This window comes from Somniosus microcephalus, chromosome 5, assembly GCF_052327205.1.
Source record: "Somniosus microcephalus isolate GS21.2 chromosome 5, FLI_Smic_1.0, whole genome shotgun sequence".
NCBI lineage: Eukaryota > Metazoa > Chordata > Chondrichthyes > Squaliformes > Somniosidae > Somniosus > Somniosus microcephalus.
Window position 1 is genome coordinate 50,166,808 of NC_140991.1, and position 72,089 is coordinate 50,238,896.

The 72,089-nt window shown below is 46.4% G+C and overlaps 1 protein-coding gene across 2 annotated transcripts; it reads left to right on the forward strand.

Annotated features, from left to right (window-relative positions):
* Window positions 1–26,436: 26,436 nt before the first annotated feature.
* LOC147117031 (uncharacterized) lies at window positions 26,437–34,862 on the forward strand. Of its 2 annotated transcripts, none has more exons than XM_085987610.1 (2): window positions 26,437–30,123; window positions 32,568–34,862. In XM_085987610.1, exon 1 carries the CDS (start codon window positions 28,021–28,023, stop codon window positions 29,617–29,619), a length of 1,599 nt encoding a protein of 532 aa, XP_085843736.1. In that variant the 5' UTR covers window positions 26,437–28,020; the 3' UTR covers window positions 29,620–30,123; window positions 32,568–34,862. The 2 variants fall into 2 exon arrangements, with proteins under 2 accessions (XP_085843736.1, XP_085843735.1); XM_085987609.1 differs by lacking the exon at window positions 32,568–34,862 and adding an exon at window positions 30,745–32,246.
* Window positions 34,863–72,089: the final 37,227 nt, after the last annotated feature.

Sequence of the window (72,089 nt, forward strand, 5' to 3'; positions counted from 1 at the left end):
ATGTACTGCTGCCGCCTTTTAAACAGGGCATCTGTTACTTGCTGGATGCAGCTATGCACCGCAAACTGGGAGATGTTGGCAATGTCCTCAGTTGCTGCCTGAAAGGAGCCAGTCACATAGAAATTCAGTGCTACTGTAACCTTGACAGCCACCGACAGAGAGGTCCTGCACCTTATCTGCGGCTGAAGATCTGCCTGAAGCAGGTGGCACAGCTCAGTTACCACCTCCTTTCTGAATCGCAGCCTCCTAAGACACTGCTCCTCTGACATGTTGAGGTAAGAGAACTGCTGCCTGAACACCCTGGCAGCGTAAGGTCTGGCGTGGCGACGTCTGTTGGCCCTCCTCCATCTGGCCATTCCTGGCCCTCTCTCCCTCCGTCTCTGTGCCCTTTCCAGATGGTCGAGCAGCAGGACGTTCCCCTCCAAAGCAGCCCCCATAATAATAGATAACAAGAAATTATACAGGGCCCAGCAGCAGGGTGATGGTCTGAAGGCTGAAGGTCCTCTGGTAGCGCTGGGTCACTAGTGATATGGCTCTCAGAGTGCAACTCTGCAACTCTGTGAAAATCTCAAAGAAGTTATGCTCCCAAAATGGCTGTCACTTTTATACCAGTGCAGTCCCCTTTAAAGAGCGCCCCCCTAAGCCCGAGAGCGACTGGGGAACGTTCCAGTAAGCGGTCCTTATTAGCGCCAGGCGGAACGAAGGGGTGCTGAATTTCCGGTCCAGGGCGCCAAAAAGGCGTTGCACACTGAAATGACGTCATGATCTGCCTGCGCCCGCGAGCAGGCGCTAAGATTTAGCGCCGGCGCTAAAACCCACTCAATATGGCAGGAGGCGCTGGGTTCACTGCGCCCGGCCGAAAATTGGCTAACGCCCCACTTCTCGGCCTCTTTAGGCGTTAATTGCTGGCGCTACCAACCGAATTTCTCCCCCTTTGTGTATTAATGCGAGGAGCATTCGTAATAAGATGGATGAATTCGCTGTGCAAATAGATGTAAATGGATATGATATCATTGGGATTATGGAGACATGGCTCCAGGGTGACCAAGGCTGAGAATTCAACATCCAAAGGTATTCAATATTCAGGAAAGACAGGCAACAGGGAAAAGGAGGTGGGGTAGCGTTGCTGGTTAAAGAGGGAATTAACACAATAGTAAGGAAGGATATCAGCTCTGATGATGTGGAATCTGTATGGGTAGAGCTGAGAAATACCAAGGGACAGAAAACGTTAGTGGGAGTTGTATACAGACCCCCAAACAGTAATTCTGAAGTTGGGGATGGCATTAAATGGGAATTTAGAGACACGTGCAATAAGAACACAGCAGTTATCATTGATGACTTTAATTTACATATAGATTGGGCTAACCAAATTAGTAACAATACCGTGGAGGAGGAATTTCTAGAGTGTATACGGGATGGTTTCCTGGACCAATATGTCGAGGAACCAACTAGAGATCAGGCCATCTTAGACTGGGTATTATGTAATGAGAAAGGATTAATTAGCAATCTTGTTGTGCGAGGCCCCTTGGGGAGCAGCGATCATAATATGATAGAATTCTTCATTAAGATGGAGAGTGAAGTAGTTGACTCAGAGACTAGGGTCCTGAATTTAAATAAAGGAAACTACGATGGTATGAAGTGCGAGTTGGCTAGGATGGATCGGGGAAAGTTACTTACAGGGTTGATGGTGGATAGGCAATGGCAAACATTTAAAGATCGCATGGATGAACTACAGAATTTGTTCATCCCTGTTTGACATAGAAATAAAACAAAAAAGGTGACTCAACCATGGCTAACAAGGGAAATTAGGGATAGCATAAGATCCAAGGAGAGGACATATAAATTGACCATAAAAAGCAGCAAACCTGAGGATTGGGAGCAGTTTAGGATTCAGCAAAGGAGGACAAAGGGATTAATTAAGAGGGGGGAAATAGAGTATGAGAGTAAGCTTGCAGGGAACATAAAAACTGACTGTAAAAGCTTCTATAGATATGTGAAGAGAAAAAGATTGGTGAAGTCAAGCGTAGGTCCCTTGCAGTCAGAATCAGGGGAATTTATAATGGGGAACAAAGAAATGGCAGACCAATTAAATACATACTTTGGTTCTGTCTTCACAAAGGAGGATGCAAATAACCTCCTAGAGATGTCAGGGAACATAGGATCTAATGAGAGGGAGGAACTGAATGAAATCAGTATTTGTAGGGAAATGGTGTTAGGGAAATTGACGGGATTGAAGGCCGATAAATCCCCAGGGCCTGATAATCTACATCCTAGGGTACTTAAGGAAGTGGCCCTAGAAATAATAGATGCATTGCTGGTCATCTTCCAAAATTCTCTAGACTCTGGAACAGTTCCCATGGATTGGAGTGTAGCTAATGTAACCCCACTGTTAAGAAAATGTGGTAGAGAGAAAGCGGGGTATTATAGACTGGTAAGCCTGATGACATCGGTAGTGGGGAAAATGCTAGAGTCCATTATAAAAGATGTAATAGCAGAGCACTTGGAAAACAGCGACAGGGTCGGAAAAATTCAACATGGATTTACAAAAGTTAAATCATGCTTGACGAATCTACTGGAATTTTTTGAGGATGTGACTGGTAGAATAGATAAGGGAGAACCAGTGGATGTGGTGTATTTGTACTTTCAGAAGGCTTTCCCGCATAAGAGATTAGCGTGCAAAGTTAAAGCACATGGGATTGGGGGTAAGGTACTGAATTGAATAGAGAACTGGTTGGCAGACAGGAAGCAAAGATTTGGAATAAACAAGTCTTTTTCCAAGTGGCAGGCAGTGCCTAATGGGGTACCGCAGGGATCGGTGCTAGGACCCCAGCTATTGACAATATATATTAATGATCTAGACGAAGGAACTAGATGTAATATCTCCAATTTGCAGACGACACAAAGCTGGGTGGGCATGTGTGCTGCGAGGAGGAAGCAGAGAAACTCCAGTATGATTTGGACAGGTTGGGTGATTGGGCAGATGCATGGCAGATGCAGTATAATGTTTTTAATGCGAGGTTATCCACTTTGGTGGCAAAAACAGGAAGGCAGATTATTATTTGAACGGCAATGGATTGGGAAAAGGGGAAGTGCAACGAGACCTGGGTGTCCTTGTGCACCAGTCGCTGAAGGTAAGCATGCAGGTGCAGCAGGCCGTTAAGAAGGCAAATGGTATGTTGGCCTTCATAGCGAGAGGATTCGAGTACAGGAGCAAGGATGTCTTGCTGCAGTTGTACAGGGCCTTGATGAGACCACACCTTGAGTATTGTGTGCAGTTTTGGTTGCCTTATCACAGAATCACAGAAAACCCACAGTGCAGATAGAGGCCATTTCGGCCCATCGAGCCTGCACCGACACATATCCCACCCGATCCCCGTAACCCCACGTATTTAATCCCCCTAACACTAAGGGTCAATTTATCATAGCTAATCAACCTAACCCGCACATCTTTGGACTGTGGGAGGAAACCGGAGCACCCGGAGGAAACCCACGCAAACACGAGGAGAATGTGCAAACTCCACACAGACAGTCGCCCGAGGCCGGATTCGAACCCGGGTCCCTGGCGCTGTGAGGCAACAGTGCTAACCACTATGCCACCTTATCTGAGGAAGGATGTTCTTGCCATGGAGGGAGTGCAGTGAAGATTCACCAGACTGATACCTGGGATGGCAGGAATGACGTATGAGGAGAGATTGGGTCGATTAGGCTTATACTCGCTAGAGTTTAGAAGAATGAGAGGGAATCTCATTGAAACTTATAAAATTCTAACGACTAGACAGACTAGATGCAGGAAGGATGTTCCCGATGGCAGGAGAATCCAGAACCAGGGGTCACAGTCTAAGGATAAGGGGTAAGCCATTTAGGACTGAGATGAGGAGGAATTTCTTCAGCCAGAGAGTAGTGAACCTGTGGAATTCACTATCACAGAAGGCAGTTGAGGCCAATTCATTAAATATATTCAAGAAGGAGTTAGATATATATATATTTTTTTGCAAATAGACATATTTCTTAATTCTAAAGGGATCAAGGGATATGGGGAGAAAGCAGGGACAGGGTACTGAATTTGAATGATCAGCCATGATCTCATTAAATGGCGGAGCAGGCTCGAGGGTCCGAATGGCCTACTCTTGCTCCTATATTCTATGTTTCTACCTCTGACTGTGCAGCATTCCTTCAGTCAGCCTGGATTATGTGAAACACCATTTTAGATGCTCCAATCTAATATGCAGTATTCACTGCTAACATTGCAGTCTCTTCACCACTGGGGAATCCAAATGCAGAATAAGTGACTGCTTTGCCAAACATCTCAGTTTTGTTTGCAAATGTGAACATGAACTTGGTGTGACTCATCACGTGAATTCTTCCTCTAATTCCCACTCTGACCTTTCTGTCTGGCCTCTGATACTGTTCCAACCAAGCACAAAGCAAATTTCAGCAAACAGTACCTTGTCTTCCTTCCTAGAAACTCTTCAGCCCTCTGGCTTGAACATTAACTTCAGCAATTTCAAACCATAGCTATCACTCTGGATTTTCTTGCCTGTTTCCCCCATTCCCATTCTACCTTCCACCTCATTTGTTTCCATTTAGGAACACTTCCTATGTATTCTCATGTCTTTTCTAGCTACTTGCACGCTGTTCTTTGAATACCTTTTCAATGATTCACTAAGATAATCTTTGTATATCATCGAGCAGTATTTCATCTCTTCCCAATTAAAAAAAAACCTATTTGCAGCCTATTAAGCTGCAATTCCAATACAGGAATCAACATGCATGACTTTTTTTATTCTTGGGATGTGGGCAAGACTGGCATTTATAGCCCAACTCTAGTCACCCGGAGAAGGTGGTGATGGACTTCTTAACCGGCTGCAATTCTTTGTCAATAGCAAAAGTTCTGACCAAGGGTTTGACCCGAAACGTTGACTCTGTTTCGCTCTCCTCGATGCTGCCTGACCTGCTGAGTGTTTCCAGCACTTTCTGTTGCAATTCTTTGTAGTCGTTTGGTACAAGTGAGTGGCTTGTTCAGCCACTTTAGAGGGCAGTTAAGAGTCAACAACATTGGTGCGGGACTGGAGTCACAGACCAGGTAATGATAGTAGGTTTCCTTTCCTAAAGGACATTAAGTAACTGGTTGGGTTTTTATAACAATTAGATAGCTTCATAGCTGATTTTTAATGCTATCAGCTTTTTATTACCAGATCTTTTTTAAACTGAATTGAAATTCTCAAACGGCCATGGTGGAATTTGAACTCACGTTCTACCGATTGCCAGTCTCATAACATGGGGGTAATTTTCCGGGAGGGTCAGCGGGTGCGATCGGTGGTGGGTCAGGTGGGAAAGTGTTTTTTTTTTGACAGCGTGTCAGGACCTGAGCAGATCTAACATGCAGCAGTGGAGGAGGCAATTCAGGTCATTATGACCTTGTTAACAGAGGATTAACAACTATTTTCAGCTCACCTTCAGAGTTTACCAGGTTGCCCATGGGGTCCATGCTACTCGGGGATCATGTCAGCTAAGCAGGGCAGGAGTTGAATGGCCATGGAATCATCTCAGTACTCGACAGCTGGAAATGTGCTATAAAAGCTCCCATCTCACAGCTGTTCACTTTCCAGGCTCAGAAGCTCTTGCTTACTGCATTTGGAAGACAGATTGAGCTTTATGCAGGTGACAAGTGTTTGGAACAAACTCTCTATCCAGTGTTACCTCTTTGGAATAACCTCTCTCACCATTGACCAATCACTTCTGTCATCTCAAGTTCACCTGCCATCTATTACATCAGCATTGGTTCCCTTGAAACTATCTCACCTTGGTCCTCAGAATCCCACCATGATCAGCCCCAACACCAGCATCACCAGGCACACCACCAGCACCAACAACAACACCAACCACTTGATGCTGCACAGAACAGAGGGCATCAGCACCCGACCACATTGCTGCCCGGGACGCCAGGGATGGCCTCACGATGGCCAGATTTACTTCACTTGACGCTCTACACCCTGGCTGCCACATGATGCACCAGGTTGGCACCACCCCACACCAACACCATAAAGCATCCCTACAATGCCCAAGTCATTCCTTTCACACTCATCACCATTGAGGAGGGTACTGTTATGTCTCACCATTCACTGCAACTCACTAAACCACTTCCAAAGGTGCCTACAAATCTGTCCAAGAACAAAAAGTGTGGAAAATAAAGGTTTGAATGTTTGACAGCACATTAACAGAAACTTCACATGAGCATTGGCTAAAACACACAAGTGCCTACCCTTGTGTGTTGTTAGTTGGTATGATTGGACTAGGATGAGGGTGAGTGTGAGGGCTGGCTAGTGAGATGGGGAAGTGATAATGTAGATAGAGAGGGATGGATGGAGGTGCAAGGTAAGTTGGTGTGAGTAAGGATGTGCAGGAGTAGGGTAGGGAAGGCAGAATGATGGGGATGTGATGAGTGGCACAGCAGGATGAGGTTGAGTGTGGCTTTGCAGTAATGTTGCGTGATCTACTGAGATCATTGAAAGGTTTGTGCCACTGCAGCCTGGTCCTCCTGATGACATCCCTGCTTGTGTCCTCCTGTGCAATGTGCAACCAGGCTGTGTTGGTGTGCTGGGGAGGTCTCTTCCGACCATTGGAAGGGAAGAGAACCTCCCTGTGTGCTGTGACTCCCTCCATAAGCATATGGAGGGAGTCATGGGAGAGCCTGGGTGCAGCCGTGCACCTCTGTGCAGTGCTTGTCAGTGTTTGCAGCACCTCAATGCTGTAGAACACTGACAGCACAAATGTCAAAATCAATTTGCGCAGGGTCCCTTTAAGGAAACTGTCTGATGACATGTCATTGAATGATGTCATGAGACCTTCTTCATTCACTTGGCCGGCAAACGTACTGGGCGGGCTTAACCAGCCCAATTGGAAAAATAATTTTGGACAGCGGGCTGGAGCCAGCAGCAAGGCTGGGACCCACCACCGACGTTGCCTGCCATGGACCCGCCGAGGTTGGTAAAATCCAGCTCACAATCACTACACTAACGTATCCCATAATTAAGTAGATGGTTTGCCAGTTGTGATGAATGGACTTTACTTGCAATGTTAACTTATATTTTCTATTTTTGGATGCTGATGTGCCAGCTGCAAAGTTCCAGCATTTTTCTTTAAAAAAAAAAAAATTATATAGAATTACATAGAATTTTACAGCACAGAAAAAGGCCATCTGGCCCAACAGGTCTATGCCGGTGTTAATGCTCCACACTAGCCTCCTCTCACCTTACTTTATCTAACCCTATCAACATAGTCTTCTATGGCTTTCTCCCTTATGTATTTATCTGGCTTCTCCTTAAATGCAGCTATGATTTATTTATATAGAAGACGTTCTCAGTTTGCTGTTTGTAGTAAAATTGTAGATGTGAGTGTAAGTATACTTGCAAATGTGAGAAGAAGAAAATGTGTTTCTGATTTCACTGTGATAGTGAACAGAAGAAATCTTTCTCTTTGTAGAAAATATAGAAGGGATTGAAGGGATAATTAACATCTGATCAATATCCCTTTTTAGTATTTCTGATCCCAGCAAAGTTATTGAGTGTTTCTGTTTCCTGGAATTTTTTTTGTTGAAATTTCTTGGTAACCTTTAGTATTTGGGTGGAACAGCTGCCAGAGCCGTACTTTGCTGGAGTGCCAGGAAATTTTGGCATTGACTTTTACAGCTTGGCACTATGCCCAGAATTAGTAAAGGCAGCATCTAAATCCTATTACCGTTTGAAACTTGGTAATAAGTTCCTGCCTTTTTTTCTTTTAGGTACTTGTTCAAGTTAGAAAGAAGTTCCAACAGTCCAAGTGCCCAACATTAAAGGGGGCGATTTTGCTAGCCCTGGGGAGGCGGGTTTGGAGCCGAGACTGCCGGGAAAATGGCAGAATCTGGGGGCGGGTACCCATCCTGCCCCCAACACGCCTCCGTGCCATCTTCCCAGGAAGCGGGTACCCAACCCGCACTGGGCCTCATCTCCTCGAGGCGGGAAGGGGATTAGTGCCAATTAACTGCCTGTTAACAGGTAGTTTTTTGGCTAATCCCTATTTTGAGCCCTGAAGTGTGGGCTTCCCGACGGCTCCGAACCTCGCCAGGGTCAGCGAGGCGGGCCGTCGGTCTGCGGGGGTCGGAGGGGCCGAGATGTCTGGTGTGCAGGTGAGTGATGGGTGCATGTGTGCAGAGGTAAGTATGTGAGGTGTGTGTAAAGTGTTTTAATAAGTTTTACTTACCTTTACTTCTCCCTGCAGACTTCCTCCCTTCAGATCTCGGGAGTCCCTCAGCTCACCAGCACAGAAAGTAGAATGGCCGCTGAACTGTCAAAAGTTGCAGCCTTCTGCTTTCTGCTCAGGAAGGCTTTCTAATTGAGTCTTGAGTAAAGACTCAACTTAGAAGACAGATTGTCAGTGTTTGTCAGCTTCACAGAGCTGTCAAATGATGACATTTCATCTGTCAATAGCTCTTGACAGATGAAACGTCACTCGCTGACGTCACCTGTATCCGATTTTCCCTTAATTGGCCTGCTAAGCCCACTGGGTCAATCACGGGAAAATAGCATGGGTTGGCCACAAGTCGATGGAGGCGGGACTAAAACCCGAAAAGTGGGAGTCCCGCCTCCAAAAGCTCCCCATTGACAAAATCTAGCCCAAAGGGTCAGTGCTGAACTTTCAGCAAAGTTATGGGGATGGAGCGGGAGATGCTCTGAGGCAATTCAACCACCAAGGTATTTTCAGAATTGGAAAAGGCCAATAGATCCAAACAGTCAATTCCCTATTTTGACAGATTAACTCCACCGACCCACCTTCTCACTGCATCCCTAAATCCATTCTCTCTCCAGAAATGCCTGTAGTTTCCTCCTCAAACTATTTATACCCTGCTCCAATGGCCTTCACTCATGGCCTACTCCACAATTCTATTTACCTTTGTGTTTTTGGGGCAGATGAAAATTTAAGACACTGCAAACCTAGCCTTGGTGACAAATATGCGGAGAATTCTGATTGGTAAAACCAGAAATGAGATTACAATCTTCAAATCATTCTCTGATATTGGTTGCATACAGTATATAATTTATCAAATACTAGCTGATTACTCATGGCATTGCTCATGAACAACATTCTTTTCTAAATATTGTAAAAAATAAATTAATTGCTCCTTAACCAGGTGGATTCTGTGAGCACTAGTTCCAGTCTATTAATTATTCTGATCAAAAAATAACTTGTTGGCACAGTACTTTCACAAGCCTGTGGAGAAAGATGAAATTCTCAGCATCAAACTTTAGATTCTGGTACTATGAAGTGCATCCCTGAAAGTATAAATCAGGTTTTGGTTTACCAATTCAGCCATTATGGCACACAGATGGGCAAAGGGAAACAGAACGAGGTAATAGCCAAATAATTAGACATCTAACACAATGTTTAATACAAAGGGGAGTGGTACTGTGTAAAGCAAGAGCGATTTGTTTACTGTTTTAAACAGGCTATTTGCAGCGTAAATGAAAGCTGCAATTTTCAAAGCGCCACTTGATCTACCAAAGAAATTGTTGCAACAACTTCTTTCCGGCTGGCTCAGGCCATTCGATTAACTGAAACAGATCTCTCTGAATTTTATTACAAGGATTTAGAGGCAGCGAGGCCCAAGAGTGGAGTAAGCCAACCTAGCCAGGGTATGTGGTTGGGCAAAATCAACAGCAGAACAGGCAATGGCCTGCGGGGATAAACAGAACCAGTAGCCCAGAAGTGGCAGCAGGGCCCAGGAAAGAGGCAACCTGACGAGAGTAGGGAGGCAGGAAAAATGGCAGCAGATGCAAGAGCCGCCTGCGAGGTGAAATGCAACTGGCAAGGCAGAAGCAGGATACTAGCATGGATTGAGGATTGGTTAACGGACAGAAAACAGAGTAGGAATAAACGGGTCATTTTCGGGTTGGCAGGCTGTAACTAGTGGGGTACTGCAAGGATCAGTGCTTGGGCCTCAGCTATTCACAATCTACATCAATGAGTTGGATGAGGGGACCAAATGTAACAGATCCAAGTTTGCTGATGATACAAAGCTGGGTGGGAATGTAAGTTATGAGAAGGATGCAAGGAGGCTTCAAGGGGATATAAACAGGCTAAGTGAGTGGGCAAGAACGTGGCAAATGGAATATAATGTGGAGAATGTAAAGTCCGCGCCTCAATAATACACGGACTTCGGGAGAACAGTTTAACAGGTACTTTACTGAACAAGAGGCAGCTTGAAACTGAAACTACAGAAGCCTGCTAGGGCCTTTTATACAGGGGTGGTCACTGCCGGTACTGCAGTCTAAGACCAGTTATTCCCTTAAAGGGACATACACAACAATTCCTCCCTTTTTAGATAAACAGTACATAACATTCATTTAACAACTAAATAATAACTAATTACAATTACAATTTTCTCAGTAATATATGCATCAACTGGAATAGTCATTTATAAGTTCAGTCTTTGAGGAGGCTTCCTGACCCGGACTGGATAGCGCCTTTCTCAAGTATCCTGTTCTGGCGGTGGAGTCAATTCTGGCTCATTGTCATTGGTTGGTTCGTCAGCTTCCAATACCCCTGTTCTGAGGTAGACGCAATCTGTACTTCGGGCTCATTACCAGGTGCACATGCTTGTGGTACAGGTTTGGCTTGCTCCTGTGACTCTAGAATCTGGTCAGCATGGTGTCTCACGATGCTCTCTCCAATGCCCACTGTGTACATTAGTGGTCCCTGCTGTGTGCATATCGTGCCTGGCTGCCATTTTTCTGTTCGGTAGTCGCGGGCCAAGACTGGTTGCCCTATCTTGAAGCTCCTGGTTGGCTTCTCATTTATGTGCTGGAACTGCTTATCCTCAACATCTCGTCTTATGTTTGGTTTGAGCAAATCCAAGCGACATCTTAGTCTCCGGTTGAAAAACAGTACGGCTGGAGTTTGGTTGGTTACTGCATGTGTCGCATTCCGTAAGCAAACAGGAAGTTATCCACCTTGTGTTGCAGTGGTATGTCGTCATTATACATTGCATTTATGGCCTTTTTAAAGGTCTGAACAAACCTCTCAGCCAATCCATTTGTGGCTGGATGATATGGGGCAGATGTGTAATGTTTCACCCCATTATTGTTCAGGAACCTCCGGAAATCCTCAGACACAAACTGTGGGCCATTGTCGGAACAGATCTGTTCTGGCAACCCATTCCTGGCGAAGACGGTCCTTAGGACTGCAATAGTTTTCTCCGTGGCGGTGGAGGACATTTTAATGACCTCTGGCCATTTCGAATGGGCGTCCACAGCAATTAGAAACATTGAGTCCATAAATGGACCAGCGAAATCAATGTGTACCCATTGCCATGGAGATGAGGGCCACTCCCATGGATGTAGCGGGGCCTGTGGTGGAGCATTTTGGACCTTCTGGCATCCTGTGCATCTCTTGGTCATATCCTCGATTTCTTTATCGATTCCCGGCCACCACACAAACACCCTGGCTAGGCTCTTCATTTTTACCCCTCCCAGATGACCCTCGTGAAGCTCATTGAGTACTCTATCTCTCAACTTGGGTGGAATTACCACTCGGGATCCACACATCAAGGTTCCCCGGCACACTGACAGCTGTTCCCTTCTTGGCGAGAATGCTGGCAACAGTGAGTCGCCATATGCTGGCCATCCCTTCACCGTCAAATCATAGACCCGAGAGAGTGTCGGGTCATTTCGGGTTTCCTTCTCAATACTTGCGTTTGTAACAGGCAAACATTCGACTATGGTCGCATGGAATATCTCCACCGGGTCCACTGCAGGTGCTTCTTCCGCCGTAGGCAACGGTAGGCGCGACAGCCCATCAGCGTTTCCATGTTGTTTCGTACCTTTGTACTCTATGTCATACTGATGTGCCCCTAGAAAAAGTGACCATCTTTGCAGCCGTTGCGCCGTCATCACCGGAACGCCCTTCTTTGGGTTAAAAATTGAGACCAGGGGTTGATGATCAGTCAGTAGGGTGAATTTCTGCCCGTGCCGATAGTGATTGAACTTCTTCACCCCCCACACCAGGCTGAGGGCCTCCCTGTCAATCTGGGCGTAGTTACGCTCGGCTGAGGTTAGCGAGCGCGATGCAAAGGCTATTGGCCTCTCTGAACCGTCAAGGAATTTGTGTGACAGAACCGCTCCAATGCCATAAGGTGACGCATCACATGCCAACCGAATCGGTAGTGTTGGGTTGTAGTGGGCCAATACTTCTTTTGAAGTGATTTGGCATTTACATTCCTGAAAGGCACGCTTACACTCATCACTCCATTTCCATGTTACACCAGTTTGAAGGAGGGCATTCAGTGGGTGCAGAATTGTAGATAAATTCGGCAAGAACTTATGGTAGTAGTTCACCAACCCGAGGAACGACCTCAGTTGCGACACATTTTCTGGTGCTGGAGCCTTGACTGCAGCCTCAATCTTGTCCGGCGACTTATGCAACCCTTCCTCATCAATCATGTGGCCACAATACGAGATTTGTCTCCTGAAGAACTCGCATTTGGGACGGTTGGCTCGTAGCCCATATTCCTGCAATCTTGTGAGCACCTGTTCCAGGTTGGCAAGGTGTTCATTTTCATTTTCGCCCGTAACCAGGATGTCGTCCAAATAACACTGGGTCCCCGGGATCCCTTGCAGGACTTGTTCCATTGCCCTCTGCCACATAGCCGGGGCCGATGCTACCCCAAATACCAATCGATTGTACTGGTAAAGGCCTTTGTGAGTGTTTATCGTGAGGTATTTCCTAGATGCTTCTTCCAGCTCCATTTGTAGATACGCTTGAGCCAGGTCAATCTTTGTAAAACGTTTCCCTCCAGATAGTGAGGCGAAAATATCTTCTATCCGCGGAAGCGGTTACTGCACTGTGTGCAGGACTGGGTTCACAGTCACCTTGAAGTCCCCACAGATGCGAACCTTCCTTGGCTCCCCAGGCGTGCTGCTCAATGCTTTCTTCATTACAGGAATGATGGGTGTGGTCCACTCGCTCCAGTCCACCTTAGACAGCACCCCCGAACGCTCCAGACTCTCCAGTTCAGCTTCCACAGCTGGGCTTATCGCGTATGGCACCGGTCTGGCCTTGAAAAATTTTGGGGTTGCATTATCCTCAATCTTTATGGTTGCCTTTACTCCTTTTAGAGTCCCAAGTCCTTGTTGGAACACCTCTTCCGCGTCAGATAGAATTTGTGACAGATGTCCAGGTGCAACGTCATCATCTTTTTTGTCAGTCACAGTTAGTGCCAGAATGGAATGCCAATCCAATTGTAATCTTCGGATCCATTCACGTCCCAATAATGGTGGTCCTCCATCTCATAGTATATACATGTATAGTTTCTGTGTTTCCTTTCCGTTATATTCAACTGGCACTCTTATTTTTCCTCTGGGGTAGACCTTTTGCCCCGTGTATGTCTTCAATACAATGAACGTGTCCTTTAAGGGTATGTGTGAGAATAGCCGCTCATAGTCTCGTCGATTCATGACAGTTAGGGCTGATCCTGTGTCCAATTCCATCTTCACTGGGGACCCTGCTATCATGAGGGTGACCCAAATGGTTCGGTGATCTTCTTTTGCGATCATGTTGTGTAACTTTAAACAACTTAGTCACCTGCTCCCGGAGTCCTTATCACTCTCCTGATCTTCTGAACTACTATCTGTCAGTTTCTTTACTTTCCTGTACTGTTCCTTAGTAGTTCTTGTCGTGTTGGTCTTCTTTCCCGACCTGCAGACTCTTGCTAGATGTCCCATTTTCCCGCATTGCCTGCATATTTTGTCTTTAAACCAGCAGTCCTTCTGCTCATGGGTTGTTCTGCCGCAGCGATAGCACTTTTCGGCTCCATACGCCATTTCGTTCGTGCTGTATTCTTGTGGTTTCTGTTGTATTTCCGCAGCTCCCCGTGCTGCTGCTTCGTAGGATACTGCCACGCTGAAAGCCTGTTCTAGCATCAGGTCCTTTTTTGAAAGCAGTCGTTTCTGGGTTCCTTCACTCTGGAGCCCGCAGACAAACTTATCCTGTAAGGTGTCTGCCAGTCCTGCTCCGAACTGGCAGTGCTTCGATAACTTGCGTAGTTCCGTAAGATAGTCAGCATTGCTCTCATCTTTGTGCTGGTTTCTTTTATGGAACTTGAATCTTTCTGCTATCAGCAGTGGTGTAGGGCTTAGATGTTCCTGTTAGATATGAACAATCTCCTCAAAATTTTTCTCCATTGGCTTAGCTGGGGTAATTAAATTCCGCAATAGGCCGTACGTACTCGCACCCATCAGATTTAATAATACCGACGCCCTCTTTCCATCAGCCACCTCATTTGCCTTGCAGTACACTTCAATTCTTTCCACATACGTGGTCCAGTCTTCTACCTCGTTGTCAAAAGCAGTGATACTGCCACTTTTCGGCATCTTGGGTGATTTAAAATGGCACCTCCCGCGCTTTTGCTTCTTCCCCAATGGAATAAAATGGCGCCTCCCGCGCTTCTGCTTCTTCCCCAACGGGATAAAATGGCGCCTCCCGCGCTTTTGCTTCTTCCCCTTACTGCCACGCTGCTCCTAGCGTTCTACGGGGTAATGGCGGCGACCCGCAGCTTCGGCGCGTCTCGCTTTCCTTCCCCCCCGTTTAGTTTCTCTCCGCTGTCCTGTTCTCGAGCACCGACCGTGCCCTGTGCGCTCCACCCTCTCTCTCTTGTTTTCTTTTCCCGGCGACGCTGCACGGCCCGATTTGTAGAGCCGCTCGATCGAGCTTGAGCCCGCCGCAGTCTGGAAGGGTCAGCGTGCTACCTGCTACCAGCACGATTCGCTGGAACCACAGTCTCTCCCGCAATTCTCCAAACACCGATGGATTCTTTGGGCGGTTGCCCTCGGTCGACGCCCGTTGCTCAGACTACGACCTTCCAGGACCTTCCTTTCAGGCGAGATCCCCGTGAGATGATGCCACACTGCAGGTGAGTTCGAACTTACTCGTCACCACTGTAAAGTCCACGCCTCAATAATACATGGACTTCGGGAGAACAGTTTAACAGGTACTTTACTGAACAAGAGGCAGCTTGAAACTGAAACTACAGAAGCCTGCTAGGGCCTTTTATACAGCGGTGGTCACTGCCGGTACTGCAGTCTAAGACCAGTTATTCCCTTAAAGGGACATACACAACAGAGAAATGTGAAGTTATCCACTTTGGTAGGAAAAATAGAGTATTTGTTAAATGGTGAGAGATTAGGGAAAGTTGGTGTTCAGAGGGACCTGGGTGTCCTCGTACACGAATTACTGAAAGTTAACATGCAGGTACAGCAAGCAATTAGGAAAGCAAATGGTATGTTGGCCTTTATTACAAGAGGATTTGAGTATAAGAGTAAAAACGTCTTACTGCAATTATATAGGGCCCTGGTGAGACCACACCAGGAGTATTGTGTACAGTTTTGGTCTCCTTACCTAAGGAAGGATATACTTGCCATAGAGGGAGTGCAACGAAGGTTCACCAGACTGGTTCCTGGGATGGGGGGATTGTCCTATGAGGAGAGACTGAGTAGACTAGGCCTATATTCTCTAGAGTTTAGAAGAATGAGAGGTGATCTCATTGAAACATAAAAAATTCTTACAGGACTTGACAGGGTAGATGCAGGGTGGATGTTTCCCCTGGGTGGGGAGTCTAGAACCAGGGGTCACAATCTCAGAATAAGGGGTCGGCCATTTAGGACTGAGATGAGGAGAAATTTCTTCACTCAGCGGGTGGTGAATCTTTGGAATTCTCTACCCCAGAGGGCTGTGGAGGCTCAGTCGTTGAGTATATTCAAGATAGAGATCGATAGATTTTTAAATATTAAGGGAATCAAGGGATATGGGGATAGTGCAGGAAAGTGGAGTTGAGGTAGAAGATCAGCCATGATCTTATTGAATGGCAGAGCAGGTCGAAGGGCCAAATGGCCTACTCCTGCTCCTATTTTTTATCTTCTTATGTTCATGGTAGGGCAACTGAGACTGCAGTGGGTGATTGGAAAAACCGGCAGCAAATGCAGGCGTGCCCTAGTTAGGTTGGCAGAGGTTAGAGAGCAGCCCGGAGCAACATGGAACGTCAGTAGTCCTAGTGGTGCAGAAGCCGCAGTGAGGCTAGGATTGTTGACATCAGGGCGGATGGGCCGGATTGGCACACAGAGACCAGTGTGCGGGCGAAGGAGCTAGGCAGACTTTGTTCATGTAAGCCTGACTCAAATGAACTTCACCAATCAAATTAACTTGCATGACGAGCACGCAATAATACTGAGCCCATTTTAAAAATTATTTTTTGATAAACAATACCGGCTGCCTGAGCCACAATAGAGTGGAAAATTGTCACAATAGAGGTGCTGCCGTTCAAGAATTATAGGCTGTGTGACAACTCTTGTTGACTATATTAACTCAGTCTCTTCCCCTTTTTCTGACAAACTTCTAAGAAGATTTGGCCTGGGAAAGGGAAGGAACAGCACAAGTAAAATTATTTGAGTTGTCTCAAAATGGCTCGGGAGTGAAATTCCCCCATTGCTAATTTTACCCCAAAAGTTGGTGAGAGTACAAAATGAGAAATGCCATTTTTCCAACCATGTTAAATTTTTCGCAAAAATTATTGACTAATTTTCCCCTTCGTCTTTAAACTTCACCCCTTTAAAAAAAAATGAGGATCACCTCCTTCTATATTTTTCTCCTTTGCTGTCTCCAGGCTCGCCTGATCTCCGTAGGCCCAAGAAGACAGACGGGCAACCTGCTCCTGGGCCTTTGGTAATACCTTACTGAGCCGGCCACTGTTGTAAGAGTGGCTTGGGAGTAAATCTCTCAGCAGTTGTTGCCCATTCCCTCTCTGTTGGAAGGTGTCTAACCTGGTGCCCCCCTACAGTAACATGCCTGAGAATGAGAACTCAGCAGAGTGGGTGATGAAATTACCCTGGGATGCTCTTATGCTTTATGCTTTATGATTTCTGTAAGAGTTTATCCTGTTTTTGGACAGTTCTTGTATTGGCTGTCGATGCAGATACACAAATGTTAATGTTCTTCATATCGCTGATATGTGATGGCTAACTAAAAACTGGAGAATGCCGAATTTTGTAATCCCATTCTCTGAAATTGCATGTTTTAATGTTGCATGCTCCTATAATTTCATTAGCAGGTGGTTATTTGGGGGAGAACGAAAACACAGGCATTATTCCATTTTTTGTTAAAACAGAAATTTCCCTCCCATAATGTCATTTCCATGAAACCAGCTAGTGAATATCCTTCTTGTGGGGTGGGGTGGGATGGGGTGAGGTAGTGCCTAGATGACACACCTGGCTGTAGAAGTTTGGAAGCAAGTAAGCCCTTCCTGGCAATTGTGTAACTGATGATTGACCAGCCAGCCTGTCTCATTAATAGCACCGGGAGGTGTTACCCATCACTAGGGGGCTGGGATATTTCCCTATTTGGCTTGCCAGTGCTTTTTTGCTGCTGGCCAGTGCTGTTTTACTGGATAAACTCCAGCAGTACAATGTACACACTAAGGCCTATCTGGGGCTAAACTCTCTTGATTTAAGTAAATTGGGGAAGAGCATGTGAACTCCAGATAAGAAAAATAAAGACTATGCATGTCTGTGCTTGGTTTAGAGACTCTTAAGCGTGGTAGCACACTCGCCTCTGAGTCAGAAGGTTGTGGGTTCAAGTCCCACTCCAGGGATTTACAGCACATAAAGATAGGCTGACACTCCAGTGCAGTGCTGAGGGAGTGCTGCACTGTCGGAGGTGCCGTCTTTCAGATGAGATGTTAAACCGAGGCCCCGTCTGCTCTCTCAGGTGGGCGTAAAAGAACCCATGGCACTATTTCGAAGAAGAGCTGGGGAGTTATCCTCGGTGTCCTGGCCAATATTTATCCCTCAACTGTAGGGGGTGGCGGGTGCTGGTGTTGCTTGGCGCGTGCGTGTGCCCAGTCAGTTGTGCCTCTGACTGTTTTGTGAGCATTTTGAATCGTTCCCACGCCCCTGGGTTCTAGACACCGGACTTAGGTACAAGGCGGCGGTACAGCGAAGACTCGAGTAGACAGGTGGTTGGATGCAAACAAAACCAAGATTTTATTGAAGAGGAAAACTTACTTAATACAATCTCATGGAAAAGAATTACTAGTGCACACTTCTACAGGCAAAAATTACAAGAGAATCATAATAATACTTATATACTTATACAGGGAATGGGGAACACACGGCACATCGAGGGAAAACAACTATCTTAACAATCCCTTTATCCTTATCCCACCCCTTATACCTAACTAGATTAAGCTATGAGGGGTAAGAACTTCATGCTCACCAATCAAAAGGTTTGTTAGACTCAAAACAACGGTTGGGTTCGGGGTTCGCTCTTGGTGCTCTCTGGAGCTTGTCGTCATCACGTGGCCTCCAGGCGCTGCAAGAGCATTGTTCAGGTTCATGTATCCCAAAGTTAAAGTCTCTGTTTGGGTACTTTACCTTGCAGGGATGGTTCTTCGTCGACAGCCGCCAGATTGAGTTGGTGTGCAGTTATTCGAAGGTCGGCCGAGGCTGAAGGCCCGATGATTCGAAGCCTCCCCTTGTTTGGTCTTCTTCAGCTGGTCTGCCCCTCGGTGGTTTTCCCTTCTCCCCTCATCGCGTCCCGCCTGGCCTGGCCTGAATTTGTCCATGTCCGCCCGACCCGGTGCTGGGGCAGTTCCAGATGGAGTGGGAAAAAGGGCACGGGCAAAGGCCAGGGGGTAAGCGCGGGACGGGGAAAGAGCGGCAGCCACGAGGGCGATGTGCCGAAGAGCAGCACCAGCACACCAGCCAACACGAACGCTCGACCGAAAACTTCCACTCGGACTCGAAAGCCCTTGCTACCCGAGGGGGTCTTCAATTATACCTTCGTCAAAAACCCTTATCTGCGCGCCAAATCAGGTTAGTTCTTTGTTTTAATTTTGGCGGGCTAGTTTAAAGTAATGGTAGCAATCCATACTAACTGATTTTGGATGGCCGGTAATCGCATCTACCGGCCCGATAATTGACTTGTATTGTCCTGAAAGTTCCTTGATGGGCCTTGTCCGGCCTCGATGGCTCGGTTAATCTGTTTCCGATAATATATGCAGACTGTTTGATGGCCTTAACTAGAGACCTAAACTGAATTTAGATTTTGTCTCCAATTCGGTCTAATGCATAATTCAGAGACCTGTCTGGTTCCAAAATACAAAGTTTCTCTTCACAGAAAGCCTGCAGCCTTAGTTTCGATTTCCCCCAAGCTGTCTGCGTTGCAGGATCCATTTTAGAATCCCACAGGCTTTCTGCCATGAGGCACGGGTGCCATCTTGGGTACCCTTTTTTAAATTTAAAATGTCCACGCAGGGTCCCGTTTATTAATAACAGCCTTCGGGGAAATGCAGAAATTTTGCGCATCTTACACAACCAACACAGCAAAAACAGATTATCTGGTCATTATCACCTTGCTGTTTGTGGAAGCTTGCTGTTCGCAAATTGGCTGCCTCATTTCCCACATTACAACAGCGACTGCACTTCAAAAATACTTCATTGGCTGTAAAGCGCTTTGAGACGTCCGGTGGTCGTGAAAGGCACTATATAAGTGCAAGTCTTACTTTTTTTAATATGCTGACCAAGGCAAGTCAATTACATCAGTCCATTGTAGGGGTCGCAAAATCCCCTCAGCCCCCAAAGATCGGGAAATATTAATCCACATCGTGGATAAAGACCTGTGTGATTTAAATTGCCTCTGGGTTGGATAATGTTTTAAAACATACCCAGAACCGCAAAAGGCTGCGTTAAAAAGCTCGTAAGCTGGGCAGCACTTGGACACTGGAATCAAAGAACTTTGTGAAAATTGCACCTTTAAGATTGTACATTTTATTAAAAGATGTACTCTTGAGTTTTGGACTGTTAAAAATGGCTGAACAGACCTCATAGAAACAGAATTTAAAAGGACAGACAGGCTGTTAGCATATGAAACAGACAGGCTGTTAGCATATGAAAAAGCTCAGTGCTGCCCTGTAGTGGGTTTGAATGGAGCCCGAGCTGTCAGTCACCCTGTGGTATTGGGCGGGTCCGGTAACCTAAAAGCTGTTTGTTTACACTGGGGAGTAGCCCGTTTGAATCAGCCAATCATCGGACAGCAAACACACTGGGTTGTTTACACACATCCATTCACTGAAATTGACTCTAAGATCAAGTGCTTGAAACTGCCAGCATGAACAAAGGGACTTTGTTTGCTAAGCACTCAAGACTGTCAATCAATTGTGGTTCCAGATGACCACAGGACAATGCTTTGTTTACAAAGCAATTGAATGCTATTAGCATTTGTTTGTATATCAAGTGGACACATCCAAACTGAGGAGGATCCGTTTAAATGAATGGGAGAACACATTCAAACCACTGCAGCTTTATTCAAAAGCCATCACAGACAATGGACACATTTAAACTGCAACTTTATCCAAACCCATCCCAGACAAGTGGACAGTTTGGATCTCTTTTGTTTTAGCCCAGAAACATCAGACCTGGGCAGGCCCCAAAAAAAGGGGTACAAAAGATAGCTTCCCAGAAGCATCTCTCTCTTCTCTTTTACTCTTTGGACTGCAGGTGAGCAAGGCTTCTGACCCACTAGCAAGACAATCTAGTGAGAAGTAAAGGGGTGGTAATTTAAGGGAACTGTTGCTAAGATTGTAAAATTAACATTGGAGCCATTTATCCCTTGTTTTGCCATCTGCCTTCCCCTGTTAAGCAATTTTACCGTGATTAATTTGATCGTGTGGTGTAGTTTCTTTAGTTTTAATAAAATTTGACTTTCTTGCATCCAGACCATTTGTCCGTTTGTAATATATCATTAATTATAAGTTCCTCCAGTCAGAACTGGAAGGATGGTTTAGCAATTCAAAACCGCTGATTGGAATTGGTCACAGTGCAGTGGCTAAAGGCTGCCTGACCAGGTAAATTACCGTAAACCAGGTAAAGGATGCCCCCTTACAAATTGACGACCGCGGCAGGACTGGAGGCAGTTTTTGATATGATAAGTGGTCTGGATCTGGAGAAAGCATCAGCTCTTGCTTTTCTTGCTTTCAGTCTGTGGGTAGCCCTGCAGAAGTTAGCGGCAGCGTGTAAGCTGACCTATTATAGTATAGGTGGCTGGGTTAAGAAGGGTGAGATGAGGGTGCGGGAGGAGGTTACAGAGGCCAAGAATCGGGAGTCAGAGTTTGAAAAATGCCAGGCGGAGGTAGAACGCCTCATAAGAGAGGTGAATGAGGCCAGAGATAGTGGGATGAGGGTGCAGGAAGAAAATGCACGCCTCACACTAGAGGTCACGAAATGCCAGGCAGAGATAGAGCGCCTTGTGCAGGAAGTCACAGAGGCTAGGGACAGTGAGATGAGGCTACAGGAGGAAAACGCACACCTCACCCAAGAAGCTAGCGAGGGCAAAAGCCACGTGAGACACAAGATAGAGTTTCTAAAGTGCCAAATTACAGAAGCAAAGAGTAACGAGATGAGACTGCGGGAAGAGAATGCCCGCCTCACCTCAGAAGTAACAGAGCAGGAGGAAATGGTTAGGGAGGTAAAGGCAGCTTATAAGCTGGCCTGCAACCAAAGGTTTAGTGGAGCAGATCATACCCCATGGGTGTGGAGTTATTAAGGACTAACGGGATGGTATGTCTCATAAGTCCGAAGGGAAGTCCATCGGACAATACCAGCAGCCCAAATCAAACCGTCCCACAGGCAGCACCCAGAACAGAGCTGGCTAGGGAATTAGAGATCCCAAGACCGCAGCCCACAGCTCCGAGTTTTGAGGAGCTCTGGCAGCAAGAAGGGGTGGACAATGGGGTGGTAGGAGAATGCCAGCAGGTCCCGCTAGGCAGGCGGGGACCAGGACCAGTGTACCCCCTCCGACAACAGAGGTACGGTCCGCCCGTGAACGATAATGACCCAGGGGCTGTTCAGCATACCTATCTGGTACCCTATGATACCCAACAGCTCAGAGGCCTGGTGAAACATATTCCCCTGCTCTCCGAAAAGGGAGACCCCTCAATGCACTTCCAAGAGATAGAACAGGCAGCCTGTGTTAACGGCTGTGATGACGAAGAGAAAGCCAAAATGTTGCTTTTCTCTGTAGATAGTAAGTTCTATCAGGCCCTTTCAGATGAGGCTAAGAGAGGGCAGAATGGTTTTGAGGACCTAAAGGAGGAAATACTGGAAGCCATGTGTGCGAACGATGGCAGTCCATTCGATCGCATAGGGAAAACACTGCAGAAGGAAGGGGAGACCCCACAAGCATTTGCAGACAGGCTGTGGCCAGTCTACAACAGCGCGTGTACAGGGGGACAAGATAGGGCACACCTGAACCAGTGGCAGCAGACCCAATGGCTTCGTTGCCTGGTGTCCAATTGCCTGCCCCAGATAAAAGCAAAGGCTGATACTTGGTTTGACCACTGAGACCCCCTAGCAACTGAAGAGACTGTAATCTGACAGCTCACGGTAGCATATAGGAATGGTAGGAATAGTGGGACCCCCCAGCAAAAGGGTAAGGTCCACGAGGTTAAACCTGGGGCTCAATACAAGAAAGAGTGGCGCCAGGAGGGGAGTCGTCCCTCCCAGAACAAGGTCACTTATTACAGGTGCGGGGAGGATGGCCACTGGCGCAGAGATTGTGAAAAGTCTGGGAGAGACGATAAAGCCAGGACCCCCGCAGCCCCAACTCAGAAGGCAGAGACAGAAACTCCTCCCGATACAGTCGAGTCCGTCATGGAGTTGATAAAATCTTTCCTCAGGGCAAATCAGGGAAAGGTAGCTGCCATCAGTGGTGCTGCAGCCCCCTCGCCCACCTCTGCCTCCCCACAATGACTGGAGCCCGCGCAGCCTGTCCGTCTGTGTAATCTCTGGTACGATGAATGGAAGAGACCGCTCGTACAGATGGAGGTAGAAAAGGTTACAGGGACTTATCTATTGGATACGGGGGCATCATGCACCATGATCCATACCGATAATCCCACCACCTCACCTCTGTCTAATGGGGTTCCATACATACTATCGGGATTCACCGGTCAGGAGCAGGCGGGGGTATCCTCCAGACCTCTCTCAGTCTGTCTGGGCACGCTCCAAACTAAGTGGACGTGCATCCTGGCAAAGTGGAATAAGGAGGAAGGAAAGGGGATCCTAGGGGCCGACTTCATGGTGAGCCATGGGATCCTCGTGGATCTCCGCAACCATTGCCTTTGGGGGGCTAGCACAGATAGGGAAGAAGGTGTAGTGGTCATCCCGGGCAAGGAGGGTTAAGGGACCTTGTGTACTGTGAAGCCCATAGAAGGTTACGACCTTGGGCTCATGGTAAATGGTGTCCCGGAGGCACTGCAGGCAGTCATGCAGGCAAACCTCACAGCGTTTGCCACCCATAAACACGACTGCGGGAGGATCACAGGGTTTGAGGTTAAAATAGACGGGGACCCCATGGCCCGACCACAGAAGCAGTACAATTTCCCCAAGGAGGCAGAACCCAACATGGAGGCAGCCATCACCTCCTTAGTTAAACAGGGAGTGTTGAGGCCCATAGCCACTCATGTTAATTCTCCACTTTGGCCGGTTAGGAAACCGGACAATTCATGGAGAGCCACGGTGGACTATCAGGTGCTTAACAGCAATATCCCCGCGTGTGCCCCCACAGTAGAAGCAGTGGCTAATCTTATTAGCAGTATTCCAGCATCCACGAACACATTCACAGTGCTGGACATTTTGAATGGATTCTGATCCATCCCTTTAAAATGGGAGGACCAATATAAGTTTGCCTTCACCTTTAAGGGACAGCAGTATACCTGGAACTGTCTGCCACAGGGTTTCCACAACAGCCCCAGCATCTTCCACCAATGCATGAAGGATAGTTTAAAAGAGTTCAGTCAGCCCACTCAGTTACTGCAGTATGTGGATGACCTGCTCTTATTTACCGACTCGGTCGGGGAGCATGGCCCACTACTGGCTGAGCTGCTGGAGCTGCTGCAGAGAAAGGGGTTTAAAGTTAACCCCAAGAAGGCGCAGATCAGTCAGCAAGAGGTTAAATTCCTGGGTCTGACTGTCCGTACAGGAGAGAGGGCCATAGATAAGGCAAGGAGGGAAGCGGTCCAGGAGTTACCGATTCCCAATTCAGTAAGAGGGGTGAGGTCGTTCCTGGGATTGACGGGGTACTGCAGGGATTTTATAGAGGACTATGCAGCCACAGCGGCCCCTCTGCTCCATCTCCTACACAAGGGAGTGGAGTGGTCCTGGGATGAGGGATGCCAGGCGGCATTTGTTAATTTAAAGGGAGACCTGCAGACCGCACCAGCCCTAGGAGTGATGGGAAAAGGGAGCTTTTTCTGGAGGTAGCAGCCAGTGGGGATAGCCTGAGTGCTGTGCTGCTCCAAGAGTGGCACGGTAGGCTGAGACCCGTGGTCTATTCCTCCAGAATACTCACCGATGTAGAGAGGAGCTACTCAATATGTGAAAGGCACCTTTTAGCCACATATTGGGCTGTGAAGAAATCCCAGATCTTTGCAGGCACCTCTCCCATCACCCTCCTCACACACCACACATCCACTCAGATGCTTTTGGATGGGAGGATTAAAGATGGGACAGTCAGCAGCATTTGCATTGCACGCTGGACCCTTCTCCTCTCACAGATGGATCTGAAGGTAAAGGGGTCTTTGCGAGCCAAAGCTTGCGGCCAATATGGTATACCCTGGAACAGCCCATCGATGTTCCATAGATGGGGTATGGGAAGTGAACATAGGTTTACGGGCCGGGATACATCCCACGGGCCGCGAGATCTATGTAGACGGTTCTGATGCGCTATCAATTACTCATAAAAGACTGAGAGTTAAGAGAGTAACTAAAGGCTTTTATTAGCAAAGAACAGAGCATGCCTCTCGTGGTTGACTGAGTTCCAAGAAGGCAGGGGGCTGCAGGTCAATCACCTTTATACCTGGGCCTGTGTGGGTGGAGCCAGCCGAGACATGTTGAGGCATGCATAGGTACAACAGTGTGTAACAACAACAACAACAACAACAACAACAGTGGTTTACCACATTCACCCCTTGTTTAAAATTGAGTCCGGCGGGGTGAAGTGTACTAAAGGTTCGTGTAAGTAAGTCTATCAGGTGGCCTTGTATGCCGTCCTGATCGTCGTGGTGGCGGCGGTGATGGTGCAGCATCCAACGTTGAGTCTGGCGTCTCATTGAGTGGTTGGGTGGTCAATGACGGGTCCTGGGGCTGCGGCATGCCATCTAGCGGGGTTGGGTTGTGGGTAGTGGTGGATGGCAATGGTAGTGTTTCAGGGGCACCCAAAGGTGCGAGATCTCGTGTGGGGGCTGTGTCCTCCCGCCCGTCTGGGTACGTTACGTAAGCGTACTGGGGGTAGGCGTGGGTAGTGGAGGATGGCGAGGGGGGTGTTTCGGGAGCACCCGAAGGTGCGAGGTCTCGTATGGAGACTGTGTCCTCCCGCCCGTCCGGGTACACCACGTAAGCATACTGAGGGTTGGCATGGAGGAGGCTCACCCTCTCGACCAGGGGGTCCGTCTTATGGGACCTCACGTGCTTCCGCAGTAGGACGGGTCCTGGAGAAGTCAGCCATGTCGGTAACGAGGTCCCCGATGTGGACTTCCTGGGGAAGGAGAACATTCTCTCGTGAGGGGTAGCATTGGTGGCTGTACAGAGCAGTGACCGAATGGAATGGAGCACCGCAGGGAGGACTTCCTGCCAGCGAGAGGTCGGGAGGCCCTTAGATTTCAAGTTTAAAAGGACTGCCTTCCAGACCGTCGCATTCTCCCTTTCCACCTGGCCATTCCCCCGGGGGTTGTAGCTGGTGGTCCTGCTTGTAGCGATACCTCTCGAGAGCAGGTACTTCCGGAGTTCGTCGCTCATAAAGGATGAGCCCCTGTCGCTATGAATATAGCTAGGGAAACCGAACAAGGCGAAGAGGTCATTCAGACATTTAATGGCCGTGGTACTGGTCATGTCTGAGCAAGGGACGGGAAACGGGAGTACTCATCAATTATGTTGAGGAAGTACACATTGCGGTCGGAGGAGGGGAGGGGCCCTTTAAAATCGACGCTCAGCCGTTCAAAGGGGCGCGTGGCTTTGATCAGGCTTGCTCTGTCTGGCCTATAAAAATGCGGTTTGCACTCGGCACAGATTTGGCAGTTCCTGGTCATGGTCCTGACCTCCTCGATGGAGTAGGGCAGGTTACGGGATTTGATGAAGTGAAAAAACCTGGTGACCCCCGGGTGGCAGAGGTCATTGTGGAGGGTCTTCAGTCTATCGACCTGCGCGTTGGCGCATGTACCACGTGATAGGGCATCTGGGGGCTCATTGAGTTTCCCGGGCCGGTACAAGATATCGTAATTGTAGGTGGAGAGTTCGATTCTCCACCTCAAGATCTTGTCGTTCTTGATTTTGCCCCTCTGCTTATTATTAAACATAAAAGCTACTGAACGCTGGTCAGTGAGCAGGGTAAATCGTTTTCCGGCCAGGTAATGCCTCCAATGTCGCACAGCTTCCACAATGGCCTGGGCCTCCTTTTCGACAGAGGAGTGTCGAATCTCGGGGCCCTGGAGGGTCCTTGAGAAAAAGGCCACGGGTCTCCCCGCCTGGTTAAGGGTTGCAGCTAGGGCAAAGTCGGAAGCGTCGCTCTCCACTTGGAAAGGGATGGACTCATCCACTGCGTGCATTGTGGCCTTCACAATATCTCCTTTTATGAGAGTGAAGGCTGCACAGGCCTCTGCTGTCAGGGGGAAGGAGGTGGACTTGATGAGGGGTCTGGCTTTGTCCGCATAGTTCGGCACCCACTGAGCATAGTACGAGAAAAACCCATGGTCCCGATCCCCACGCGGCTGGGGGAGCCCAAGATGGCGGACAAGATGGCTGCCCCCACGGTTCGCACGCGGCGCTGCTGGCGTTAGCGGTTTTACCTTTGCAGGCGCTGACATAGTGTCCTTTCTTCCCGCAGCCGGAGCAGGTAGCGTTTCTCGCCGGGCAGCGTGCTCTGGGGTGTTTTGCCTGGCCACAAAAATAACATTTCTGTGCCTTGGACATCGCAGCAGCAGTTGAAGGTGGCGGTCCCATGACCCAAGGTTGTGGCGTCCACGTTGCGGAGCGGTTAGGGGAGAAGGCGTCCATATTCCTGTGGGCCGCGTCGAGCGAGAGCGCGAGGGACCCTGCCTTTCTCAGGTCCATTTCTCCCTTTTCCAACAGTCTCTGCCGGGAGTAGTCAGACCTTAGACCCGCAACGAAAGCATCTCGGATCAGTCCCTCCGTGTGTGCTGCGGCTGATGCTTCTTTGCAGTCGCAGTCTCGGCCGAGTATCCGTAGTGCCCGTAGGAAGGCCTCCACCGATTCCCCGGGCTGCTGTCTGCGGGATCTTAAGAGGTGCCGGGCATAGACCGTATTTACCGGGCGTGCGTATTGCCCTTTTAGCAGACCGATAGCCGCCGCGTAGGTTGTCGCGTCCTGGATTATTGTATAAACTTGGTGGCTCACCTTTGAGGCCAGGATTTCCAACTTGTTTTCGTCCAGGGTCACAGTTGAGGCTTGCAGGTAGGCCTCGAAGCAACGCAGCCAATGCGCGAATTTGGTAGCCGAACCCGCCTCTTGGGGGGTCTAGGTCCAGGCATGTTGGTCTGAGGGCTCGCAGCAGCTCCTGTTGCTCAGCGTTTGGTGCAGCAGTCTGCTGTTCAGCGTTTGGTGCAGCAGCCTGCTGTTCAGCGTTTGGTGCAGCAGCCTGCTGTTCAGCAAATGTCGACATTTTGTTTTTGCTAATAAAATTGATGCGCTATCAATTACTCATAAAAGACTGAGAGTTAAGAGAGTAACTAAAGGCTTTTATTAGCAAAGAACAGAGCATGCCTCTCGTGGTTGACTGGGTTCCAAGAAGGCAGGGGGCTGCAGGTCAATCACCTTTATACCTGGGCCTGTGTGGGTGGAGCCAGCCGAGACATGTTGAGGCATGCATAGGTACAACAGTGTGTAACAACAACAACAACAACAACAACAGTGGTTTACCACAGGTTCCAACATGGTATCCGCTGGAGTACGACTCACGGGTTGCGGGATCTTTGACCCAACGGCAGACATTGCCTTGGCAATCAAGCTCCCTAACACCATGAGTGCCCAGCAGGCTGAACTGTCCGCGGTGATGTACGTGGTTACACACCCCGACATCTTTCCTACCCTGTATACGATTTGCTCTGACAGTATGTTCACTTGCAACTCATGTACGGAGTACCTGGCCATCTGGTCTCGTCGTGGGTATACCTCCGCCGACGGGAAGCCCTTGACAGTAAAGCCCCTGCTGGAGAAAATCCTGGCAGCTGTGGGGGAGGAAGGTGCAGTTTTCATCCATAAGGTGAAAGCCCATTCCTCCGCAGAACCCCGCAGCCAGGGCAACCAGCAAGCCGATATGCTGGCCAAGGAGGGTGCACGTGCAGGCACTTTCTGGGACCCATATGAGTCCGGGCCAGTGGTAGCGATTACAGGCAGGGATGGGACACAGGGAAAATCAGGAATAGTGTTGGCCCCGGACCTTAAAACGGTCCAGGCACAGGACCCCGTCCTAAAGGCAGTAATTAGCGCAGTGATGGAGGGCAAAAGGATAGAGGACCCCTACAGCACAGCCCCTCTCACTGTAAGGGAGGGCATGTTGTTCAAGGCAGAACACTGGGTTCGCACAGGCGCAGTTCCCCAGCCCGTGACCACAGCGGTTCCTCTTCAGTTTCCCTGCGCAGGCGCAGTCGCACGCCTGAGAGGAGAGGTTTCCCAACACTGGGTCCACGCAGGCGCAGTCGCCTGTTTGAATACAGAGGATTCACAGCCTCTGCCGTGGGACTCCGGGGAGGAGGTTCGCGCAGGCGCAGTTCCCCAGCCCGTGACCACAGCGGCTCCGCTTCAGTTTTCCCGCGCAGGCGCAGTCGCCTGTTTGAATACAGAGGTTTCACAGCCTCTGCCATGGGACTCCGGGGAGGAGTTTCACGCAGGCGCAGTCGCCTGTTTGAATATAGAGGTTTCACAGCCTCTGCTGTGGGACTCCGGGGAGGAGGTTCGCGCAGGCGCAGTCACCTGTTTAAAGGGACAAGCTTCCCAGTCCACTTCTAGAGTGGTTCCCCCTATGGTGTGGGACTCTGGGGAGGAAGGGATAGCAATTCCTCTTGCAGGGGACATATGGAAGGAGCCGGTACCAGGTTTTGGACCTGGAGAGAAAGATTTTCAGCCACCAGCAGCGGGTGGTAAGGGGATACCTGCCCCCAGTACAGGAGTGGGTAGGGAAAAGGAGACAAACCCGGATAACTGGCAGGCTGCCAGGTATATTAAACAGTGCGGGCTGTTTGCATCAGGGGGAGAAGGTTCCCAGCCAGCTAGTGCTGTGACCCAGGCTCAGGGTCCGTCAGCCAAAGTTTCCCCCACAGAGACACCCCTCAGAAGGTCTCAGTGGGTCCGCAAGCCCAAGATAAGATGGTCACCAGAGTACCCGCCACAAAGAGCAATCTCCCAAGCCCGGGAGGAAACAGATCACAGAGGTCCCCAACTAGCAGCCATAAGCTGCCAGGGACAAGAAGCAGGAGGCAGTCCAGCTTTGCTGCAGGCAGCAGTAATCTGTGACAGTGACACCAGAGATTAGCCTGGCCATCCGGAGACGGGTGGCATTTGTATTATAGCTTTGTGTTAAGTTACCAATGTTTATAGCTTGCTTTTAAGGAGTTTAAATTTTAAGTTTAGAATGTAACTAGTAGGTTTGAGTTTAAGTTTAAAGTTTAAGTTTATAAGTGTGCCAAATGCTTGTATTTTGGTCCGAGGTCGAGGGACCCGACCATGTCTCCACCTAAGGCAGCAGGTCAGTGAGAGACCTGGCTGCATGTCCTTTTAAGTTCTTTTGCAGGAGAGTGGACAAAGGAGCAGCCCTGTTCGCCCAGCCTGAGCTGGGCATCAAATGAAGATATACAGAATGTTGGGGATCACCTTGCCACTGGACAAATCCAGGAGGAGACCCCACAGCGACCTTCGGGAGAAACCGGACAGGGTCCGGAGGAACCTGCCTACTCATCCTATGCAGCAGAGATGGCCCCAGCTGGCACTATCCTGACCGAATTTCACTTGCGGGAGACCTCGCTATTGAGGAGTCATGGTGAGGAAGCGCGGGCGCCTTGTCAGATAGGGACGCGTTCCCTGGGAGTGGGTGGTGATGGCCCGGGAAAGATTGTAAAGGGGAGTGGGAGACCCAAGAGATGCGTGGGTGCGTTTGGGGAAGGGAGGAACTCACCCGGGGCCCACGGGCAAAGTTAGAGTGTAAGTGTGGCTGGGAAGGATGAGTGGGTGGCCGGATCTGGGATCCAAGTTTGAGTGTGGGGCCAGTGAGAGCCGCCACACAGGCACCCATCATTTTCTGCAGCCAGTCGAGGGAAGACGGGAGAGGGAGGGACTGGGAGTCGTGATCCCATACTCCCCGGTGTCGGTCTGTGAGACATGAGGGGTACCCCGCCTCCACAAAGGGACAAGGGAATGACTCGGGGCTGGCAGATCAGACTGTTCTGTAAAATCCATTCTGTATGTTTTAAAAGTTTAAGAACATTAAAGGGGGGGGAGTGGAAGGAATATTTACTGCCCGGGTGGGAGGAGCAATACCCACTCGAATTTCGTGACCCATCATTGGCACGTGATGGTCGGGGTTTATTTCAGCATTTTGTTTCAAATGTTTCAGCATTTTGTTTCAAATGTTTAATGAAGATTTTTGTATTTTGCTTTACAGTTCCAAGCAGTGCAGAGGCGTAGGACTCTCTCTGTGCTTGTGATCATTTTGATTACATTGTATAACCAAGATTGCAACATTTTGTAATGTGTTATAATGTAACAAGTGGTGCAGGGGTATGAGACCCCTATTGTAACATTTTGTAATTGATGTATCTGTAGATGCCTACCGTACCATGGTTTTTCTCGGATTTGAGGGGAATAGATGGGTCGGGTGATCAGTGATAGGTAGCTATAGGTAAATACAGGGGATGATTGTTTGTGGGGGGTCAGAAAATTTTGCTCACTTCTTCAAGAGGATACTACAAGCAAGTTGGAAGTATCCAAGGAGGAAATGTAAGGGTTGCAAAATCCCCTCAGCCCCCGAAGATCGGGAAATATTAATCCACATTGTGGACGAAGACCTGTGTGATTTAAATTGTCTCTGGGTTGGACAATGTTTTAAAACCTACCCAGAACCGCAAAAGGCTGCGTTAAAAAGCTCGTAAGCTGGGCAGCACTTGGACACTGGAATCAAAGAACATTGTGAAAATCGCACACTTTAAGATTGTACATTTTATTAAAAGATGTACTCTTGAGTTTTGGACTGTTAAAAATGGCTGAACAGACCTCATGGAAACAGAATTAAAAGGACAGACAGGCTGTTAGCATATGAAACAGACAGGCTGTTAGCATATGAAAAAGCTCAGTGCTGCCCTGTAGTGGGTTTGAATGGAGCCCGAGCTGTCAGTCACCCTGTGGTATTGGGCGGGTCCGGTAACCTACAAGCTGTTTGTTTACACTGGGGAGTAGCCCATTTGAATCAGCCAATCATCGGACAGCAAGCACACTGGGTTGTTTACACACATCCATTCACTGAAATTGACTCTAAGATCAAGTGCTTGAAACTGCCAGCATGAACAAAGGGACTTTGTTTGCTAAGCACTCAAGACTGTCAACCAATTGCGGTTCCAGATGACCACAGGACAATGCTTTGTTTACAAAGCAATTGAATGCTATTAGCATTTGTTTGTATATCAAGTGGACACATCCAAACTGAGGAGGATCCGTTTAAATGAATGGGAGAACACATTCAAACCACTGCAGCTTTATTCGAAAGCCATCACAGACAATGGACACATTTAAACTGCAACTTTATCCAAACCCATCCCAGACAAGTGGACAGTTTGGATCTCTTTTGTTTTAGCCCAGAAACATCAGATCTGGGCGGGCCCCCAAAAAAGGGGTATAAAAGATAGCTTCCCAGAAGCATCTCTCTCTTCTCTTTTACTCTTTGGACTGCAGGTGAGCAAGGCTTCTGACCCACTAGCAAGACAATCTAGTGAGAAGTAAAGGGGTGGTAATTTAAGGGAACTGTTGCTAAGATTGTAAAATTAATATTGTAGCCATTTATCCCTTGTTTTGCCGTCTGCCTTCCCCTGTTAAGCAATTTTACCATGATTACTTTGATCGTGTGGTGTAGTTTCTTTAGTTTTAATAAAATTTGACTTTCTTGCATCCAGACCATTTGTCCGTTTGTAATATATCATTAATTATAAGTTCCTCCAGTCAGAACTGGAAGGATGGTTTAGCGATTCGAAACCGCTGATTGGAATTGGTCACAGTGCAGTGGCAAAAGGCTGCCTGACCAGGTAAATTACTGTAAACCAGGTAAAGGATGACCCGCTACACCATTAACAATTGCAATATCATTTATTATTGGCTAATCCAGAAACAATCTGTATTTGTTTAGCAGGGAAATCCTGGTCCACCTGATACTAAACGTATAATGATCTGTGGAGGTAGTTTGAGTGTATTGTCTTGACCTATGCTTCTGTTCTGTAGCCCTGGGAGGCATTAGAGTAGAAGAGTACCTCGTAACAGAATGAAGAAATGGTTTTCAATTTTCAGTATAAAGGTATGATTATAAATTTATTTCTACACTACAGACACGTTATAGCCTCTCAGAAATTCCATTTCCTCCATCAGTGGACTATTTTAGATAACAGTTGCAGTGAATGTTCAGTAAGAATATAGACTACAAATGCTTATTCAACACCAGACACTCTCTTTTCAAAATTGGTTGGGAGTGGAGTGTTTCTACCTCTTTCAGCATTTGTGTATATTACCTGCGACAAAGAAATTCTCAGTTAAAACCTACCTCTTTGACCATGTTTTTGGTCACCTGTCCTAATTTCTCCTTATGTGGCTCGGTGTTTGATAACGCCCCTGTGAAGTGCCTCGAGACATTTTACTACGTTAAAGGCGCTATATAAATGCTAGTTGTTGTTGTTTACAGATGGCCTAGCTCTGGAGCTCCCCTCTGCTGACCCAAACCCTAAGAAGATGTTCTTGATGGTCATTACCAGGTAGTTGTGCCAGGGTCTGCAAAAATTGCTTGGTGGCATCTTGTTGGGTGTGGTCAGTCAAGCAACAAAGGGAAGTATGCTTCAAATGTACAGAGCCTCAGCCAGACCCTATCTGGTGTACTGTACTCAGTTTTGGACACCACACCTCAGGAAGAATATGTTGGCCTTGGCAGGAGTACAGCGCAGATTCACCAGAAGGGCTTAGAGGGTTAAATTATGAGTACAGGTTGCATAAACTTGGCTTCTATTCCTCTGAGTTTAGAAGGTTGAGGGGGTGATCTAATCAAAGTCTGTAAAATGATTAAGGGATTCAATAGGGTAGATAGAGAGAAACTATTTCCTCTGGTGGGGGAATCCAGAAGAAGGGGGCATAACCTTAAAATTAGGGAAAGGTCATTTAGGAGTGAAATCAGGAAGCACATTTTCACACAAAGAGTAAGGAAATCTGGAACTCGTTCCCTCAAAAGGCTTTGGATGCTAGGTCAATTGAAGTTTTCAAGACTAAGATTGATAGATTTTTTGTTAGTTAAGAGTATATGGAGCAAAGGTGGGTAAATGGAGTTGAAATACAGATCAACCATGATCTAATGGAATGGCAGAGTGGGCTTGAGAGGCTGTAAGGCCTACTCCTGTTCCCATATTCCTATAACCACGGTGAGACCTAACCCTAGAGCTCCTGGTTATGTGGATCTGGAGAAATGCAGGATTCGAAAAAAATATGACCATGACTGAGGTTTTTCAAAAGATAATGGAATTGGACTCAGTCTGTTAGATAGATTATTAGAGGGATTGGGATCATAGGGCCAGAGGTTATGCATATATAGTCCATTGGCAAAGAGTTAGGGTAGATGCTAGAAGTACTTTTTTCACTGAGAATGTTGGCTCTCTGGAACAAACTGCTGAAAAATGCAATGGGGAAGGAATTGCTGTAATCCTTTAAAAAGAAACTTGACAATCTCCTGAGTGAAGAGGACATTTCCAGTTAAATAGGATAAGTTGCTATTCAGCCGCGATTATGAGGAGTTATGAGTTACCATGGTCCTCCCGTAGCTTGCTTGAGTGTCCTGGAGAGTTGGAGAGATATTTTCAAGAGTTTGTCGTGCCATGGAGGGAGTGCAGCGAAGATTCACCAGACTGATACCTGGGATGGCAGGAATGACGTATGAGGAGAGATTGGGTCGATTGGGCTTATACTCGCTGGAGTTTAGAAGAATGAGAGGGGATCTCATTGAAACTTATAAAATTCTAACTGGACTAGACAGACGCAGGAAGGATGTTCCCGATGGCGGGGGAGTCCAGAACCAGGGGTCACAGTCTAAGGATAAGGGGTAAGCCATTTAGGACAGAGATGAGGAGGAATTTCTTCACCCAGAGAGTGGTGAACCTGTGGAATTCTCTACCACAGAAGGCAGTTGAGGCCAATTCATTAAATATATTCAAGAAGGAGTTGGATATATTTCTTAAGGCTAAAGGGATCAAGGGATTTGGGAAGAAGGCAGGGACAGGGTACTGAGTTTGGATGATCAGCCATGATCTCATTGAATGGTGGAGCAAGCTCGAGGGGCCGAATGGCCTACTCCTGCTCCTATCTTCTATGTTTCTATGAATCGGACACAGGATTTTCCTTCTTGGTTCTTTTCCCCACCTCTTCCAGGAGATAGGATGGCGAATGGTTGGGTGATTGGTGTAAGAGATTGCACTGTTGTCTGAAAGGTATTTTCTTGCCCTGCTTTTTGTATCTTCGCATATGAGTTTGTGACAAATTGCTGTACAGCTGGATGGCTTTGCAATAAATTCAAACATATTTTATTCATGGTTAATTTCTGATTCCACATAAAAATTAATTTTGCTGCACAAATTCCCATTCAGTGAATGTTTAACTGCATCAAAACTGACTAGTACATCTGGCCATTCTGACTGTAGAACAAATGAAACATCTGTTTGGCAGGCCAGCATGTAATTGGCTTCATAGAAGAATTGCTTTATGACATGACACTGATAGTTCTTGCAGTGGATTGATAAGTAATTGTCTTGGAGAATTAGTGAAGTGCGGCGACAGGGTATAATTACTGGGCAGTAAAGCAAAGAGTTACTGCTAAAATATCCAATTTAAAAGGAAATGTATTTTTAAAAAAAGGGCAAGGCCATAGCGGGGCCTGTTGCTAACCTGATGATGTCATTATAGACTAACATAACAAATAAATAAAGCTGCATATATATTATGGCTAATCACATAAAAACATTTCACAGCACTTCACACAATTAATTTCTATTTTGTAGTGCAGAACTATTATGTGGGCAACCGTCCTGCACCAGCAATATCCCATAAACAGATAATGAGAGGACAGACCAATTAATCTGATTTTTGATGGTGTTGGTTAAGGGAGTTATCTTGGCAGGGAGCCTGCTTTTCTTTGGGGGAAAAAAAAGAAAAAAAACTTGCATCTATATAGTGCCTTTCATAACCTCAGGGGGTCCCAAGGCACTTCACAGCAATTAAAGTACTTTTGAAATATAGTCACTTTTGTAATGAGGGCAAACTTGGTGTGCACAGCAAGGTCTCACAAACAGCAATGAGATAAATGACCAGATAATCTGTTTTTACTGATGGTGGATGAGGGATAAAAGTTGGCCAGGACACTAGAAGGACGCCCCTGCTCTTCTTGGAATCGTGTTGTGGAATCTTTTACATTGGTTTAACATCACAACCAAAAATTAGCACCTCTGACATTGCAGCACTTCCCTTAGTTTTGCACTGAAGTGTCGGCCTGGATTAGGCACTCAAGTCTTTGGAGTGGAAGCTTGATCCTGCTCCAACCTTCTGAGTCAGAGGCGAGAGTGCTATCACTGAGCCAAGGCTAACGCCTAAATAGCAACATGGGCTCTTTAAATAACCACCTGAACTATCAGGACCACAGTTCAACATCTCATCTTCCAACAAAACAGCAACTCCTCAAAACTGCACTGGATTATTGGCCGAGATAACGTGCTAAAGTACTGGTGTGGGACTCAAACCTAGAACCCTCTGGCTCAAAGAGGAGACTGCTACCAACTGAGCCAAGTTGACACTATTTTTCTGCTGGTAAGCTAGTGCTATTATAAAAGCTGCCTCTTGCCCTTTGAGTTTCTGTGACTGTTACTCTTGAAATGAATAGGCAGAGTGCCAGTGTAAGCAGATTTTAGAAATTATTTAATTTTCACGGTTTGCCTCATCAGCATTCTTTGAAATGAAATGAAATTTGCATCAATCTAAAATCCACCGAATGTCTCTTGTGGAGGTGGCAGTCTTTGACTTCACTTAATAACATTAAAAAAAAAATCAAGATTAAGTTTGTACTTTCTTGCTGCCAGTAGTGAGGAACATTAATGCAATGGCTTATGTAGCTATTGCAATTTAGTGTCATACAAATAATGCAAAGTGTTTTCCACTCACACGTGTATATAAAGATACTCGTATGCGCTTACACATTAATGCAGAGGGTAATGTTAGAAGTGAGGATTATGAACTAAAAGATTGAGACTCACTACAAACCCATTTAAACATATGGGGCTGTGATCGTTGGATCAAAGGTTAGATACTTTAATTATTGTATTTATAAACCAAGCTGACTGAGTTTGATGCCAAACAAAATCCTATTCATCAGCCTTAGAAGGACAGCTTCATGATGCGTCAGTTGTTTATGGCACTGTTCTCTAAGACCATTTAAGTTTCTCTTCCCCTCCAGGCAACTTTTAGGTCTTTGGTACGACTACTGTTCACACCTGCTGCCCTACTATTAGGTAGGCAAAGCAGTGCTCCTCCCATTGAACTGGTTCATTAAGACTTTTGATATGTGCAGCCTATTCCACTGGCTTTTCCTACCTCTGTGCGGATAGGTCTTTATTATGGTCTGCTGGATCAGATGTCAGTTCAGTATGATGCTCTCTCCAGACCGAGGTTGCCCTCATAGGTTCGTTAGTGAGCACCAAACTTGTCAGTGTTTGGCACTAGACCAGAGCGGCTCTTTTGACCATGACTGATGAGAAACGATAGCAAATGGAAAAGCAAATTAGGATCATTTTTGTTTTATATTGCATTCTTACAGATGGATACAACTGACTGATTCCTGCTTCATCTTGCTAATACCCTTGCTGCCTTCAATGCATTTCATCATAATCTACTTTTGAAACAGCTCTTGATTACTCTGAAGAGGCTTCAAGTCACACTTTAAAGGTCCTCTGCTTCCTTTGGCAGGGTTACCTTAACAAGTTACCTTAACAGAGTGCTGCTTAGTGGCTGGGCAGCTAGCAGGCTCCAATTTTAGCCAAATTTTCATGGTGAGTTCCCTACTTTGACAGTGTACTGAGTATAGACCAGATACATCCCTGCAGAGAGGAAAGTAAAATCAGAGGGTCAGTCGTTCATGATATTAACTGGGTACGGAATAGCAGCAATGTTGGAAGCACGGTAACAGTGAAGGGAGACTTCATTGACCTACTCCAGTGCATTGCTGAGGATCAATTAGCCAGACTGGTTCACTAATAGAGCCTGAAGGATTAGACTTGTCACTGGGAACTGGGATTCTTCTCACTTGGCTCTAGATAACCCTGCAGGCCAAAGCCCTAATGGGTAGACTGGACCTAGCTGGACCAATAATGGAAAGTTTACCATTCTGCTGGTATCAGACGGTTAAACTCCAGTAACCTTGTACATACTTGTTAGTCCATAAATCTCGCTGTGCTGTTAGCAACCGGACATAAGTTCTTTGGACTCAGGTAAGTAGATTGTGTCCTTACAGGGCAGTGCGCGCACCACATTGAGCAAGCAGAAACTCTACAGCTTGAATTAGTGCAGTCAAAATGTAAAATTGTTGTTCTCATTTAGTCGGTCTAAAATGGGCATAACGATAACCGATTTAGCAGGGCAGAGGCTCACGCCGAATCTGCATGGATGTTCAGGCCACTGTTAAATTGGTTGAGGCCTATATTTCCTAAGGAGGCTGAAGGGATGTAACCTGTCACCCCTGATCCTCTCTAACTTTTACCGCTGCACAATAGAGAGCATCCTGACGAACTGTATCACAGTATGGTATGGCAGCTGTAGCTCCTATGACCGGAAAGCCCTGCAGCGGGTAGTCAAAACTGCCCAACGCATTACCAGCACCCGGCTACCGACCATAGAGCACATATACCAGAAACGCTGTTTACGGAGGTCACTGACCATCATCAAAGACCCTACCCACCCCAGCCACAGTCTGTTCGCCCTCCTGCCATCTGGGAGACGCTACAGATGCATTCGCACCCGAACGACCAGATTTAGGAACAGCTTCTTTCCCAGGGCTGTCATCCTACTGAACTCCACAAATAAACTCTAAAGCCTGCACATCTGCCAATGCACTTTATTATGTTTATGTTAATGTATTACAAGCCAAATGAATGTTGAATGTTTAAATGTCTTAATCTAAATGTACACTCTCGGGAGCCGCAAGCCTACATTTTGTTGTACTGCACTTGTGCACCAACAATGACAATAAAGTTGATTATGATTATGATTATGATGATTTTAGGCGGCCACCAATGCAAGGCCTCATTTCAATAGTGAAATGATGCTCCTGCACCCATTTCAGACCCAGATTGTTAAATTATTTTGCCCTAGTCGGAGCTTGCGATGCACAAGCTCTGACTGGTACTTCCAGGTCCTGAACACCCTAACCAGCAGTTCTTAAATCAGCCGCTGGAGGCCACTCAATAAAAAGCCCTAAAACTTCCAGGAATGTGGTATTTGTAGAGTCGGAAGGAGCAAGAATGCTTTTCTCAGCTCCATAAAACAGCTGCGTTCTATCCTTGCCTCCAATCATTTCCCTCCCCTCTCAGGCTTAGCTGTGAGCCTCGGCATGGGGTTAAATTGGTAAGGCCCCAACAGGTGGGTTGGGGCACCTGATTGGTGGCCGCAGCTCGCCTGAATAATTATGATGTAGCCCGAGGATGAATTTAGTTCGGTCCTCCGGCCTCTCCATCTCACAGACGCAGCTTGCGGCCGGAATCATGCCCAGTTTGAGGCGCTAACGAATATAGACCCCAGAGAGCCTGCAAATGAAAAAAAATGCACATATATGGTTTGTGGAATCCTATAGCATGGAATAAAATACATGTTATCTATGTTAGGGAATGAAAACTGTTTCTAAAATGACATGAAGAATTTTAACAGCAGCTTTGATCGATTGATTTGGTGATACCAAAAAAGGTTTGACAAACAGCTGCATAACTGTTACTGTGCCGTTATGATTCTATGACTTAACAGTAGGTGGCAGCACACAATCAGTAAAAACCCATCTTGGGGCAGATTTCGCTGTGGGAGTGAATATAACGGCGTCTGCCGTTAGTTAGACTTGTCCTTGCACATTTAGGGTTTCTAATTTTTTTGCGTGGCAAGTTGCTAAGAGGGCAGCGAGGGAAACAGGGCAGCTGGGACCCAAGTGAACTGGACAAGCAACTGTATATCTCCTTAGCCAATCAGATTGAAGAATTGTGAAATTAACAGCGTAAGAACTGAGAAGGAAGTGTAAATTAGAATGGGTGAATTCAATGTCAAATCAGGTACAGAAAGAAATAAAGAGAGGGAAAGAAAGATTGGTTTAAGAGAGAGAAAAAAGGTTTTCATTTTAAATTTGACATTTTAAAAATCTCCAACAGTTAAACCCTGAAGGAATGAGACTCCACACTTGTAATAGTTAATTTTCAATACCAGGGAGGGTGATTGGCAGTAATTAACAGTTATCATGTCATTAAAAGGGTACTTAGACTCAAGTAGCCAAGACTTAACTTTCTGTGACGAGTTTAGTTCGTATCTCCCGTGCAAATACAGCTACTTCACGCCATTCAATGCATTTCAATGGTGAGGCAGACAGCGAGATGCGTTTTCGCGAAGACTGGTGGAGTGGCGCAACTGGGACAGCAACTTTTAGACTTTTGAGTTTAACCACGCATTCGCCCCTCGCCTAAAGTTGCTGTACCAGGGTGCATTAAAAACGGCGAGCACCATTAGCCTCACCGTTATTTTGACACGAAAATCTGAGCCCTTGTTTCAGCAAGTATCTTTCCACACTGATCCCTTTTTCATCTGTACAAATTTTGACGGGCTCCATCTTCCAGAGGTCTGGGCACTTTCACTGACACTTCTTCAGAATAGAACTAAAATTCTTAAATATTGCTCAAATTAAACTGCGCCTCCTACCATTACCAAGCAGGTGCAGTGCAATTGTTTTGAACAAAAAGGGAAATAAAGCTGGAGTTTTTATTGTACAGCGAATTTATATTGATCAAAATTTAAATGAAACTCTGAGATGCCAAGTTGTAAAAGTTAATGGGGGTGATGGTGCTGTGTCTTCTGCATCACTGCCTTCTTCCCCTTCCATTTCTTACTCCTCCACCAATGCCTGGCCAAGTGGCAGTTCTTGGCTATCTGAAAGTGGAAAGGCACAAGGGTAAGGTTGTGGTGAGGGAAGAGGAGGACAGTGCCCTTGCAGTTTCCTGTCAGCCATCCAGCCCAGACTGCTGCCACCCATGCCGAGGTGGTGCAGTCCAAAGCCGGGGAAAATAGAATATGAGAGTAAGCTTGCAGAGAACATAAAAACTGACTGTAAAAGCTTTTATAGATATGTGAAGAGAAAAAGATTGGTGAAGTCAAGCGTAGGTCCCTTGCAGTCAGAATCGGGGGAATTTATAATGGGGAACAAAGAAATGGCAGACCAACTAAATACATATTTTGGTTCCGTCTTCACAAAGGAGGACACAAATAACCTCCCAGAGATGCCGGGGAACATAGGGTCTGATGAAAGGGTGGAACTGAAAGAAATCAGTATTTGTAGGGAAATGGTGTTAGGAAAATTGATGGGACTGAAGGCCGGTAAATCCCCAGGGCCTGATAATCTACATCCCAGGGTATGTAAGGAAGTGGCCCTAGAAATAGTAGATGCATTGCTGGTCATCTTCCAGAACTCGATAGACTCTGGAACGGTACCCATGGATTGGCGGGTAGCTAATGTTACCCCACTATTCAAAAAAGGTGGTAGAGAAAAGGTGGGGAATTATAGGCCGGTAAGCTTGACATCGGTAGTGGGGAAAATGCTAGAGTCCATTATAAAAGATGTAATAGCAGAGCACTTGGAAAGCAGTGACTGGATCGGACAAAGTCAACATGGATTTACAAAAGGTAAATCATGCTTGACTAATCTACTGGAATTTTTTGAGGATGTAACTGGTAAAATAGATAAGGGAGAACCAGTGGATGTGGTGTATTTGGACTTTCAGAAGGCTTTTGATAAGGTCCCGCATAAGAGATTTGCGTGCAAAATTAAGGCACATGGGATTGGGGGCAAGGTATTGACTTGGATAGAGAACTGGTTGGCGGACAGAAAGCAAAGAGTTGGAATAAACGGGTCGTTTTCCGAGTGGCAGGCAGTGACTAGTGGGGTACCGCAAGGATCGGTCCTCAGACCCCAGCTGTTCACAATATATATTAATGATCTGGACGAGGGAATTGGATGTAATATCTCCAAATTTGCAGACGACACAAAGCTGGGTGGGAGGGTATGCTGTGAGGAGGATGTCGTGAAACTCCAGCACGATTTGGACAGGTTGGGTGATTGGGCAGAAACATGGCAAATGCACTATAATGTGGATAAATGTGAGGTTATCCACTTTGGTGGTAAAAACAGGAAGGCAGATTATTATTTGAATGGCAATAGATTGGGAGAAGGGGAAGTGCAAAGAGACTTGGGTGTTCTTGTACACCAGTCGCTGAAGGTAAGCATGCAGGTGCAGCAGGTGGTTAAGAAGGCAAATGGTATGTTGGCCTTCGTAGCAAGAGGGTTCGAGAACAAGAACAAGGATGTCTTGCTGCAGTTGTACAGGGCCTTGGTGAGACCACACCTTGAGTATTGTGTGCAGTTTTGGTCGCCTTACCTGAGGAAGGATGTTCTTGCCATGGAAGGAGTGCAGCGAAGATTCACCAGGCTGATACCTGGGATGGCAGGAATGACGTATGAGGAGAGATTGTGTCGATTGGGCTTATACTCACTGGAGTTTAGAAGATTGAGAGGGGATCTCATCGAAACCTATAAAATTCTGTCAGACCTGGACAGACTAGATGCAGGAAGGATGTTTCTGATGGCCGGGGAGTCCAGAACCAGGGGTCATAGTCTAAGGATAAGGGGTAAGCCATTTAGGACTGAAATGAGGAGGAATTTCTTCACCCAGAGAGTGGTGAACCTGTGGAAGTCAGTTCATTAAGTATATTCAAGAAAGAGTTGGATATATTTCTTAAGGCTAAAGGGATCAAGGGATATGGGGAGAAGGCAGGGACCGGGTACTGAATTTGGATGATCAGCCATGATCTCATTGAATGGCGGAGCAGGCTCGAAGGGCCGAATGGCCCACTCCTGCTCCTATCTTCTATGTTTCTATGTTTCTAGGCTCAGAGATGCTCAAGGTCATCCTGCAAGGTCATCTGCAGTCTCCTCCACTGAAAGTCTGCAGCCTTCCACCAGCCACTGGGGTAGCACTTTGGTAGGAGCACTAGGACAGGCAAAGGCACACGGAAGACAGGTACTAAGGGAATGCACAAGGGTGATTAGTTGACTATTGTGTAGTATGGGATTGATTGATGTATAAAGTTGGCTTGGAATGTTTCTTTTGTGGTGGATTTTATTTCAGGGGCCAAGAGGATGCTGTGATGGTCCGGAACAGAGGGATGGTAAGGTGTGTGACTGTTGTACGATGGAAATTTGGGGTTGTGTTCAGTGGAACTATAGTCGAATTAGGTGATAATAGACAGCCCGGCCGGAGATGGGATGTGCTGGTTGCCTCCTCTCTTCCTCCTGCTCCTCCTCTTCTTCCTCCTCCTCCTACTGCTAAGCTGCTTGCCATATCCCTAGTGGCAAAGGCTGTGCCCTCGTGATGGCTAAGTTGTGGAGGATACAGCAGACCACCATGAATCGGGACACACGCTCTGGCAGGGCTCCTTCAGAGCAGTCCAGGCAGCAGAACCATTGCTTCAGCACCCCAAAGGCCTTCTCTATGATGTTTTCTGTGGCAGCATGGCTCTCATTGTATGCATGCTGGCCACGTGTGGCTGGGTTGTGGAGCGGAGTCATGAGCCAGGTGGTCAGCGGATAGCCCTTGTCACCCAGTAGCCAGCCTCTGGTTTGACGTGGTGGCTCAAAGACAACAGTGGACTGCCGCAGAATAAAAGCATCATGACTGCTGCCAGGAAACTGGGAATTCACCATCATGATGTGCTGAACATGGTCGCACACCAACTGCACATTCAGCGAGTGATAACCTTTGCGGTTGTGGTTTATCTCAGCATTTAGATGTTGTGCCTGCAAAACCATGTGCGTGCAGTTGATGGCACCAAGCCCCATGGGGAAGCCCGTTATCCTGGCAAAGCCACGTGCATGCTCTACCTGATTCTCTCTGGTCAGGGAGAAGACAATGAAGTCCCCGCTCCTGGCATAAAGAGCTTCTGTCTCCTCTCTTAGGCAGCAGTGGATGGCGAACTAAGAGATGTTACAGATGTCACCTGCTCCAGCCTGGAAGGATCCCAATGCGAAAAAATTCAGGGCCAGGGTCACCTTCACAGCCACTGGCAGTGCTGTCCTTGCCCTGGTGTGAGGCTGCAGGTCTGGTTGCAAGAGGTGGCAGAGTTCTGTGAGCACCTCCTTTGTAAAGCGCAGATGCCTCACACACTGCTCCTGGCTCAGATTGAGGTAAAAGAATTGTTCTCGGAAGACCCTAGGTGGGTAAGGGCTCCTGCTGAGAGCCCTTCTTCCCCTTCCTCCTCTCTCCCTGTGCGAGCAGCTTGACCTCTTCTTTGCTGCCTCTGCTCCATCTCCTTGTCATGCTGCAGGATAAGGGGGTTGACAACTAGAGCACCCACGACTGGGAGGAAGTGGTCTGACCAGAACCCTTGAAGTCAGGGCCAAGGCCTTCTCCACTTGCAGCACCAACTTTAAACAACTCTGGAAAGTACCAAACACTCCTACAAACGTACACAGAGCCAGTAGAAATTAATCAGCAGCTAATTTGAGAGTGGTTGATGATCCCTTTAAATAGCGCTGGTTGGGCGGAGGGGTGGAGGGGTCCTTGCTGCTGCTGAACACATCTTCAGCTGTGTGAGGTTAAGACAGGGCATTGGCTCCAACGTTGAGGACGGAAATGGCAGCGCTGGCGTCAAATCAGCGTTGCACACTGATTGACGTCACGATCTGCCTACTCTACATACTTCCGGCGCACGCTCCTAACACCCACCGTACCACCCTCACCAAAATGGCGTATGGCGTGGCCTGCACCAGAAGTGTGTGCATGCAGCGCAAATGCCATTTCTAACACTAAATGAGCGCTACGGAGCCAACTTTCTAGCCACCAATCTCCTCTTTGAGTGTTGTTATCTCAGAGGTACTGATTGATGCCTGCTGAAGGTGCCATTGGGTGAGCTGACCCAAGTTATACAGCTTGCTCTGAGTAACTCACCGGCCAGGCAAAAGGAGCTCTGTTTAATCTTGTGAAAGCTTGCATCTGCAGAGCTCCACTTAAAAGCACAGAAATGCCGGTTAAATTTTAATGTTAGCAGATGGCTCAGTGTCCCATCAAGCTCTCTCAATTAATGTTAACTAATTTTCAAAATTAATTTAAAAAAGTACCCTGATGTCACTTTAACCATCTGGAAACTTTTTAAACTTAGGTTGCACTGGCTGAGTTATGGTACAGCAGATGTCAAGCCAACATGGTGTAAAACTACAGATGGAGCAGCCTTCCACCTCTTGCCTAAGTACACTTTCGGCTGCTCATACCCGCACTACACGTCATAGTTTGCATCAGCATGAAGGTGAAGCCTCTTTGTCCAATGCAAGCTGTAGTATAGCTGGCCTACAATACACGCTTATAACTGATCTAGTATTAACCACAAACTGAGAAAAGCACCTCTACCAGACCAGCGTGACTTTTCCATTTCCTACTCATATCACCACAATTGATAATGGAGCTAGATGTTCACTATCCTAAACTAGGGCTAGAAATTCGGTGCCATAGCGCCTCCCATTAGCACCTCCAGGGGGCAATAATGGGGTGCTAAGGACGTACCGCCCGGGCGCGGCGATGTTACCGCCGCCCGCAAAATTCACCTGGCAGTTTGCGGCGGCGGTAACCCCTAGCGCCACGATCTCCTGCGCCCGGAGATCAAAACGTCATTCAGCTGCGCATCGCCCCAGTAGCGCCCCGGACCCGAAATTCATTTCCGCCCGCTGCAGCATCACCGGGTGATGACACCGATAGCAGGAGGAGGCGTTGATCGGGAGGCCGGGCGCTTTAGGGGTGATACTTAAAGGCGAGGTGGCCGAGGTAGGTTAAAATAAAATCTGAAATGCTCGTTGCGGTTTTTATTTGTTTCATCGCCACCCATCGGTCAGCCCGGCACTCTGCTGCAGCGCATCGGGCTGATCGGGCCGGATTGCAGCTGTCGTTGGGGACCAGGTACGTTTTCCCCTTTGCAGAGCCTGCAGCGATGGCCCTTCCCTTTAAGGGAGGGAACGAACCTTCCAACGCGGCAGTGCTGCACGGCCCATTGTGCAGCGCTGCACACCTACCGCCCCGCCTGCTGCCTGTTGCGCTCCAGGAATGAAGTGGAGCGCTTGATTTAGCGCTTGATCCACTTCCTTCCTGGAGCGCAAAACCGAATTTTTTTTAAAGTTGAGAAACATTAGCGCCTGGCGCTAATTTTCTCAACTTTTAAAATTTAACGCCCCAAACGGGGCTACAATGAATTTCTCCCCCTAAATATTTTTTCCTGTAAGTGCAGACATTAATCCGAAGTTAACAAGAGAGGAAGCCACAAGGCAAAAAGGAACTCAAAACTTTGGTTGCCAAAGCAAATAGAAACTGTTGGCATATGACTAATAGATCCATACTGCAAAATACTTGCTGAGAAATGATAACCGTCAGCACATGCCGGTATTTGACTGCAAACCACGGGGAGCATTTTGTTACCATGGTGACATTCAGCTGTACAATTTAAAGATATGTCTAAGAGTGTAAGGTCACCAAAATAACCCTCAAATACCACCTCCAGATTTATTGGTATAAGTGTTGTTTCAATTATTGGACCAGATCCATACCATATGCAAAAGGGTTGCTGTATGGTCAAGTAGACTGCCATCCCATTTTCATCTCCTACTTTCACATTCTTTGCGAAGGTGATCTTAGTTGTCTAATAGTATGAACTGCATATATTTATAATTAACCATTTCATATGCAGGTATATTAATATATAATCAAACGTATTCACAGCTAATATATATTTATATATAATTTATGTGACATGATACAGCTTTGCCACTTGATTTTGCCTCCTTCTCCATCACTATCCCGTCTGATTTCAGGCAGGATAATGGAGGAAAATCCAACCCTGAGTCTACAGCTAACCAGGCTATAACATGGTTAGACCAGACTGCAGGAGAACTGAATGGTTGCAACATCCAAAAACACAATGTTAGATTCCACACGTATACTGACGACACCCAGCTATACTTCACCACCACCTCTATCGACCCCTCCACAACTTCTGATTTGTCACGCTGCTTGTCCAACATACAGTACTGGATGAGCAGAAATTTCCTCCAATTAAATATTGGGAAGACCGAAGCCATTGTCTTTGGCCCCCGCCACAAACTCTGTACCATGACCACTGATTCCATCCCCATCCCTGGCCACTGTCTAAGGTTGAAGCAGACTGTTCACAACCTCACCGACCATGAGCTGAGCTTCCAACCCCATATTCTCGCCATCACCAAGACCACCCACTTCTACCTCCGTAATATTGCTCATCTCTGCCCCTGCCTCAGCCCATCTGCTGCTGAAGCCCTCATTCATGCCTTTGTTACCTCCAGACTCGACTGTTCCAATGCTGTCCTGGCCGGCATTCCATCTTGCACCCTCCGTAAACTTCAGCTGATCCAAAACTCTGCTGCCCGTATCCTAACACGCACCAAGAAATTCTTCATTAAGATGGAGAGTGAAGTAGTTGACTCAGAGACTAGGGTCCTGAATTTAAATAAAGGAAACTATGATGGTATGAGGCACGAGTTGGGTAGGATTGATTGGGGAATGTTACTCAAAGGGTAGATGGTGGATAGGCAATGGCAAACATTTAAAGATCACATGGATGAACTACAGAATTTGTTCATCCCTGTTTGGCATAAAAATAAAACAAAAAAGGGGACTCAACTGTGGCTAACAAGGGAAATTAGGGATAGCATAAGATCCAAGGAGAGGACATATAAATTGGCCAGAAAAAGCAGTAAACCTGAGGGATGGGAGCAGTTTAGGATTCAGCAAAGGAGGACAAAGGGATTAATTAGGAGGGGGAAATAGAGTATGAGAGTAAGCTTTCAGGGAACATAAAAACTGAGTGTAAAAGCTTAGATTTGTGAAGAGAAAAGGATTGGTGAAGTCAAGCGTAGGTCCCTTGCAGTCAGAATCAGGGGAATTTATAATGGGGAACAAAGAAATGGCAGACCAATTAAATACATACTTTGGTTCTGCCTTCACAAAGGAGGACACAAATAACCTCCCAGAGATGTCGGGGAACATAGGGTCCAATGAGAGGGAGGAACTGAATGAAATCAGTATTTGTAGGGAAATGGTGTTAGGGAAATTGACGGGATTGAAGGCCGATAAATCCCCAGGGCCTGATAATCTACATCCTAGGGTACTTAAGGAAGTGGCCCTAGGAATAGTAGATGCATTGCTGGTCATCTTCCAAAATTCTATAGATTCTGGAACAGTTCCCATGGATTGGAGGGTAGCTAATGTTACCACACTATTCAAAAAAGGTGGTAGAGAGAAAACGGGGAATTATAGACTGGTAAGCCTGACATCGGTAGTGGGGAAAATGCTAGAGTCCATTATAAAAGATATAATAGCAGAGCACTTGGAAAACAGTGTCAGGATCGGACAAAATCAACATGGATTTACAAAAGGTAAATCATGCTTGACTAATCTACTGGAATTTTTTGAGGATGTAACTGATAGAATAGATAAGGGAGAACCAGTGGATGTGGTATATTTGGACTTTCAGAAGGCTTTCGATAAGGTCCCGCATAAGAGATTAGTGTGTAAAGTTAAGGCACATGGGATTGGGGGCAAGGTACTGACATGGATAGAGAACTGGTTGGCAGACAGGAAACAAAGAGTTGGAATAAACGGGTCTTTTTCCGAGTGGCAGGCAGTGACTAGTGGGGTAGCACAGGGATCGGTCCTAGGACCCCAGCTATTCACAATGTATATAAATGATCTAGACGAGGGAACTAGATGTAATATCTCCAAGTTTGCAGACAACACAAAGCTGGGTGGGCGTGTGTGCTATGAGGAGGATGCCGAGAAACTCCAATATGATTTGGACAGGTTGGGTGATTGGGCAGATGCATGGCAGATGCAGTATAATGTGGATAAATGCGAGGTTATCCACTTTGGTGGCAAAAACAGGAAGGCAGATTATTATCTGAACGGCAATAGATTGGGAGAAGGGGAAGTGCAATGAGACCTGGGTGTCCTTGTGCACCAGTTGCTGAAGGTAAGCATGCAGGTGCAGCAGGCAGTTAAGAGGGCAAATGGTATGTTGGCCTTCGTAGCCAGAGGGTTTGAGTACAGGAACAAGGATGTCTTGCTACAGTTGTACAGGGCCTTGGTGAGACCACACCTTGAGTATTGTGTGAAGTTTTGGTCGCCTTACCTGAGGAAGGATGTTCTTGCATGGAGGGAGTGCAGTGAAGATTCACCAGGCTGATACCTGGGATGGCAGGAATGACGTATGAGGAGAGATTGGGTCGATTGGGCTTATACTCGCTGGAGCTTAGAAGAATGAGAGGGGATCTCATTGAAACTTATAAAATTCTAACAGGACTAGACAGACTAGATGCAGGAAGGATGTTCCCGATGGCGGGGGAGTCCAGAACCAGGGGTCACAGTCTGAGGATAAGGGGTAAGCCATTTAGGACAGAGATGAGGAGGAATTTCTTCACCCAGAGAGTGGTAAACCTGTGGAATTCTCTACCACAGAAGACAGTTGAGGCCAATTCATTAAATATATTCAAGAAGGAGTTAGATATATTTCTTAAGGCTAAGGAGATCAAGGGGTATGGGGAGAAAGCAGGGACAGAGTACTGAATGTGGATGATCAGCCATGATCTCATTGAATGGTGGAGCAGGCTCGAGGGGCTGAATGGCCTACTCCTGCTCCTATCTTCTATGTTTCTATGTTTCTATGTAAGTTCTGCTCACCCATCACCAGTGTGCTCACTGACCAACATTGGCATTTTTAAATTCCCATCCTTTTTCTTCAAATCCCTCCATGGCCTTGGCCCCCCTCCCTATCTCTGTAACCTCCTCCAGCCCTACAACCCTCTGAGAACTCTGCGCTCCTCCAATTCTGTGCATTCCCAGTTTCCATTGCCCTCCATTGGCAGCCATGCCTTCAGATGTCTAGGCCCTAGGCTCTGGAATTCCCTCCCTAAACCTCTCCATCTCTCCACCTCTCTGTCCTCCTTTAAGATGCTCCTTAAAACCTACCACTTTGTCCAAGCTTTTGGTCAACTGTCCTAATATCTCCTTATGTGGCTCGGCGTCAAATTTTGTCTGATAATGCTCCTGTTAAGCACCTTGGGACGTTTTACTACGTTAAAGCTGTTATATAAATGCAAGTTGTTATTGATGTTTATATATCGTTCAGTTGTCAGATTGTATCCTCTGTACTAAATGATGCAGTTCATAATGTGCTCACTTAGTCACAATAAAGATGTGCATTTATATAGGACATTATAACATCTGTCAGAAGCATCCCACATACAATAAATGACTTTGAGGTTCAGTGACTATTGCACAGGTAAATAAGGCAAGCATCTTACAAGATCCCATGACTAATGACGAGTTAATCTGCTTTTGGTGGTGTTTGTTGAATATTAGCTAGGGTCTGGGAAACTCCCTGCTTTTTTTTTTAGTGCCATTGGTTCTTAAAGCATCCACCTGAACCAGCAGAACCAGTTTGAGCTGGCACATGGCACAAAAAGCAGACTGCACAACATTTTGCAATGGGCGTCCCTCCCTTTAACCTGAATAGACTGCTGGCACCTGAAAATCCCTTGAGAGCATATCTTTAATTTGTTTTGAGGATGTGAGCAAAGCAGGCAAGGCCACATTTATTGCCTGTCATGAGTGATTGTTTGACAATTGCGTGGTTCCTCGGGCTTGTTGGGCCATTTCAGGGAATTAAGAGACAACCACTTAATGTGGACTAGTCACATGTCAGCCAAACTAGGTAGAAGCGGCAGGTTCTCTTCCCTGAAGGGCATTCGTGAACCAGTTGGGTTTTTACAATAATCTGGCAGTTTTAATGGTCAGTTTTCTTTCTAGTGGTAGCCCACACTTACCCACAACTCACAACCCTCCAGCCAGTCCAGTACCATAGCCACTGCACTACCGCATCCACTTGGCCTGTAACACGCTTGGCTACGGAGCGTAAAATCAAGTGAGACGACAGCTCAAGCAACAAAGGACTGTGGCTCGCCATCAAAGGGGAAGTTGTGGTGCAGGCAGTCAAGTGAACTCATTGATTACAGTGACACAGCAGAGATATGTGAACAACACTGTTCTCTTTGATGCTGTAGAGGTGGAGGTCTTGCTACAGGAGGTGCATTATAGGAGGATGGACCTATTTGTCCTGCTCTCCTCTGCCAAAACTCCTCACTATTCCAGGATGATCCTGGAATGCAAAGATAACCCCCGGCTTCTCTTCTCCACTACAAACCGTCTTCTTAAACCCCTCTACCCTGCCCCCTCCACCCTTACCTCCAACAACAGGTGCGAGGAGCTCATGGACTTCTTTGCCACTAAGATGGAGAGCATCCATTCAGCTGCCTCTGCCGCTTCCCAACCTTCCCCATGCCCACCAAGCCAAATTTCCCCTAAGGTTCCTTCCTACCCTAGCCCTGAACTCGCATCTGTAGTGTCCGCGTACCAATAACACACGGACTGCAGGAGAACGGTAATAACAGGTGTTTACTGAACAGAGGGTATGCTGGAACTGAAAGTACAGAAGCCTGCTACGGCTTTATATACAGGTGTGGTCACTGCCGGTACTACAGTATAAAAGCAGTTCTCTCTTAAAGGTACATACACAACAGCATCTTTCTGTAATTTCTTGCCTATCTCCCCTCATCCCCTCTCTGAGCTCATCTTATCCATGAAACCCACCTCCTGCTCCCTCGGCCCTACTCCCACCACACTTTAGGAAGGATGTGAAGGTCTTAGAGAGGGTGCAGAAAAGATTTACAAGAATCATTCCAGGGATGAGGGACTTCAGTTACGTGGATAGACTGGAGAAGCTGGGGTTGTTCTCCTTGGAGCAGAGAAGGTTGATAGGAGATTTGATAGAGGTGTTCAAAATCATGAAGGGTCGAGATAGAGTAGATAGAGAGAAACTGTTCCCATTGGCGGAAGGGTCGAGAACCAGAGGACACCAATTTAAGGTGATTGGCTGAAGAGCCAAAGGCGATATTTGGAAAAACTTTTTTAAGCAGTGAGTGGTTAGGATCTGGAATGCACTGCCTGAAAGGGTGGTGGAGGCAGATTCAATTGTAGCTTTCAAAAGGGAATTGGATAAGTACCTGAAGGAAAAAAATTTGCAGGGCTATGGGGAAAGGGCGGGGGAATGGAACTAGCTGAAGTTCTCTTGCAAAGAGCTGGCACAGGCTCGACGGGCCAAATGGCCTTCTTCTGTGCTGTAACCATTCTATGATTCTATGATTCTATGAACTACTGTCCACCCAACTTCCCTTCCTGGCACCCATGTTAGCTGATATTGTTAATGGTTCTCTCTCCTCAGGTATTGTCCCCCTCCCCTTCAAATCTGCCGTCATCACCCCCTCCTCAAAAAACCCACCCTTAACCCCTCAGTCCTTGCAAACTACCGCCCCATCGCCAACCTCCATTTCCTCTCCAAAGTCCTTGAATGTGTTGTCGCCTCCCAAATCCATGCCCATCTTTCTCGCAATGCCATGTTTGAACCATTCCAATCAGGTTTCCACCTCTGCCACAGTACAGAAACGATCCTTATCAAAGTCACAAATGACATCCTATGTGATTGTGGCTGTGGTAATTCAACACTCCTCTTTCTTCTTGACTTGTCTGCAGCCATTGACATGGTTAACCACACCATTCTCCTCCAAGGCCTCTCCTCCATTGTCCAGCTGGGTGAGACTGCCCTCTCCTGGTTGCATTCCTATCTACCCAGTCATAGCCACCTGCAATGGCTTCTCTTCTCGCTCCCGCACTGTTACCTCTGGACTTCCCCAAGGATCTATCCTTGGCCCTCTCCTATTTCTCATCTACATGCTGCCCCTTGGCGACATCATCTGAAAATACAATGTCAGGTATCCACATTTACTCTGACGACACCCAGCTCTACCTCACCACCATCTCTCTCGACTCCTCCACTCTCTCTGGTTTGTCACACTGCTTGTCCGACATCCAGTATTGGATGAACAGAAATTTCCTCCAACTAAATATTGGGAAGACAGAAGCCATTGTCTTCAGTCCTGTAGGGGGTGGTGGTGGGGTGGTGCGTACGCTCAGTCAGTTATGCCTCTGACTGTTTATGAGCGGTTCGAATCGCTCCCACGCCCCTGGGTTCTAGACACCGGACTTAGGTACAGGCAGCGATACAGAAAAGACTCGAGTAGACAGGTGGTTTGGATGTAAGCAAAACCAAGATTTTTATTGAAGAAGAAATGAACACAATCTTATGAAAAGTTACTAGTATAAACTTTACAGGCAAAATACAAAATAACTATACTTATACAGGGAATGGGGAACACACGGCACATCGAGGGAAAACAAACTATCTTAACAATCCCCTTATCCTTATCCCACCCCCTATACCTAACCAGATTAACCTATGAGGGGTCAGAATTCATGCTCACCAATCAAAAGATCTGCTGAATTCAAAACAGCATTGGGGTTTAGGGTTCGCTCTTTGTGCTCTCTGGAGCCTGCCGTCGTCATGTGGTCTCAGGGTGCTGCAAGGGCGTTGTCCAGGTACAAGTACCCCAAAGTTAAAGTCTCTGCTTGGGTACTTTACCTCGCAGGGATGATGGTTCCTCTTCCTCGGCCGGCAGTTGGAGTTTGCATGAAGATAGTCGCAGGTCAGCTGGACTGAAGGCCCGATTATTCGAAGCCTTTCTTCAATCGTCTTTCCATTCGTCTTCTTCACCACCTCGCCTCGTCGCGTCCCGCCTCGCCTGGCCTGGTTTGTCCGTGTCCGCCTGGCGCAATGCCGGGCGTCCCTGATGGAATGGGGAAGGCACGGGCAGTGGCCGGGCGGTAAGTGCGGGATGGGGGAAGAGCAGTAGCCACGAGAGCGAGGGGCCGGAGCCGGAGCCAGGAGCAAGGGCAGAGAGCAGAGAGAGAAGGTTGCCAGTGGGCCTACAATTATACTCCTTCGGATGGCCCTTATTTGCACGCCAAATCAGGTTAGTTCTTTGTCCCAATCTTGGCGGGCTAGTTTAAATAATTGTAGCAATTTAAATGAACTGTTTTTAGATGGCCGGTAATCGCACCAACTGGCCCGATTCCTGATTTGCTTTTGTTATTAGTACATCTTAATCGGCCTGCCCAGCTTCGCTGGCTTCCCTAAGCTGTTTCTGATTATTTATGCAAACAACTTGATGGCCTTAAGTATAGGCCTCACTGGCTTTGATCTGCCTCCGATTTGACTTAATGCATAATTCAAAGTCCTGTCTGCTTTCAAAACACAAAAGTCTCTCTTCACAGAAACTGCAGCCTGGGTTTCGATTTCCCAAGAAGCTGCCTGTACCACAGAGTCCAACCTTTTTAAATCTTGCAGACTTTTGGCCACGAGGTGCGGACGCCATCTTGGGTACCCCTTTTCATTAAAATGTCCATGCAGGGTCCCTTTTCTTATTAATAACCTTTGGGGAAATGTAGAAATTTTGCGACTCTTACAGTCCCCACCACAAACTCTGTTCCCTAGACATTGACTCTATCCCTCTTCTTGGCCTCTGTCTGAGGCTGAACCAGACCATTGACAACATTGGCCCTGAGATGAGCTTCCGACCTCATATCCGCTCGATCACCAAGGCCGCCTACTTCCACTTCCGTAACATTCCCCTGCCTCAGCTCATCTGCTGCTGAAACCCTCATCCATGCTTTTGTTACCTCTAGACTTGACTATTCCAATGCACTCCTGGCTGACCTCCCACATTCTACCCTACAAAAACTTGAGGTCCTCCAAAACTCTGCTGCCCATGTCCTCACTCGCACCAAATCCCATTCTCTCATCACCCTGGCTCCCGATTAAACAACGCCTTGATTTCAAAATTCTCATCCTTGTTTTCAAATCCCTCCATGGCCTTGCCCCTCCCTATCTCTGTGACCTCCTCCATCCATACAACCTTCCAAGATCTGCGCTCCTCCAATTCTGGCCTTTTGCCCATCCCCGATTTTAATCACTCTATCATTGACGGCCATGCTTTCAGCTGCCTAGGCCCTAAGCTCTTGAATTTCCTGCCTAAACCTCTCCACCTCTCTCTCCTCCATTAAGACGCTCCTTAAAGCCTACCTCTTTGACTAAGGTTTTGGTACCAGTCCTAATATCTCCTTATGCGGCTTGGTGTCAAATTTTGTTTGTTAACGCTCCTGTGAAGTGCCTTGAGACATTTTACTACAGTAAAAGTGCCATATAAATGCAAGCTATTGTTGTTGTGGCTGAATTGCATCCTCCAACAAGAGCACGGGTTCAAGATGTGATCATAGAATCATAGAAATTTACAGCACAGAAGGATGCCTTTTGGCCCATCTTGTCCGCGTCGGCCGACAATGAGCTATCCAGCCTAATCCCACTTTCCAGCACTTGGTCCGGAGCCTTGTAGGTTATGGCACTTCAAGTGCATATCCAAGTACTTTTTAAATGTGATGAGGGTCTCTGCCTCTACCACCCTTTCAGGCAGTGAGTTCCAGAGCCCCACCACCCTCTGGGTGAAAAAAATTCCCCTCAACTCCCCTCTAAACCTCCGACCAATTACTTTAAATCTATGCCCCCAGATTATTGACTCTTCTGCTAAGGGAAATAGGTCTTTCCTATCCACTCTATCTAGGCCCCTCAAAATTTTATATACCTCAATTAAGTCTCCTCTCAGCCTCCTCTGTTCCAAAGAAAATAACCCCAGTCCATCCAATCTTTCCTCACAGCTAAAATTCCCCAGCCCAGGCAACATCCTCGTAAATCTCCTCTGCACCCCCTCTCGTGCAACCACATCCTTCCTGTAATGTGGTGACCAGAACTGCACGCAGTACTCTAGCTACAGCCTAACTAGTGATTTATACAGTTCAAGCATAACATCAAGCATAGCTTTGCGGAACACCTCCGTTCAGTCCGTAAGGGTGACCCCGAGCTTCCGGTCGCCTGTCATTTCAATTCACCGTTCCATTCCCACTCAGACCTCACTGTCTGCGGCCTTTTGCATTGTTCCACGGAAGCTCACCGTAAACTGGAGGAACAGCACCTCATCTTTCGATTAGGCACTTTACAGCCTTCCGGACTCAATATCGAGTTCAACAACTTCAGATCATAACCTCGGCCCCTATTATATTTTTTATCCACACTTTTGGTTTGTGCCTTTTCCTTTTTTTTTTCTCTCTCCCACATGGCAGCTGTCTTTCACTCTGTCAGCGCATTTCACACTTCATCTAGAGCCATTGTTTGTTTCTTTACCTGTCCTATTACCATCTCGTCTCACCTTGAATATCTCTTAATGTCTCTTCTTTCATCCCCTCCCCCATTTCCCAGCCCCCAAACTGCCTTTTAATCTTTTCATTTCCTGCCTTTTCTCTCAGTTCTGTAGAAGGGTTTCGACCTGAAATGTTGATTCTATTTCTCTCTCCACGGATGTTGCCTGACATGCTGAGCTTTTCCAGCATTTTCTGTTGTTATTATCAAGCATAACCTCCCTATTCTGTGCCTCGGCTAATAAAGGAAAAAATCCTGTATGCCTTCTTAACCACCTTAACCACCTCCTGGCTGGGCAGTATTCAATATCCAGTTCCATTAAATCTTCATGTTGTGGTAAATGTCCCTTCCACAGGAAGAGCCATTCCTGCTCCAGATAGTCTCTCTGTGACAGCCTTTGAAGACAGATTTCCTTTGATACGTTCAGGTGCGTGTGGAGGGGTCCATAAACATGGATCTTTGAGTAGTGGCCGGTGCATACAGCACACCTCAACTTTTATTGCACTAGCATTTTTTGTTCTCTCATGAACTCGTCTTCCTCATTTAAATCATGCAGTGTTATGGAAATCCGAAAAGGAATTCCCACCCTCATTGCTTTGTATGGTGTGATTTAAGTGACAGCAGTAAGCTAGCATAATAAAGAAAAGAATTAGAGAAAAAACCCCAGCAAGAAACAGAAGATGACACAGCAAAACTATCAAATGTAAGGAGCAAAATGTAATGCAAAATGCAATTTTTTTTAATATCAGTATCTTAAACTGTCATCTCCTTTTAACAAACCTACTTAAACAGGCCAAGGCCCAGGATTGTCAATACATCCATTTATCATGAGCAAGGTGCATGCTGTGGACAGAAACGAGCCCAAAGTCATGGATTCAGTATGCAACCTCATTTTCAAAGTTAGATTATTGAAATAAGGCTTCTGCATTGCTGTTGCACTCCTACCTGGAACTGCGCATCACAAAATATGAGGCCGCTTGCCCAGTTTCCTGGTCAATACCCAACACCAGCGAAGTTCCACACAGCAGGCACTTCCACCTCAGTACTGCACTAGAGGATCAGCTTAGATTGTACTCACAAGGTTCGGAGTTGAACTTATACCCACAACTTCCAGACCCAGACAAATTGGCACTTAGACACAAAAGAGCGCTCAGTTATATAAAGATGGGACAATTGGAATACTGGTAAAGTCTTTCAACGGCACATTAAGGCGCTCATCAATGCAATAAGACTGTTAATGTGGTGCTGGCTCCTGTTCTCCATAATCATCAAGTCATAAATTCATCCAGTCAAGCAAAGACACTGTGAAATTAGAGGTAATTATCTCCAGAGTGACAATAACATTTCATAAATACATCCCAGAGCATTAAGGATCATTGCATGAAAATAAAATGTCCTCTGCTTGACAGAGCACATAGCAGGAGCCTCTCCACTCATTTGTCAGAAGTGCTGCGACAGTGTATAATGTACAATATTGTTGCTAGTGGCATTGGCCCCAATATTTATGGGGAGGTGGGGAGGGAGTGAAGGGAAGGGGGGAGGTCCTAATGGCCAGGAAACCCGTAAAAGTGGGTAGCCCAGAGGTCCTGCCGAATTTAACCTCTGTTAAAATAGCAAGACTGTTATTCCAATCGACTGTTCCAATGCGCTCTTGGCCAGCCTGCCGGCCTGCCTTCCTCCACCCTCTGTAAACTTCAGTACATCCAAAACTCTGCTGTCCATATCCTATCCTGCACCAGATCCTAGTCGCCTATCGCACCTGTCCTTGCTGACACCGTTGGCTCCAGTCCCCCAACGCCTCCAATTTAAAATTCTCATACTTGTGTTGAAAGCCCTTTATAGCCTAACCCCTCCCTCTCTCTGTAACCTTCTCCAGCCCTACAACCACTCCCCAAACTGTCTGTTCCTCTGACTCTGGCCTTTTGTGCACCCCCTCCCTTTGCCCCACCTTTGGCGGCCGTGCCTTCACCCGCCTTTTTAAAAATTCATTTATGGGATGTGGGCGTCGCTGGCAAGACCAGCACTTATTGCCCATCCCTAATTGCCCTCAAGAAGGTGGTGGTGAGCCGCCTTCTTGAACCGCTGCAGTCCGCGTGGTGAAGGTACTCCCACAGTGCTGTTAAGGAGGGAGTTCCAGGATTTTGGCCCAGCGACGATATACTCCTAAGTCAGGATGGTGTGTGACTTGGAGGGGAACTTGGAGGTGGTGGTGTTCCCATGCGCCTGCTGCCTAGGCGCCAGGCTCTGGAAACCACCCCCCCCCCTAAAAACCTTCGGCTCTCCCTCTCCTTCTTTAGGAACCTGCTTAAAACCAACCTCTTTGACCAAGCTTTCAGGTTACCTCTTCTAGTATCTTCTTCTTTGGCTTGGCATCCATTTTTGTCTGATTACACCTCTGCGAAGCACCGTGGGGCATTTTTCTATGTTAAAGGCGGTGTGTAAAATGCAAGCTGTTGTTGAATGCATTAAGTATTGATCAGCGATGACGACCAACACTGTTTCCTAGCCCAGGTTAATTTGTATTTGCCTATTAATAAGTAAACAGAGCAAAAAGATTAGATTGCACTGATTAATCTTCTTTCCTCTGTTTAGGAACCAGAGGCAAAACAGCTCTGTGGCATGAAAACCAGTGATGGACAGAGCTTAGATAGGCAAGTATAGAAGATTCAAGGCTTCACCAGAAGTGTTATAATATAAACAAAGGTGTGCTGAGATTCCCCGAAAGGAGTGATTTGTCATCATCATATCAAAAAGTCATTAAAGTAGATTTTCCTATCCCATTCCTGCCCCAGTGCTGGTCAGGAGCAGCACAGCTAAAGTGCGCTGACAAACCTGCAGCTGCATGTCGGGCTTTGGAGATTGGGATCTTTTGACTGCTGGTGGAGAGCAGCAACCAGAAGGTCCTTTTAAGATATGATGAAGATCCTAGGGGCGAGGGGAGGGGAGGGGAGAGGGGGGGGTGGGGGGTGGCGTGCAAACTACTATAAAACCTTTGGTAGCTGGCATTGATTTGCACAGTCATCCCAGCAAATGGAACGAGAGGCTGTGAACAATCCTCCTGCCTCATTTGAATGGCTGCGATGGGCCTGTGCTTGCAATAGGCAGAGGGGCATCTCTGCCCTTCCAGGAAAGCCCTGGAAATCCTGGGGTAACATAGAAGGGGTGGAGGCCCAGTGCCTGGCCTTATGGGCATTCCCTGGGATCATGGGTCAGGAAAATCAATCGTATAGTGTTGCCTGCTGCAAATGTAAACAGGTGCCCAGCAACGCCATTGGTTGCCGCCGCCTGTCATTTTGTTCTGTCCAAGAGGAAGGATTCGGCTTGGACAGGCCCGTTATGCAGCTTATGGGCAGCTGGACTTTGCAGTCCTTCCCAACATTTGGAAGCATCGGAGGACATAAAAAATTAAAAAATTGCAATTGTGGCTTGTGCGCATAAAGCGGAGGTATTCCTGGGTCTCCGCCCAGGGGCATTGCATTGCTTGCACTCCAATCCGACTGATTTTCCAATATTCCTTGTCTCCTGGTGGTCCAGTGTGCCTGGGCACAGATCCGGGAAAATCTCCCTAAAGTTACTTCACTGTTGCTGCTCTCCATCCTGCCCGGCAATGTAAACTGGGTGAACTCAGAGCACACCGAGGAACCTCCTCCAGTGGAAGCCGACTGGAAAATTCAGTTATGGGCCAGCGGTGTTTACTGTTTAATGTGGCAGAACATCCTCCGTCAGTCTCATCCCCACCCATTGTTTTTACAATAGGGCACAGCTCTCCTTATTCTGCATCTTCAAGCTGTGGAGAAAAAAGAACAAGACAAAGGGTAAGTATCAGGGGATGAATATGATTGGCAGCTCAAAGCATTCTGGAGCATGTATTGAACCAGGTTCAAAGGCAAGGCATTACCAAAAGCTTATCTCTCCCTCCCCTGCTGTGGAGAGAGAAAACAATGTACACTGTAAACACATCTTCCATCTGAATTTTGTGGGGAAAATCCTACTGCAAATTGATAATTCTTTAGAAGACAAACAATCCACACTGATCTTAGGCAACCTGAAGTGTCTGCCCTTGGGCCGACTTCAACGCTAATCAGCGGAGGTGTCTTTAGTGGGACTGGGGTAGATCTTGACTTTGTGCCATCGTGTAAAACAGGTGATAGTTAGTCGGCAGCCTGTTTCACATCACTCCTGATTTTTATTTCCGTTGAAGTCAAAGTAATTATCACAAAAAAATGGGGAGAGATGTAAAACAGGCTGCTGACTCACGGTCATCCGTTTTACACTGTCGTAAGAAACCAAGATCCACCCCATTATGTGGTTCGAGGAGGAGCCACTGACTGCTGTCTGTTATCAATTTGAATTTGCTGAAAACTACATCAAATTGCTTTAAAATATTTTAAAAGTTAAAAAAAACCAAGCAACACTTTTATTAATATTTAGCACTATCTATTTATTTACATCTAGATGAGTATACGTTGGAGGGGCAGCCCTGATTTTGCCTTCTCTGCAATAATTGTCAAACTGCTCTATCATGTTGAACAAGACCATATTCAATCACTTCGGAGTTATACACAAGCCAAAGGACATTCTCACATTGGCACTCCTTTCAACAGAGATGTCTTGATGGAGCTTATGATTGAATGAAGCACTGCCTGCTGCCTGCTATCACTTTAAATTTACTGAAAATCATATCAATCTTTTTTTTTACAAAATTAAAACTTTGAATTTTGAAATTTATGAGCGTTGAGAAGTTAGAACTTTTTTCACTGGAGTTGAGAAGGTTAAAGGGTGACTGATCTGATAGATGTTTTCAAGATTATGAAGGACAGATTGTTTCCAGTGAAGTGGTGACAACAATTACTAAAAAAATTAAAGGTGAGGTTGGAATAAAATTCAGGAAACTTTCGATTTACCGGCACCTAAATAACTGGAAATCTCGGTTAACCGGCAAAATTCAGGAGCAGGTTCAGGTAAGTTTTATTACTTGCCTTCCTTGATCTGCTGCTGTGCAAGGGTGTGGCTGCAGCTGTTGCTAAGCTACAGAGACGCTTGGAACTTGTGGCCATTGTTCTGAACCTGTTGCTAAGCAACAGGGTTTGTTGCTTTATACGGAGCTCTCAGCCTTCAAAATTATGCCCTGTGAGGTTGAAGATGGAGGAACTCCCAACATAGTGAGTCCCAGCCTGAGCCCAGCCTCCTCCATATCAGTGGCCTTGCCTGGGGGCAACCAGGAGCTCTGTCACTAAACAAAGCCACAGGAAACTCCTGCACAAGTCTGGGGCCTGATGAATCTTATCCTAGCAGAGTTTACGACCGTCTTTATCATGAAACTGGTGGGCACCCATTCCAATAGAGAAACACCCAAGGCGCCTGCTACAGAAGAGATTGGAAAGTCTGGCAGAAAGGTGGCCAGGTGACTCTTTTTTATTTGTTCATGGGATATGGGCGTCACTGGCAAGGCCAGCATTTATTGCCTATCCCTAATTTCCCTTCAATGGTGAGTTGCCTTCTTGAACCACTGCAGTCCATGTGGTGAAGGTGCTCCCACAGTGCTGTTAGGGATTTTGACCCAGCGACGATGAAGGATCTCCTGAGGAACTCCTACAGCAATGTCCTGGGGCTGAGATGATTGGCCTCGAAGAACCGCAACCAGCTTCCTTTGTGCTAGGTATGACTCCAGGAGTGCCAGTGTAAGAATGTCCTTTGCAGACGCCAAGGCAAATGCGGAATGTAGCAAAAAGACTGAGGCCAGGTCAGTGGGAGTGGGAAATCAGACAAAGAGTGAGTCCATGGCAAGGGAAGAGGTAAATTCAGTGATGAAGAATAGTTAAGTCCAGGGCTGGGGAAGAGTTGTATCTATGGATAATGAACAGGGCCTATGGTTGGAGAAGAGGCAAATTTGGGGATGGCAAACTGGATCTAGGGTGGGTGAGGTGGCATGATAAGGAATGCGAGCTTTAGAAAGAGATCAACTGATAGGAAGCAGCTATAGTGATGTTGGGCTGCAAAGTGTGTCGTGTGGGAGTGTGGAGATTGGTGCCAGTAACCACAATGCCCGATAATGGGGGGAAGATTTCCTCTGTGTGCAATGTGTAACAAAATTGTGACACCATTCTTCATAAACAGGTTTAACATATGTTACACGTAATGCATTTGAATCTTCCTCAAATGCTTGATCAGATCTGCAGGACACAACAAACAGCACACTATACCTGTATATATATATTCAGGTCAAACATGGGCAAGGAAACCTACTGATTACCACCTACCGTCCTCCCTCAGTAGACGAATCAGTACTCCTCCATGTTGAACACTACTTGGAGGAAGCACTGAGAGTGGCATGGCCACAGAATGAGGAACTTCAATGCCCATCACCAAGAGTGGCTCGGAAGTACAACCACTGACCGAACCGACTCGGCCCTGAAGGACATAGCTGCTAGGCTGGGCTTGTGACAGATGGTGAGAGAAACAACACGATCTTTTAATATCCAAGTTTGACGTCACCTAAATACTTCTTCTGAATATATCTCCTGTCCTTTTCCAATCTTTTAAACTTGCTGGCGTCTGTTGTACATTATTGGCTTGACCCTTCACCAAGGATTCTCAATAAAGAGACTTGGCCACATCTTCCGCTCTGATACAAAACCTCTTCGCTCTAACATGACCCACAGTATTTCATTTTTAATATGGTTCCTGAAGATAACCTTTATGGAGCGGACCCAGTGTATACATTATTCAACAGGGAGTTTTGATATTTATTGCTACTATGTGACCAAGAATTAATACAAAGCACAGTATAAATATAAATTCAAGGTTATATCGTGACAAAAATAAGCCCCACTCTCTTGTTCTTCTCTCCTGTGCTTTTGTGAGTAATAAATTAAGCTTCTTTTTTTGTCAGGTAACACACTCTGACTGATGCAATGATGCATTTGACCTGTGACCCATGTAGGACGTAAGCTTGTACATGGTATGCTGTGAATTTGTTGGTTATTAAACATATGTGGCCTTCTTGGGTATGGAAAAAAGAGATCTTTTAAAAGAATAAAAAACACCTGCTATAAATAAGTATCACAGTACTGTTGATATTCAGAATATTTAAAGAATGTATCAACAAAAAAATAGAATGGACATAATATTTAGTGAACTTGGCAATGATGGTGAGGAGCTCCAGAAGGCCAAAGTACCCGTCATAAGCCTGTGTCTTAAGCCATTTTGACAAAGTACTGCAATTTCTGTAACTTGCTATGGAAAGCGATTTAAAGTTTTAGGCCGCGAAATTGGGAGTCGTAGAGCTGGCCGTTAAGCCCGGTTTTGCTGAAAATATGGTGACCACCTCGCTTCCGACCATTTTGGGCAGGTCAGCAGCGCTGCCATTGCCTGCGCTTGCCGCCTACATTTAAATGATGCAGATCGTGACATCAGTCGGCGTGCAACGCCTGAATTGACGCACGATCTGTGATTTCTATGTTGCTGCTCTTGATACCGTCCTCTCCGAACCACGCACGGAAGAACGTGTGTGCAGCTGTACAAGGGAGCTGCTGCCAGCGCTTCTTAAAGGAACACACACATCTTTCAGGTTAAGTTTAGATTTTTGTTTTTGGACTTTTTTTTTTACATTTTATTGTAGTAGTGGCTTGGTGCAATACATTTAAAAAGATGTTAAAGTGTGCAGGTTGTGCTGCTGGACGTTTGCAAGGCTTTGGCTGTTAAAGGAAGGTCTCTGAAAACACCACTTGCTCCCAGTCCTGGGGGCTCTAGTTGCAGTCCCCCTTGGGCTGCAACATCACATGCAGACGGAGCAGAGGCCAGCAAAGGGGACAAGCTACTTGCAGAAGGAGCAGGAAGCAGGAGAGAAAAATGCAGAAGAGGAAAATGCATAAGGAAAGAGGCAACCTAGATGGCCCCTTTCTGGCCGAGATATCCGGGATCGAATCATCCGCTTGCGGTACCAGTGAACACAACCCCAATTCCCCTTTCAAAGTGTGAAATCGAGTGATAGTGTTTCTTCTTCTTCTTCCTCTTCTTGGTCAACCACTGGCTGGACAGGCTGCATTTCTTAGCTGTCTGAAATGAGGAAGGCACAAGGGTAGGGTTGTGGTGAGGGGAGGTGGGAAATGCAAAAGGTGCATGCTTACTCCATGTGCAGCTTGTAAATCAGAAGAGATTGTGGGATGAGGGGGAAGTGGGATGTGAGAAGAAGGATAACTTATGAGGATACTGGCATCTTGTATTCTTTCAGCCCTGCCGCTGGCCAAGGGCTCAGCCATGCCCCTACCAAGAATGGCCAGTATCGTCTCCTGCAAGGCGGTGAGGTTAAGCTAGGAATGTGAGGTATGCCTCATATTTTGTAATGTATTGTCACATGGTTTGGTATGAGCATGCTCAGTTCACTCTGGCCTGATAAAGATTTGCATTTATTTAGCGCCTTTTACGACCACTGGTCGTCTCAAAGCGCTTCATAGTTAATGAAGTACTTTTTGAAGTGTAGTCACTGTTGTAATATGGGAAACGTGGCAGCCAATTTGCGCACAGCAAGCTCCCACAAACAGCAATGCGATAATGACCAGATAATGACTGTTTTTGTTATGTTGATTGAGGGATAAATATTGGCCAGGACGCCGGGGATAACTCCCCTACTCTTCTTCTAAATAGTGCCATGAGATCTTTTACGTCCACCTGAGGGAGCAGACGGGGCCTCGGTTTAACATCTCATCTGAAAGACAGCACCACCGACAGTGCAGCACTCCCTCAGCACTGCACTGGAGTGTCAGCCTAGATTTATGTGCGCAAATCCCTTGAACACACAACCTTCTGACTCAGAGGCGAGTGTGCTACCCACTGAGCCACAACTGACACTGCAAGCACATGGACTAGCAACTCATTGTGCCTCTGTCCTTCATTTGTTTTACCCACATATATTACATTTTGGCGACGAGGATGGGATCCCAAAGCCATTTTTAGGGATCATGAAAGGACACTGTGTTCAACCTTCCAGTGGACAAGTAAATTTGTGACACCTAAACTGAATTTTTGTGATGTTTTACTGTTAAAGCTCATGGAGAATTGTCTGTGCTTCGCCTTCACGTGTATGTATACACAGGAACAGTGGCGTTGATTCTCACATGTACACATGTAGCGTGCTGAGTCACTGTTCGACGGGATTGGGATTTATCGGAAACCTCGGCATGTATGACCGAGCTCGCAAACCATTCCGTTCTTACAGTAAGCGGATGGAGCTTTTTATTTTAGGGCCAATAAAATTATTGAGACCGAAGGTGCAGATGAGAATGTTCAAGCTCAAAATAAAGTAATTCGTGAATGGAAGAAAACAATTTTTCTAATGGAGATTGGGCCAGATGTCTACGGAACGTTGACCAACCGACTCGCACCAGGGAAAGCGAAAGATGCATCGTTTGAAGACAGTGTCGAGAAACTCAAGGACCACTTTGACCCAAAGCCATTAGAAATAGCAGAGAGCTATAAGTTTGGTACCAGTAACCAAAAACAAAGTGAAACCATCAATGAGTACACTGTAACTCTTAAGAACCTGTCTTTGCATTGTAACTTCGACACATTTTTGGATCGTGCATTGCAAGATAAGTTTGTGTGTGGACTGGTGGATGAGCGAATACAGTCCAAGTTACTGATCAATACAAACTTAACGTTTGACTTAGCATGCAAAATTGCCCTATCTATGGAGATGGCGTCTAAGAATACTAGGGAGCTCTGTCCAACTCAAGTGGCTAGTGCAGCTGAGGTCTACAGTCACAAAGCCACTGCCAAACCTAAAGCTGTGAGACCGAGTCAAAAGCATGTCAGTGAGAGCAGTTTAGTGAATTGTTATCACTGCAATGGAAATCACTCACCACAGTCCTGCCAATACAGAAATGCAAAGTGTTGAGGAAGTAACATACAGGGTGGATAAAGGGGAACCAGTGGACGTAGTGTATTTAGACTTCCAAAAGGCATTTGACAAGGTGCCACACAAAAGATTATTGCTCAAGATAAAAAATCACGGGATTGGGGGTAATATTCTGGCGTGGGTGGAGGATTGGCTCTCTAACAGAAAGCAGAGAGTTGGGATAAATGGTTCGTTCTCAGATTGGCAACCAGTAACTAGTGGTGTTCCGCAGGGGTCAGTGCTGGGTCCCCAACTCTTTACAATCTATATTAACGATTTGGAGGAGGGGACCGAGTGTAACATATCAAAGTTTGCAGATGATACAAAGATGGGAGGGAAAGTAGTGAGTGAGGAGGACATAAAAAACCTGCAAAGGGACATAGACAGGCTAAGTAAGTGGGCAGAGATTTGGCAGATGGAATACAATACTGGAAAGTGTGAGGTTATGCACTTTGGCAGGAAAAATCATAGAGCAAGTTATTATCTTAATGGCAAGAAACTGGAAAGTACTGTAGTACAAAGGGATCTGGGGGTCCTGGTGCACGAAACTCAAAAAGTTAGTATGCAGGTGCAGCAAGTGATTAAGAAGGCCAATGGAATGTTGGCTTTTATTGCTAGGGGGTTGGAATATAAAAACAGGGAGGTATTGCTGCAGTTGTACAAGGTATTGGTGAGGCCGCACCTGGAATACTGCATACAGTTTTGGTGTCCATACTTAAGAAAAGACATACTTGCTCTCGAGTCAGTACAAAGAAGGTTCACTCGGTTAATCCCGGGGATGAGGGGGTGGTCATATGAGGAGAGGTTGAGTAGATTGGGACTCTACTCATTGGAGTTCAGAAGAATGAGAGGCGATCTTATTGAAACATATAAGATTGTGAAGGGGCTTGAACGGGTGGATGCGGTGAGGATGTTCCCAATGATGGGTGAAACTAGAACTAGGGGGCATAATCTTAAAATAAGGGGCTGCTCATTCAAAACTGAGATGAGGAGAAACTTCTTCACTCAGAGGGTGGTAGGTTTGTGGAATTTGCTGCCCCAGAAAGCTGTGGAAGCTACATCATTAAATAAATTTAAAACAGAAATAGTTTCCTAGAAGTAAAGGGAATAAAGGGTTACGGGGAGCGGGCAGGAAATTGGACATGAGTCTGGGTTCGGAATGGTCATGGCCCTGTGGGTAGTGGAGCGGGCCCAGGGGCCGTGTAGCCTTGTTCTGCTCCTACTGTGTTCTAATTCTGTTAGATTTCAGGAGATGGTTTTATTCCTGTTCCTGGCTGGGGTGGAGATCGCCTTTACAGAAGGTAAGTACTGTAGAAAATATAGGGACAGAGTGATCTCCTGGAAGAATTTCGATCGCCTAGATGGGTCGGAGAGGAATTTCCCAGATTTTTTTCTCCCAAATTGGCCATTGGGTCTTTATCTGGTTTTTCGCCTCTCCCGGGAGATCACATGGGTTCGGGTGGATGCAGAGTGATAGAAGATTTGAGGTTAGGATCAGATCAGCCATGATCTTATTGAATGGTGGAGCAGGCTCGAGGGGCCGATTGGCCTACTCCTGCTCCTATTTCTTATGTTCTTATGTTCTTATGTTATGTTGTCACTGCCAGAAGCAAGGCCATATTTCAATAGCTTGCAGAGCTAGATCGGAAGCAGGAAGTAAGAACCATTCTAGTGGCAATGCAAAGCAGCGGCAACAAAAGGGAGGAGGTCACAATATTGAAGTGAACACACCTGATATTGAAAAACTAGGCATCTACAGTATCTATGCCACTAATGGCAATGCTAGCAGGAAGGACTCCCTTACAAAACTTTCAATCAACGAGCAATATATTGATATGTGTATTGACACGGCGGCAGACTGCTCTATCATGAGTAAGTTACCTATGAGAGTAAGTTTAATCAAGTACCACTTACAAAGAGTACCGTAGAGTTAAAAACCTACTCCGGAGAAATCCTAGAGACTTGTGGACAAATGGAATGTACAGTTCAATACAATGGCCAGTCAGTAAAGCTGCCTATTATTGTCGTGAGCTACAACAACAGGCTAACTCTCATGGGCAAATACTGGTTGAGAAAGTTCAAATTAGACTGGAAAAACATCTTCAGTGTAGATGCTTCCAGGAAGCGACTCGACACAATGCTGAACAAGTACGAAAGCATGTTCACAGACAGTTATGAGGGCATCACTGGGTATGACGCACATATCCGCATCAAGTCCAACACAAAGCCTGTCTATTGTAAGACAAGGCCGGTCCCCTATGCCTTGAAAAGTCAGAGGTGGAGGAAGAGCTAGCGAAGCTCAGAGAGAACGGAGTGCTAGTAAAAACGGACAAAAGTGAATTGGCTACCCCGATTGCGTTAGTGCCCAAAGCAGACAAAACTGTAGACTTGTTCGGTGACTACAAAGTTATTATCAACCAAGCAGTTGACGATGAACAGTACCCGTTACCTACATCACAAGATTTGTATGCAGCACTCTCTGGGTCAAAGGTTTTCTCCAAGCTTGACCTGTTGCATGCTTACGCTCAGCTGAATGTTGACAAAGAGAGACAACAGTATCTCACCATCAACACACACAAGGGACTACGCTCATACACCAAGCTGCCATATGGTGTAACGCCCTGCCCCAAAATCTTCCAGGCTGCAATGGATAACATTTTGCAAGGAGTTCCAAATCACTTATGCAATCAAGATGATGTGCTGATCGAAACAAGCAGCGAGGAAGAACATCTAAAAGTGTTAGATATAGTGCTTCAAAGGTTGAATGCCCACAATGTCAAATTGAAAAGGAGCAAATGTGCTTTTGTGCAGCCCGAGGTTGTGTACCTCGGTCTGAAAGTTGATGCAAATGGCTTGCAACCAGTTAAGGAAAAGGTTGATGCTGTCATCAATGCTCCAAAGCCACAGAATGTGTCTGAGTTAAGATCTTTCCTTGGAGTGGTCTAGTACTACGCACATTTCTTACCTGAGTTAGCGACCATGTTAGCTCCATTGCACGAGTTCCACAAGAAGGATGTCCAGTGGAAGTGGACAAAAGTGCAACAGGAAGCTTACGACGCTTGTAAGAAAAGTCTCTCTAGTGATCCTCTACTTGTGCACTACGACACAGAGCGTGAGCTTAAGTTAGCGTGTGGTGCTTCTAGCTATGGTGCGGGAGCTGTCATAAGCCACATAATGGATGACGGCCAAGAGAAACCGCATCGTGAACCCTCGCAAAGAACAAAAGAAACTACGCACAAATTGAAAAGGAAGCACTCGCCATAGTGTTTGGAATCAAGTAAATTCCAACAGTTCCTGATCGGCAGAAAGTTTAACCTGATAACCGATCAGAAACTGTTCCTAGCAACATTGGGACCCAAATCTGCCATCCCTGCAATGGCTGCATCAAGAATGCAATGTTGGGCAGTGTTGTTGTCACAATATGACTACATGATTGAATATCGCACTTCAAAGCAAAATGTAATCGCAGATGCCTTGTCCAGGTTGCCACATGTTGGGAGTGAAGGTGCTATTTTCACGCTAGGTGCAGTTGACAAAGACTTTCCCATGAATGCAACTGAAACTGTAGATGAGACTCAAAAGGACTCAGTACTGAAAAAAGTGTATGAAAACACCTTGAATGGACGAACTGATCAGTGTATGGACGCAGAATTGAAACCATTCCATAACCCTCATACTGAATTGTCTTGTGAGCAAGGTTGCATCAAGTGGGGAAACAGAGTGGTGGTACGTACTTCTTTGAGAGAAAGAATTCTGGCCGAACTTCATACTGAACATCCAGGGATTGTCAGTATGAAATAAATTGCAAGAAGCTTTGTTTACTGGCCTGGATTGGACAGTGATCTTGAATCACTTGTCAGCAAAGTGGATTGAAATGAAACATATATGTTCAAACAGGTCTGAGATAGAAACAGGATCATCTTTAATTTCGGAACCAAAACAAAACAGCCCAAAAATTGGTTCAACACCAAAACCTTCTGTAAGGAGATCAGGAAGGCTCCGCAAACCTGTTATTAAACTGGATTTGTAGTTCATTTAAAAGAAAAAAAGCCAGGAGTTTTTGTTATGTGGTACATGTAATGCTGGGAAAGCTGGGACCATAGTTTTGTTGTATTTGAGAGGGGAATACGTACATTTTTTAAGGGGGAAAGCAGTGTAATGTATTATCACATGGTTTGGTATGAGCATGCTCAGTTCACTTTGGCCTAATAAAGCAAGCACATGGATTAGCAACTCATTATGTCTCTGTCCTTCATTTGTTCTACCCATGTATATATTACATGTTTGGTAGAGATTGTTGGTAGGTGAGTGAAGTCCCTCAGCCCTGGTACCATTCTAATAAATCTTCTCTGCACCCTCTCCAAGGCCTTAAGTGTGGTGCCCAGAATTGAACACAATACTACAGCTGAGGCCTAACCAGGGATTTATAAAGGTTTAACATAACTCCCTTGCTTTTGTACTATTCCTCTATTTATAAAGCCCAGGATCCCGTCTGCTTATCAACTTATCCTGCAACCTTCAAAGATTTGTGTATGATCCATTAATAGATCGATAAATGAAATATTCTAAAGTTTCCACAGTGGCACAGTGTGCAAATACATAGTGCAGCTTCATGTATAGCTGAGCCCTACTGATTTAGGAATGCCCGATTCTGATGCCTCGCCTACGCTGAGTTAACTGCTCTCAGTCATGTTGACATTCGGAGTGCTATAATAGGCCTTATTGCCCTGGAGGAGGGAAAGATAAAATCAACCACCGTTCCCACACTTAATTGCTATCCAGTCACCCCGACAGAAAGTGTGGTTATCAAGTGAAGACAGGATCAGACTCGGTTGTGATGCCTCTCATGATATAACATCCTGAACTCACTGTCTAGCTCACACCTGAAGAGCTGTCATTTGAGGTATTAGCAGGCTGACCATGACCAGGGATCCATAGCAGGGCATGAGTCAGCACCTTCAGGAAAGGAGACAGGAGAGAATTGGAAAAATTATTTTAATGGGATCCTATGTAAGTTAAGTTAAGGGAAATGTCACAGCAGAAATTTGTGATGTGCAAGCTGGAAATTCCTATTGAATGCAGCTGGAACATCAAAGGTGACAGTAGAATTGCAAACCACTGCTGTTTATACAGTAAAGGATACTTAAAAGCAAAATTCACTGTTTCTTCTTAACACTTTAATCGTTCAGAAGCTTGGAACCCGCTCTAATCTGTTACTAACAATGCCTCTCTGATGCCCCGTTCTCTACCTTTTGGGAGAAGAGCACCTTTAATTGCAACTGGCCATGCAGAGAAATGTACTGACTGTACTTACGTTTCAAGAAACATTGCCATCCTGTGGCCTAACAAGCAATAGCTGCATAGGCCGAATGAGACTAGCTTCAGTGGCCTGATAGCATTCTAGCACAGCATCTAAAAGTATAAGGAGACCACGGTTTTCCGTTTGTTTAGCAATTATACGAGAATAAAACATGCTTTTTTTCATTCTTTCTTTGCATGATGTGTCACTGCATTTTTATGGTGACCTGTGTGCTGCAAACAGCGAAATGATACAGTGCTAGAGCACGGACACATGAGCCTGGGGGAAAGCAAGGGGATAATCTCATTCTCAAGAGGCCTAGGTCTGCAATTAAACCTACACAATAAGCATCAAGCTAACACTCTTTTATGATAGCAGATACTGCCTTTGTTTTAACTCTGGTTAAAAGCCTACAACTCCAGGTTTATATTAGAGGGCAAGATTTTGCAAGCTTTCCAATTCAGCGGGGAAAAGCAGGGCAAGAAATTATAACAGCCACGTGAGGAAAAAATCATTCCAGCAGTGTGCATCCCTGTTTCCGTGACAACCATCTTGTTAAATTGCACACTCAAGTCTAATGAGCTCGTCGTTACTCTCTGGACAAAAAAAAGGTTACTCATGTTTCACGTGAATTTTATTTCATGAATGAACATTGTGGACAGATTTGTGGAAAATTCACCTTTATCAACAGAAAGTGTCATAAAATGGAGTGTACCCCGTGACATGGCTTATTCCAAATGCCAGCAATGGAAACTGTGAGCAGCAATAAATTCTGCCAACCTATTTTTTTTTAAAAAGCCTGCCCTTTCCTTCCACAACCGTATGGAATTTGAACTGAAATATAAAAGTTTCTTCTTGTTATAGTATGACAAAATAATGAGCACTGTAGTAAAATAAGCAACATATGAAGATGTGCCAAAAGTAATTACAACAGGGCCTTTGTTTGAAGTTTCCTGGGCACCACAGCAGA

What these genes read in the sequence shown, in the direction of transcription:
- LOC147117031 (XM_085987610.1), top strand. Translation starts at nt 28,021, where the DNA reads ATGGTATCCGCTGGAGTACGACTCACGGGTTGCGGGATCTTTGACCCA.